Genomic DNA, 72,089 nt, shown 5'->3' on the forward strand with positions numbered 1-72,089 from the left:
TTTTCTTCTTTTGTACAGGGCGACTGATACTGGGACGGGCTGGTTCTCTGGTTCAGCTGCAAGAGTCTGAGTAGCTACAGTGCCCATTGCAGGGGTTGGAGTAGTGGCAGTGACCGTCACGGGGGTTGGAGTAGTTGCAGTTCCTGTCACATTGTCATCAGATCCAGAGAGCCTCTCTCCCCTTTGAATAGTGTTAAATAGAGCTCGGTAGGCATGGGCCAGGCCCCAGCACACTGCAATGATTTGTGTCTCCTTGGAGCTGCCAGGGCGACAGCATAGTTCTTCCAGATATTCTGCTAGTTTATCTGGATTCTGCACTTGTTTCTGAGTAAAGTTCCAAAACACTGGAGGTGCCCACCGCCCCAGGCATTTGCCCATGCTGTTCCACAGACCCTGCCATTCATAACTATCCAGCCTTGGGGCAGATCTCTGGATGATATTCTGAAATTGCTTGCTAATCTTAGACAAAACCGAAACAGTGTTCCCCAGAAGTAGCAATAGAGGTATTTTAACTACCCAAGGGTGTTCAAAATACTGAAAAGTTATTGAGATGAAGGAGGAAACATTATGATAGAGGGTAGCAAAGGTACCATTCTGCATTTCCTCCATAAAAAACCTTTCAGAGGCAGAAATATAATTGCTAATTGTCTCCACAAGATAGTACTCAAAATACAGTTACGGCTTTAGTACAGAGCTCAGATACCACATTAAGCTCCAGGTCAGTGTCCTAAAAACAAATCTCCCAGGCAAGACATTACTAATCATTGCAGAGTACAGCAGCCTGCAGAAACCAACACCAATCTTTAACATGTACGGCAAAGACGAGAGCATGATGCAAATCAAATAAACTGATATTGTGACCTGCAACCATTATTATCTCAATCCCACATTGGGCGCCAAAAAGGACTGTTGTTGTTTAGCCCCTCCCGGCAACTAAGCACCACGCAGCCTCTCGCTCACTCCCCCTTCCCCCAGTGGGACGGGGGAGAGAATTGGGAAAAAAACTCATGGGTTGAGATAAAAACAGTTTAATAGGGCAGCAAGAGAGAAGGAAACAACAATGATAATACCAACAAAGGAATGTACAAGAACAAGTGATGCCCAATACAGCAATTGCTCACCACCCGTCAATCGATAGTCCGTCCCCGAGCAGTGATTTCTGCCCCCCGGCTAACTCCAGTTTATGTACTGGGCATGACGTCGTATGCTAGGGAATATCTCTTTGGCCAGCCTGGGTCAGCTGTCCTGGCTGTGTCCCCTCCCAGCTTCCTGTGCACCCCCAGCATTCTTGCTAGGAGAAGCTGGACTGTCCTTGACTACTTAGCAACAACTCAAAACATCAGCACGTTATCAACATTTTCTCATCCCAAATCCAAAACATAGCCTCACACTAGCTTCTGTGAAGAAAACCAACTGTCTGAAACCAGGACAGGAGGAAGAATGAATATGCCAACCTATAGACCAAAGAGATACTCTAGTCGAGCTTTAAAGTCCTAAAAATCAAAATGCCTATTGCTGTGGTCTTGACACTGTGAGTCAGAGTCCCCTCCCTCCCAGGGGACCGAGTGAGCAGGGGAAATCACAGTGAGGTTGTTTACATTGACACACAGCTTGTTTCAGAGTGTTGTCCCAAATATGGGTTCTTCCACCTGGTGTGCAGGGAGCCGAAAAACACAGTCGAGATATTTGCTTTTATTCCAAATCTGCACAGAATTGGGTGCCAGGTGGTAGGTCCACAAAGTTAGCACACCTTGGTTAACACACAGAAAATATTTATACATTTCAAGCAACAGTTATCAGTATTTTTAAAAGTTGGCTCAGTCACCCTTGTTCCCATTGGTTCTCGCAAGCGTCGTCTCCACTTAAAGTCACAGCATCCTTCTTTATTCCTCGGCGTGCTCAGTGAGGAAGGGGCATCTGTGGGGAGGGGCCTTTCCCTACCGGAGGATGGGTTTCTATTATGCAAAAACATGTTAATTAGATGTTAATGAGGACAGTTCACTCAAGGTTCAGTAGTTGTGTTCTCTTTGTGATTTTCTTATTCCTTCCCTCAAGGTTGCACCTTGTTAACTGCTCACAGAGACTAAACAATACCCCCAGCTTCATTCCTGGCGTGAAAAAAAAGAAAAGAAAGAAAAACAGGGCAGAATGAGGTTGCAAGCATCTTTGCTGGCAGCAGCAATAAATGGAAACGATGTCGGGGAAAATGTAGAGGAAAAAGGGGACACTGTGGGATAATGCAGGGAAGATGCCCACAAAACCAAGCCCCTTTAGTGACGTGCAGAAACAAAATTCACAACTCAAAAGAGTTATAAAGCATTTGTTGTTTCCCTAGCTTCAGTATAACCAGTGGATATGCTAGGGTAGATTTTGCAGATGACACCAAGCTGAGTGGGAGTGTTGATCTGCTGGAGGGTAGGAGGGCTCTGCAGAGGGATCTGGACAGGCTGGATCGATGGGCAGAGGCCAACTGTATGAGGTTTAATAAGGCCAAGTGCAGGGTCCTGCACTTTGGCCACAACAACCCCATGCAATCCTACAGGCTTGGGGAGGAGTGGCTGGAGAGCAGCCCGGCGGAAAGGGACCTGGGGGTGCTGGTTGACAGCCGGCTGAATATGAGCCGGCAGTGTGCCCAGGTGGCCAAGAAGGCCAACAGCGTCCTGGCCTGTATCAGGAATAGTGTGGCCAGCAGGAGGAGGGAAGTGATTGTGCCCCTGTACTCGGCACTGGTGAGGCCGCACCTTGAATACTGTGTTCAGTTTTGGGCCCCTCACTACAAGAAGGATGTTGAGGTGCTGGAGCGTGTCCAGAGAAGGGCAACGAAGCTGGTGAGGGGTCTGGAGCACATGTCTTATGAGGAGCGGCTGAGGGAACTGGGGTTGTTTAGTCTGGAGAAGAGGAGGCTGAGGGGAGACCTTATCGCTCTCTACAACTACCTGAAAGGGGGTTGTGGCGACGAGGGTGTTGGTCTCTTCTCCCAAGTAACTAGTGATAGGACAAGAGGAAATGGCCTCAAGTTGCGCCAGGGGAGGTTTAGATTGGATATTAGGAAAAATTTCTTCACTGAGAGGGTGGTCAGGCATTGGAACAGGCTGCCCAGGGAGGTGGTGGAGTCGCCATCCCTGGAAGTGTTCAAAAAACGTGTGGATGTGGCGCTTCAGGACATGGTTTAGGGGACATGGTGGTTCTGGATTAATGGTTGGACTTGATGATCTTAAAGGTCCTTTCCAACCTAGTGATTCTGTAATTCTGTAATTCTGTAATTCTGTAATTCCCCAGGTCCCCGTCAATCTTCTTTGACATGGGCCTGTATTCCCCTTTTCACTTTCTGTCTCTCTGGACATTCATTTCTCCAATGTCCCCTTTGTTTACACCATGCACACTGGTCCTTTTCCAAAAGTCTCGGTCTCCCAGGTCCCATACCTCTAAATCCCTTACTCTCTTGCAGCGCTGCTACCAGTGCCCGTTTGTCCTTCCTCTGATCCTCCTCTTCTCTATTGCTAAACATTCTCCAAGCTTCATCTAATAGCGTCTCCAAATTTCTGCTTTCTGTCTGTCTCAATTTCTGCAGCTTTCTCTGGATATCACTTGCTGACTGCCCTATGAATAGAGACACTAACTGCTGTAGCCCTGTTTCCGATCCTGGGTCCAGAGGAGTGTGCCGCCTCATAGTGTCTCGTAGCTTATCCAATAATTCTGAGGGGGTCTCCTTCGGGCCCTGCTGAACAGCATATAAAGCTGACCAGTTAATTGTTTTTGGGATTGCTCGTTCCATACCTCTTGTGACCCAATCCCTGTATTTATTCAATAATTCCACACGGGCACTTCTGTTAGGGTCCCAATGTGGATCTTGTAGGGGAAAGTGATTCTTTATATCTTCTCCCGTATTCTTAAGTTGTTCACTAGCAAAATCATGGGCCGTTTTTAGTATCAGTTGTTTTTCAGTTTCTGTCATGTGGTCCAATAACAATTGAATATCATTCAAATCAGGGTTATGTTGCTTTATTAGAAATTGGAAATGTTTAGTGACCCCTACAGAATCACTTTGGTAGCTTTTTGCTACCGCTTTCCATGTTTCAAGATCAAATGAGGAGAAGGGGACTTTAATTATGACAGGGCCTCCCTCTGGTCCCACCGCCTCCCTGAGGGGTGCTTGCACCACTGTCTGCTCTTTCCTACTTTGGGTGTGAGAGGATACTGGACTATCTAAAGAGGCTTCCGAATCTGAACTTTCACTTTTTTCTTGTTGTACTCCTACTGGCGATTCATAATGCTCGGGCAGATCTCCCATCCCGGAGTCCCTTATTTTCCCTAACTTTGTACATCTCTGCCCTATGCAGCAAGCCGAACAACACCTCCTCATCTTTACTTCTCCCTTTCTCTTATTTTCCTTCTCCAAAACCATTATCATTGGGTCCTGTGGGGATATCGATCCACAGTCCTTTTGATATTCGGGGTGATTTCGGAGAGTAAAAAAACACATGTCTGCGTATAAGACCTCATTCCATTTCCCTTCTCTCCTCAAAAACAACATCAATTGCAGCAAGGTATTATAATTCAAGGTTCCGTTGAAGGGCCATTTCTCCCCATCATCCAATTTATACAAGGGCCACCACTGATTACAATATTTTATTAAAGTCTTTCTGTTCACGCTTCCTCCTGGTGGCTCTCCTATCTCCTTCCAGTGACCTAAAATACAGCCCAGAGGGCTCCCTTTCAATATTCCGCCACTTTGTTTACCTCCCATAATGAACAACCTGCCTGCAGGGTTTTATTCCTCAGCCTAAGAATACAGCCTGATTGAATTGACAACAATAATGCCTTATCCAAGGCAAAAGATGTAAGGGCGTACTCGCCCCTCAGCGAATGCACCTAAATTCAAGACAATTGTCGAGACGAAACTCCTGTCTCCCATTGTCGTGGTTTAGCCCCAGCCAGCAACTAAGCACCACGCAGCCGCTCGCTCACTCCCCCATGGTGGCACGGGGGAGAGAATCGGAAGAGTAAAAGTGAGGAAACTCATGGTTTGAGATAAAGACAGTTTAATAAGTAAAGCAAAAGCCGCGCACGCAAGCAAAGCAAAACAAGGAATTTGTTCACTACTCCCCATGGGCAGGCAGGTGTTCAGCCATCTCCAGGGAAGCAGGGCTCCGTCACGCGTAATGGTTTCTTGGGAAGACAGACGCCATAACTCCGAACGTCCCTCCACCCCTTCCTTCTTCTTTGTCCCAGCTTTATATACTGAGCATGACGTTATATGGTATGGAATATCTCTTTGGCCAGCCTGGGTCAGCTGTCCCAGCTGTGTCCCCTCCCAGCTTCCCGTGCACCCCCAGCCTGCTCGCTGCAGGCCAGCATGAGAAGCTGGACTGTCCTTGACTACTTAGCAACAACTCAAAACATCAGCACATTATCAACAGTTTCTCATCCCAAATCCAAAACACAGTGTCACACTGGCTTCTGTGAAGAAAACCAGCTCTATCCTGGCTGAAACCAGGACAGTATCCACCCCTTATTCCATACCATTTACATCATGCCCAGGTCCTGTACTTTTCAATACCTTCCAATTATTCAGTATTACTCTTCCTATCTTTTAATATATACACACAGATATCGCTTTCTTAGTCCATGGGCCATCACTTTAAAATGTCCGTGAAATGTCTGCTGAGTTCATTTAGTCCATGACTTTGGGCTCCATCCCTTATGGTGGTCACTCAGGACAGGCGAGGTGGGGTGTTGCATGGAGTTACTGGGCACCAAAGCCAGCTCAGGTCAGGTCACTGCTGCATTTGCACTGCTTCTTGTAAGGCTTGTCCTCCATTCGTTCACATGGTTCCTGCTATAGTAGTTCCTATAACATGCAACTCAAATCATGGGTTACAACAGTTTAAAGGTACTTCCATTACAATCTCCACCCCTGGGCCCTTTGTACTGGACCATAGGGTGTAACATTGCAATGAACTCCTCCCCTTGCCCCTGCTCCAGCTTGGACTTATCCACAGACTGCAGTCCCTTCCATGAGCCACAGTCTCTCCAGGGGTATATCTGCTGCGGCATAGACTTATCCACAGTTGCAGTCACTTCGAGGTGCACCTGCTCCAAAATGGCCATCTCCACAGGCCACACTACCTCCAGAGATAAATCTGTTCCAACGTGGCCTTACCCATAGTTCCAGTCCCTCCAGGAATATACCTGCACTGTTGAGGGCTTCTCCATGGCCACACACTTTGAGGTGCTCCAAGCATGACCTCATGCACAACCAATAATGCTTCAAGGTGCACCTGCTGCAACATAGACTTATCCACAGCCACAGACGCTTCGAGATGTACCTTCTCCAGCGTGGACTTATCCTTGTGCCACAATCCCATCAGAGGTATACCTGCTGCGGCACAGACATAACCATGGCCACAGATGCTTCGAGATATACCTGCTTCTGGCATGGGCTTATGCACAGCCACAGACGCTTCGGGGTGTCCTGCTCCCACATGGACTCACCCACAGGTCACAGTCCCTTCGACTCAAGTTCACAGTGGAGTTCCAGCCTATTCAGTACAGCAGCACAGGAAAAAAAACAGCAATACCCCGGCCATCTGCCAGCCCAGGTGCAAGGCCATTGCTGTTATCAGAATCTTCCCAGGCACAGCAGAGTCAGACGATCAGCAGTACAGCAGCAGCGAAAGCAAAAAGCAGCCACTAACAAGCACTGGACGCTAATATATGCAGGGAAGACAAACCCATGGCAAGCACAGGGGCCTGGCAATTAATGGGTAAACAGCAATAACAGCTATAAATTTTATCAACCATCCTCTGCTACCATCATCTAGCACATTGCAATCAAACTTGTCATTATCTCAAACCCTTTGAGCCCCACGTTGGGCGCCAAAAAGGACTGTCGTGGTTTAGCCCCAGCCAGCAACTAAGCACCATGCAGCCACTCGCTCACTCCCCCATGGTGGCACGGGGGAGAGAATCGGAAGAGTAAAAGTGAGGAAACTCATGGTTTGAGATAAAGACAGTTTAATAAGTAAAGCAAAAGCCGTGCACGCAAGCAAAGCAAAACAAGGAATTTGTTCACCATTCCCCATGGGCAGGCAGGGGTTCAGCCACCTCCAGGGAAGCAGGGCTCCGTCACGCGTAATGGTTTCTTGGGAAGACAGACGCCGTAACTCCGAACGTCCCTCCACCCCTTCCTTCTTCTTTGTCCCAGCTTTATATACTGAGCATGACGTTATATGGTATGGAATATCTCTTTGGCCAGCCTGGGTCAGCTGTCCCAGCTGTGTCCCCTCCCAGCTTCCCGTGCACCCCCAGCCTGCTCGCTGCAGGCCAGCATGAGAAGCTGGACTGTCCTTGACTACTTAGCAACAACTCAAAACATCAGCACCTTATCAACAGTTTCTCATCCCAAATCCAAAACATAGCCTCATGCTAGCTTCTGTGAAGAAAATTAACTCTATCCTGGCTGAAACCAGGACACCCATTAAAAGAAATAATGTACTTATGACACTCCAAACACTTAGCATGAACAGACAAGCAGCACTGATGGCAAAGAGGACAGGCACTCATCCGTGCTCCATGCCAAATAAACCTTTCGTCACTACTCTGTTCTATATTTCCCCCAATATACCAGCGGCATTCTTTACTGATTCCTTACACCTTCTAAGTCTCCACAAAATACTTGCTTAAGCTGGCCTGAACCTATCCCAGTCAGACCAGTTTCATTCACCACACCAAAAATCATACTTGCTTAAGCTGGACTGAACCTATCCCGGTCAGACCAGTTTTATTCACCACACTAAAAATTCACCACACCCAAACGTTCTGTTTACACCCAGAGCATTAAGGGTTAACAATCGGTTTGGCTAACACAGTTCCAAAGTCTGTCATATGCTTCATCCGTCTCCGGCTGCTCTCCTCGCGGAACCGCTGATCAGGACTCCGCACTCTGATGCGGACACTCGCAGTCCAACTGCGTCTCACTTACTCAAACACTCACAACATTACTTGTACAATGAAGCGCTTTCATAGAATACGTGGTACCAGGCACAAAACTTCTTAAGTATTCAGATTGTAATGACTATCATCAAAATCCCAATTATAGCCACAATAATATAAATTTCAATTCCCATGGGTTACAATAGTTGGTCCAAACAATAGCTATCCCATACTCCTGCAATTTCAGCGAAGAGCACCCATCGCATACTTCCCTTTATCAGGGATTCCCGTGTTTGCGTACTTCCCTAGTCAGGGATTCCCGTGCCACTACTGGATTCAAATCCTAACCACCCAGGGGGAGCGTCAATGCTCTTTACCTCACATAGGACGTCTCCTCACGACTCACAGGTTCCCCTCCCAAATTAACATACCTGGTCCGCTGATGGTCCTCGTCTGTCCCTGCAGTGATCAGGCAAGCGAGGGAGGTCCTCCGAGAAATCTTGGGGTGCGCCAAGGACGTCCCACTCTCAGCCGGTCCCGCAGCCAGGCAGAGAGGGTCCCATCTGGGTCGCCAAAAGTGACGTGCGGAAACAAACTTCACAGCTCAAGAGTTATAAAGCAGGTATGTTTATTATGGCGGCGGGTGCAAGGGGGATCGCTCCTCCTAACTTGCACACCGTTTCGGCAAGCAGGCAAATATTTATTACACAAAAGCATGCATATTCATATGATTACACAACACAAAACATACATATGCATAAGTGAGGCAGAGTAGTTCAAAAGGCTTGCGTTAGCAGTTTATGTTATCAATGCGCAGGCTCAGATCTGTCTCTGGTGGTCGTTTACTTCTTCAGGGGTCTTATCTTCCTCTTCCTCTTCTGTCCTTTAGATGATCTTTAGTCCTTTATACATGCTCTCTTCTTACTTGTTGATTTCAACAGTTTTTAACAAGCTCTAGCCAGTTTTGTGATAAGGTTAACCTTGCAGTTCCAGTTATCACTTTCTTTGTTTTAGTAAGTCTGTTCTTGACAAATACCAGTCCCTGATAAGCTTAACCCTTAACAGACATCACAAGCGCCAGCCTTGGTAAGTGAGTTTTAAAGAATAAACAAAAGACAGTATCTAAGTGGTTTAAAAGATAGTTATGTCTCTGTATCATTAGGACCAAATCAGTGCGCGGCCTGTAGACAGGAAGGGCACTGGAAGAACGAATGCCCAAACCAAAAGGGGCCAGAGGAACAAGATCAAGCAGGAAACACTAATCTTATTATGTTAAAAGATTCAGACAGTGAATGAAGAGGACCGGGGGAAAAGTTTAAAGTCTCCCCAGCCTATCCCCTGGTTCCAGTTAAGCTGGGGAATGAGGCCATAGATTATTAATTGGCAGTGGGGCCACTTATTCAGTTGTCACTAGTTGTAAAGGGCCCCTAAGCAAAACTACTATACAGATTGTTGGGACAACAGGAAAGAGAACCTTAAGATCATTTTTACCACCTATGGAATGTACAATTGGAAATACTAAACTAACTCACGAGTTTCTATATATGCCAGAATGCCCCCTTTCACTGCTAGGGCGGGACTTGTTATGTAAATTGAATGCACAAGTAAACTTTCCTGAAAACTCTGTACAGCTTCACATCCCACCTGAAATGGCATGGAAGGTGCAAATCTGCCTACTGACAGATAAAACCCTGGAAAAACCTGGAAACAACATCCTGGCCATGATATTGAACGCGGTAATTCCTTTGGCATGGGCCTCAAAGAAACCAGGTAAAGCGAAAAATGTAACTCTAAAATAAAACTAAAGCTGAGGGCAAAGCTGGTAAGGGTAAATCAGTACCCTATTAGAGTGGAAGCACGCAAGGGTCTGAAGCCCTTGATAAATACTTTTATGCAATACAGACTGCTTAGAGAATGTCAATCTGAATTTAATACTCCTATTTTACCAGTAAAGAAGCCTCGTACTGAAGAATAGACTAGTACAAGACTGGACATACACCCCACTGTACAGAACCCTTACACCTTACCAACTTCGGTACATGAAACAAATGCCTATTTTACTGTTTTGGACTTAAGAGATGCTTTCTTTTGTGTCCCAGTGGATGAACAAAGCCAAACAATCTTTGCCTTCGAATGAGAAAACCCCACAATGGGAAGAAAGGTGCAGCTGTGTTGAACTGTGATCCCCCAAGGATTTAAAAACAGCCCTACTCTGGTAACGTATTGGCAAAAGACTTGGAACAACGGCGAGGTGAGAATGATAATGTAACTCTGTTACAATGTGTAGCAGAAAAGGGAGAATCGACTGGTGGAAATACCAAAATGTTCAAGGGATACGGAAGGATGGTGGCTAACCCCGAATCAGCAAGTTCTCACTATAGCCCAAATGATGGAAGCTCCCCTCAAGAAACTACATGAATGTTGTGGTTTAACCCAGCAGGTAGCCAAAACAACCACACAGCAGTTCACTCACCCTCCCCCCCCCAGGTGGGATGGGGGAGAGACTCTGGAAAGGAAAAGGATAGAACACGTGGGTTGAGATAAAGACAGTTTTATAGGACAGGGGAAAAAAAAAGAATAATAATAATAATGATAAAAGAATACACAAAACAAGTGATGCACAGCACAATTGCTCACCACCCGCTGACCAATGCCCAGCCATTTCCTGAGCCGCGCCCCTCCCCGGCCAACTCTCCCAGTTTATATACTGAGCATGACGTCGTATGGTATGGAATATCCCGTTGGCCAGTTTGGATCAGCTGCCCTGGCTGTGTCCCCTCCCAGCTTCCTGTGCACCCCCCACCTTCTCGCTGTTAGGCCAGAGCACGGAAAACTGAAAAGTCCTTGACTGCTTAGCAGCACCTAAAAACATCAGTACGTTATCAACATTTTTTTCATCCCAAATCCAAAACATAGTCTCACACTAGCTTCTATGAAGAAAATTGACTCTATCCCAGCTGAAACCAGGACAATGAAGAAACTCATATGGGAGCTGATGCTATGATCAGCAGTGTTAAGAGATATGCTATAGGGCCAAAAATGCAATCAAGTGCGGACCTAATAGTAAGAAGGTGTCATGTTATAAATTTACCTGTCCAATTGAGTGACAGAGGCTGGTCAATTAGAAATTTTTTGATTTATTAAAGCAAGCGACAAGTAAGCAAAACAGCGCTGGGCGACCTGGGAGTCTCCTGCTCCACCAAGGGCCGGCAGCTTAACAGTCTTTCAGTCCTCTCTTTATACTTTTCGTCGGTTGTCAGTTTCTCAAATTTTCACTCGCGCCTTCTTTCGAATCTTCCAATTGCAATCTACTCCGCTCCCCCCTCCCCTTCTACCTCAGGGCATGTTCTGTCTTGTTGCCGGGCTTGTTTTGTCTTGTTGCCGGGCTTGTTCTGTCTTGTAGCCAGGGGTATTCAAGGTGTTAAGCAACGATTTCTTATCATGCCGTTCCATCTTACTATACAGTTCTTTCATTCTTAGCATTAGCATCTAAACTTTAATGCTTTAAGGAAACTTTAGCGAACTTTAGCAAACATGGTTCTAACACATATCACAGGACTTAATTGTATAACACCTATCACAGGCATCTGACACAAAGTTTGATGAACAAAACAGTTTACAGTTTATCACAATCCCCCCTTTTTCTTTTCACCATTTTGTTCATCAAATCGCTTAAGCTCCTGCTGGCTTAAAATGAAGGTCTCCTCCACCTCCGATATTCCTCTCAAAGGTTCATGCTTGGCTTTTATCAATACAAATACCCAATGTTAAAGAGGACTGGTGGGTTCTTATTTCTAATTGAAACTTCCCTTTTTAGCCTGCAGAATTTGGTTGTGTCCCTTGTGCCTTTTCCTTTTTCCTCAAGCAATAAAGCCTGGGGCCTCGGGGGTGAGTGATGTTGATCGTTGTTATACATCCCCCTTGAGCATACAATCCTTTCTAGGGCAGAATATCAATCCAGTTCATCTAACTGCTTTTTATAGGCCTCCCAATTTTTGCTTTAACTTGAGGTTGTATACAAGGAATGTTAGGCACTGTAGTTCTACAAATTACTTGTCATACACCCCTTTTCTGGGTTAATACCGAGTGCCAAAATTTCCCACCAGGCTTGGGTCCCCTTAATTATTCGTCCAGTGGCCACCAACAGCCTTAAAGCTTGTTGAGTTACTTTTCTTTCCTTTTTATAACACTGTTCGCAGTGATCCCATAAGAGAAAATCCCCGCTACAATGATCCCACCAATTCTCTTTACATAAATTGAGGTCGATGGGTTAACTCTCTTCCTCCTAATGGCCTTTCTCTTAGTTGGTGCTTGTTCACCCTTTGACAAGTTAAGCAGTTTCCAATTATTCTTTTTGCTATATTATATACCCCAATACAGGCATATTTTATAGCAAATTGGTCTACTAATGCTTGAACCCCCCAATGGGTGTTTTCATGGTACTTGCGCATGATTCTTATAGCCATAGTCTTTGAGATGACTTCTCGCCCATCAGGAAGTTCCCACTTTCCTGATTCGATCTCCTTTGCTCCCATCCGAGTTAACTTGTCTTTTTCCTGTACAGTAAAGCTGTACAGGTAAAACTTTTTCCCATGCACACTACAAAATTTATACTTGGGATTATCACAACTACAATGGAGCGCATCGCTCCCAAAATCCTTCCAACAATCATAACAGGGAGGCTCAAGCAAATCATCCCCGCAATTGAACTTTCTTCTCCTTAAAAATCATCAGAGCAGCTCTTTTTGCTTCTTGATCTGCTAAGTTGTTTCCCCTTGTCAGCGGAGTCAATCCCCGTTGATGTCTTTTTAAATGAACCACTGCTATTCCTACTGGTCCCCGTAAAGCCTGCAAAATTTCAACTATTAATTCCTGATGAATCAACCCCTTTCCCTGGGAATTTATTAAGCCTCTTTCTTCCCAAATTTTCCAAATGTATGCACTATTCCAAAGGAATCTGTATAAATTGTACCGATTTTTCCTTTTAATAATTGTAACTCACATGCTTGGGCCGACCAGCTGGGACTTAGGGGCCCTGATTCCATTACCTTGAATGTTTTTCCATTAATTATCGCATATCCTGATTTTCTTTTCCCTTCCACCACCCGGGAAGATTCATCTACAAAAAGTTTTTTTCCCCATCTCCCAGTTCTTCTTCCTCTAAATCTGGTCTAATTTTAGTTTGTTCTTACTGTAGCCTTCAATCCATTGTCTGCAATATCCCAAAAGGCCCAACAATTGTCTGATCTGTCTCTTAGTTTTTGGAGCCGGCAATGATAATATGCCCTGTACCCTTTCTGGGTCTAATTTCTTAGTTCCTTTACTCAGCCTAAATATTTCACTTCCTCTTCGACAAATTGCAGTTTTGATTTCAACACCTTTAATCCCTGTAAGCTTAAAAAATTTAGCAACCTGATACTTTCCTTCCTAACTGCCTCCTCGTCACCACCGGCCAACAGTAAATCATCCACATACTGGACAAGGGTCACCCCCCCTTCTAGTTTGTACCCCCACAATATTTGTTCTAATGCCTGTCCAAACAAATTTGGAGACTCGGTGAACCCCTGAGGTAAGACTGTCCACCGTAATTGTTGTTTTCTGTGAGTGTCCGGGTCTTCCCATTCAAAGGCAAAATAATCCCTGCAATCTTCCTTTAAGGGGCATGCCCAGAAGGCATCCTTTAAATCTATTACACTATACCATTGATCATCTGGGCCTAACTGGCTTAAAAGTGTATGAGGGTTTGCCACTACAGGGAATCTGGTCAGGTTTCTTTACAGGTAAGATGGGGGTATTAAAAGGGGACATGCAAGGTTCTAATATTCCTTTTTCAATTAACCTTTGAATTTCAGGTTTCAATCCCTGTCTCCCCTCCATCGGTAAGGAGTATTGTTTTATTCTCACTGGTATTTCTGGATTTCTTATTGTCACCGAAAAAGGTTTGATATCTAATTTTCCAATGGTCTCCGGAGTATACCATACCTCAGGGTTTATTCTTCCCTCATCAACTGCCCGTAAAGGACACAATTTAATTCTTAGTTCATTTCTTAAACCAATCTCTAATTCTATCATTAAATCCCTGTCGAATAAGTTATAGTCCGCCTCAGGCATTAACAGCAAGGACCCCACCCCTAATTTAGAATCACTTTCAAGAACCATGTTTTTTATTACGGTAACTTTAAAAGGTTCCCCTTTTCCCGTCTTCCCACAATAAAAACAGGTTCTTGTTTCCTTTTTCCTTCCCTGGTCCCTACTTTCCTTTCCAGAGGGTCCCGATGGGTTATTCCGTCTGGGCGGAGTACCTCTCTGTCCTTCCCTTACTGCTGCAACCAAAAGCCTAGCTTGTTTCTTCTGAGTTTCTTCCTCTCTCCGGACATAAACCTTCTGCGCCTCCCGGAGTAACTCATCTAATCCCCTTTGCTGCCAGTCCTCCATCTTTTCTAATTTCTTCCGGATATCGATCCATGATTTAGCCACAAACTGAGTATTTAGTAACGCTTGCCCTAAATCAGTGGTTGGATCTATCCCGGAGTACAATTGTAAACTCTTCCTTAATCTTTCTAACCATTCTGTAGGGGTTTCATCTTTCTTTTGCTGTTCGTTAAATGCTTTGTTAATGTTCTGTCCTCGAGGAACGGCTTCTTTAATTCCCTGTATAATTATTATCCGTAAATCGGACATGTGGCCTCTATCAACTTCGTTCTGATAATTCCAATTAGGTTTTTGGGTTGGCCACTTTATATCTGCTGCCGGACCTCCTTGATGTTGATGGTCCCATATCCTCATTCCAGCTCGTCTGATCATATCTGTCTCTTCAGACGTAAATAAAATATTCAAAATCGCTTCTAGCTCATCCCAGGTATATATATTAGGACCTAGGAACTGGTCTAATTGTTCCGAGACCCCTAAGGGGTCTTCCAACAAACTCCCCATTTCTTTTTTAAATTCTCTCACATCCCCTGAGTTAAGTGGGACGGATACATATCCCACGCCAGGTTGAGGTCCCCCCATCGCAATTTCTCTAAGGGGGTATAACTCTGCCTGCTCCTTTCTCCGTCTACTTCGGCTACGGGTTACTACCCTATTTTCCTCAGGGGAACTTGGAGCTGAGTCATTCTCATACCCTGGCGCCACCGAGGGGGGGGTGCCGAAGGCTGCGGAGGAGAGGGTGGTGGAATATAAGGGGGAGGCGAGGTAGGAACCCCTTCCTTGTCCCTCGGTTCCTTTCTCCTAGCCTCTTCTTTCTTTTCATTTAAAGGATATAGATTCACTTTCTTCCAAACTAAAAGGTTCCTTTGAGTGTCCAATCTTCAAAGGACCCAAATACAGGCCAATATAGGTGGTCTCCTCTAATTTGTTTACCACCCCAAACTTCCATGCAATAGTGAATCATTATTACTTTATTCTTACCCCGCCTAGAGGGGTAATCATCCCAATTTTTAATCATTAAGCCTAACGGACTATCCGGTGGTATAACCTCAGAACCACCCATGGGACCAGAGGGCTTGCTTTTCCTCTGTCCCATCTTCTGAAGCGCCTTCTTTCACTCACACACTCGCTTCCCCTGGTTCGTGGCCCAGCCCCTCGCGGGGTTTGGGAACCGCACTACTGAGGGTCTGCACTCACTTCGCCCGGTGGACTACTGAGTCCCGTGGACGTCTCACACAAGCACGCTTCAGGATACCCAACCCCAACCGAACGGCTAACCGGCCTATACTCACGCGTCCTGCGTCTTCGTTCGGTCTTCGTGCACAAATATTATGGGGTTACCGGTTTTATTTGCTTACTGTCAAATTTGGGTTCGTCGGTAAAGGATTTGGCGTAGAAGCACCCTGACAAGGTCCGCTTATTCAGCGGGGCACCTCCCCTGCCAAGGACCTCAGGCCAGATTGCCTTTATCCGAGTCACGGCACCAAATTATTATAAATTTACCTGTCCAATTGAGTGACAGAGGCTGGTCAATTAGAAATTTTTTGATTTATTAAAGCAAGCGACAAGTAAGCAAAACAGCGCTGGGCGACCGGGGAGTCTCCTGCTCCACCAAGGGCCGGCAGCTTAACAGTCTTTCAGTCCTCTCTTTATACTTTTCGTCGGTTGTCAGTTTCTCAAATTTTCACTCGCGCCTTCTTTCGAATCTTCCAATTGCAATCTACTCCGCTCCCCCCTCCCCTTCTACCTCAGGGCATGTTCTGTCTTGTTGCCGGGCTTGTTTTGTCTTGTTGCCGGGCTTGTTCTGTCTTGTAGCCAGGGGTATTCAAGGTGTTAAGCAACGATTTCTTATCATGCCGTTCCATCTTACTATACAGTTCTTTCATTCTTAGCATTAGCATCTAAACTTTAATGCTTTAAGGAAACTTTAGCGAACTTTAGCAAACATGGTTCTAACACATATCACAGGACTTAATTGTATAACACCTATCACAGGCATCTGACACAAAGTTTGATGAACAAAACAGTTTACAGTTTATCACAGTCAGATCTGCTGCGCAAAAACCCCTAAGATTCAAAGAAAGCCACCGATGGGTGAAGCAAAAAGGGGAATACCCCCTGGGGAGAACTGGCAAATATATTTCTCTGAGTTACCAAAGTGTGGGCAATATAAATATCTACTTGTTTCAGTACACACATTCTCTGGGTGGCCAGAAGCAACAATTGAGCTAAGCAAGCCATTAAAATTGTATTAAAAGAAATAATTCCTTGATTTGGAATCTGTGAGGGCTTATCCTCTGACAGTGGACCTCATTTTATATCAGAAATAATCCACGGAGTGTCAAGATTCCTCCAACTGAAATGGGATCTACATAGCCCCTGGAGACCACAGGAATATTGAAGGAATCAGTCAGACCCTTAAAAGACAAATTTGCAAAGTATGTCAAGAATCCCAGCTTGGGTAGATATCCTACCAATTGCCCTGATGAGGAGTAGGACTACTCCATGAGTGAGAAAAGGAATAAGCCCCTTTGAAGTATTATATGGAAAACTGTATGCCGTCAATGAGGTGGGTAGCTGGAGTGATCAGATGCCCATTAAAGGTGAAGGAATTCTGAAATCACAGAACCACCGAATCACTAGGTTGGAAAGGACCTTCAAGATCATCAAGTCCAACCGTCAACCCAACACTACCAGGCCCCCTAAACCATGTCCAGAAGCGCAACATCCACATGTTTTTTGAACACTTCCAGAGATGGTGATTCCACCACCCCCCTGGGCAGCCTGTTCCAATGCCTGACCACCCTCTCTGTAAAGAAATTTTTCCTAATATCTAATCTAAACCTCCCCTGATGCAACTTGAGGCCATTTCCTCTCGTCCGATCACTAGTTACTTGGGAGAAGAGACCAACACCCACCTCATCGCCACAACCCCCTTTCAGGTAGTTGTAGAGAGTGATAAGGTCTCCCCTCAGCCTCCTCTTCTCCAGACTAAACAACCCCAGTTCCCTCAGCCGCTCCTCATAAGACTTGTGCTCCAGACCCCTCACCAGCTTCGTTGCCCTTCTTTGGACACGCTCAAGCACCTCAGCATCCTTCTTGCAGCGAGGGGCCCAAAACTGAACACAGTATTCAAGCTGCGGCCTCACCAGTGCTGAGTACAGGGGCACGATCACTTCCCTACTCCTGCTGGCCACACTATTTCTGATACAGGCCAGGACGCTGTTGGCCACCTTGGCCACCTGGGCACACTGCTGGATCATGTTCAGCCAGCTGTCAACCAGCACTCCCAGGTCCCTTTCTGCCGGGCAGCTCTCCAGCCATTCCTCCCCTAGCCTGTAGCGTTGCATGGGGTTGTTGTGGCCGAAGTGCAGGACCTGGCACTTGGCCTTATTAAACCTCATACAATTGGCCTCTGCCCATCGATCCAGCCTGTCCAGATCCCTCTGCAGAGCCCTCCTACCCTCCAGCAGATCAACACTCCCACCCAACTTGGTGCCATCAGCAAACTTACTGAGGGAGCACTCGATCCCCTCATCCAGATCATCAATAAAGATATTGAACAAGACCGGCCCCAGAACCGAGCCCTGGGGAACACCGCTTGTGACCGGCCGCCAGCCAGATTTAATGCCGTTCACCACAACTCTCTGGGCTCGGCCATCCAGCCAGTTCCTCACCCAGCGAAGAGTACACCTGTCTAAGCCACGAGCCGCCAGTTTCTCCAGGAGAATGCTGTGGGAGACGCTGTCAAAGGCTTTACTAAAGTCCAGGTAGACAACATCCACAGCCTTTCCCTCATCCACTAGGCAGGTCACCTGGTCATAGAAGGAGATCAGGCTGGTCAAGCAGGACCTGCCTTTCATGAACTCATGCTGGCTGGGCCTGATCCCTTGGTTGTCCTGAACATGCCCCGTGAGCACCCTCAAGACGAACCTCTCCATAATCTTCACCGGTACCAAGTTCAGGCTGGCAGGTCTGTAGTTCCCAGGATCCTCCTTCCGGCCTTTCTTGTAGATGGGTGTCACATTGGCAAGCCTCCAGTCATCTGGGACCTCCCCTGTTAACCAGGACTGCTGATAAATGATGGAGAGTGGCTTGGCAAGCTCCTCTGCCAGCTCTCTCAGTACTCTCGGGTGGATCCCAGGTGTCCAGGTGGCTTAACAAGTCCTTAACTGTTTCCTGCTGGATTATGAGGAGTTTATTGTGCTCTCCATCCCCATCTTCCAGCTCAGGGGGCTGAATACCCTGCGGATACCTGGACTGGCTATTAAAGACTGAGGCAAAGAAGGCATTAAGTACCTCAGCCTTGTCCTCGTCCTTGGAGACAACGTTCCCCCCCAGAACCAGTAGGGGATGGAGATTCTCCTTGCCTCTCTTTTTGTTATTAATATATTTGTAGAAGCATTTTTTGTTATCCTTTACGACTGTGGCCAGACTGAGCTCTAGCTGGGCTTTTGCCTTTCTAATTTTGTCCCTGCTTGACCTAACGAGGTCCTTGTACTCTTCGTGAGTTGCCTGCCCCTTCTTCCAGAGGTGATAAACTCTCCTCTTTTCCCTGAGTCCCAGCAAAATCTCCCTGTTCAGCCAGGCCGGTCTGTTGGGATCACTCTGCACGGCTCGACCTTAAGGAGAAGGAGCTGCAGCATTGAGAAGCTGGTAAACAGCTAGATATCTGCACGGCTCGGCCTTGAGAAGAGGGAGCTGTGGCACTGGGAAGCTGGTAAACAGCTGGACATCTGCAGGGCTCGGCCTTGAGGAGAAGGAGCTGTGGTAAACAGCTAAGAAGAAGCACTGTATAAGAAAAACAGGATGGAACCCGGACCACGTAGCAGTAAGCGCAAGTAGGAGGAGTATGATAATGCACTCTTTAGAGCTAAGCCAATGATTGTAAGACAAGTATGCATAAGGTAGAACTTAGTGTATAAATATGTGTAAGGTTTTGCAATAAAGTTGAAGCTTGCTTTATCACTCATATTGAGTCGACTGCATGCCTTCCCTCGCTCGTCGCAAGTGGCGCCCGAACAGGGACCCCCATCCTTGTTTTTCACCGGACAGCGAGATCGGAGAAGCACTGGTAGCAGCGACCAGGGAGCAGAAGATCGGCGGACGCTGCCGCGGCGCGCCTGATCCGTGCTTGAACCCAGGATAATTAAGAAGGGGTTCGCCGTCCGAAAGAAGGCTACCCAAGGGAAAAGGCTGCAAAAATAATTGACCGGATAATTAAGAAGGTCAACGTAGCGCGCAATGGAAATAGAGGTAGCATTCGAAATCTTAAAATGCTTTTTAGAAAAGCGGGGAGTAAGCCAATTAAAAGATCTGGCTGGGTTAATTGCGTTAGGGAAAGCGAAAGGGTTTTTTAAAGACCCTGAAAGTATGTTTGAAGTAGACAAGTGGCGTTCTTATGGAGATTGTTTGTGGGATCTAGTAATCGATGATGAAAAATCAGCAAAAAATTAATGAAATCTTGGAGAGATGTTATTCATTGCATGAAAAGATATAAAACTGAAAAGCGAATAGCACAGGCAACAAAGACAGTATAAAATCTACGACGCTCTAGAGGTTGATCCTAGAGACATTAAAAGAACTAAAGGCAGAACGCATCGCATGAAGAAGGGGCGATGGTCAGACTCCTGCTGCATATGCTCTCTAAGAGAGGACTGAAATATGATGAATATACACTTAGAAGGCTTCTAATTTGGTGCCAAAAAGGGTACCCCCCCGATGCGTCTGTGGCGTTTAAGGCAGAGACGTGGGAGGAGATAGGAAAAATGTTATAGGAACATATTGGGAATGGAGATAAAACCACCGCAGAGTTAGTGACGACATGGAAGTTGATGTTAAACACATTAAAAGCCTTAAAGGCAGAGAGAAAAGCTGCAGCTGATATGGAGGAGGCTGTTAAACCGTCTTCAACCAATCCCTTTTTAACTGAGTCAGAGGGTCCAGGACCTTCAGCGACTCCGACTGCACCTCCTGAGGTGCCAGATGCACCGAGTAAACCGGCTGCATAGATAAGCCAGAGAAACAGATCTACGATGATGTATGTGAGGGCAAGACGGGACAACGTTGCCCAGAACAATGTACTCAGTGTTCCCCTGTGTGCCCATGTGAAAGATCAATGGGGTGAGTCTCGAAAGGAGATGGGCAAGCAGCGGAGCTAGCAACAACATGGCAATTGCTATTGGAGACTGTTTTGAAGAGCCAGGGGCTAGCAGCAGACTCTGCAACAGCTTTTGAGTTACCTACCTGGGAGAAAGCAGGGAAATTGGTGTTTGAGGCAGCCTCTAAAGAGGATCATACGGCTGCGAAAGTGTTAACAACCTGGCGATTAGTCAGAGACTCTATAAAGGCGATAAAATCAGAGCGGACGGCGGCAGCAGCTGCCGCTGCCACAGCCTTGGGAGAGAAGGGAGGCCGAGCTGGGGATGGTGAGAACGAGCAACCCCCGCCAGCCTCCCCCCCCCCTCCCACCCCCCCCGCTAACGCAACCAACGGAGGTGGCGAGTCCTCCTTGGCCCCCGCCTCCTGACCTGTGCCGCAACAGGAGGGGGCTGCCTGGGATGATCCTTCCCCCAAGTCAAGATATGACCCTGCCCAACATTGGCGAGGCATGAGACAAGAGACTTTGGCAGAGAGGGAGGGGACGCAGTGAAGCAGGTACCGGCCAGGTCGGTACGGCCAGCAGTAAGACCTGAAGATCTTGTCACACGTCCCACGGACGCAGTCAACTCCGTCGTACCACCAGCTGATGCTTTCACTCTTTTGTATGCAGAATGATGGCTCGTTGACTGTCTCAGCGGCTCTCCCCGGACGGTCAAGAGCAGGAACTTCAATATGCCATATTTGTAAAACGGTGTTGTGGGTTTGTTCTATGTCGTTGTAATTATTGTCACAAATGTATCATTTCTTTTGCAGGGAATCGAAGAGTATATTTCAATTGCTTTTTTACCATTCCCTTAGCAGCTGAGGATGCGGAGAAGTTTGCCTTTACGGTACCATCGGTAAATGAAGGAGAGCTAGCAAAAAGTATCATTGGGTAGTGTTACCACAAGGAATGCAAAATTCACCTACGATGTGTCAGACATTTGTGGCATGGGCTCTAGAACCGGTGTGGAAAAAGTATCCAGATTTAATAATGTATCATTATATAGTTGATATATTAATAGCAGGGACACAATTGAATGCAGACCACATTTTACAGCACTTAGAGCACTATTTAGGAAAACGGGGTTTAAAAATAGCACCAAAAAAAAAAAAAAAAAAAAAAAAAAAAAGCAAAAGAAGGGACCATGGCAATATTTGAGCTGGATTATTACCAGGGCAGCGGTCCACCCACAAAAAATAAAGATTAAGGCGAAAATAGAAAATCTTTCTGATGTCCAAAAATTAATGGGGGACATACAGTGGGTTCGCAATATTTGCGGAATTACTAATGATGATCTAAGGCCATTGATGCCGCTCCTGGAGTCTTCGGTGGAGGCTCCAGAGCGACGTCAACTGAATGAGGATCAACACCAAGCTTTGCAGAAAATTACTGAGAAGATAGCCAGGTCACAGGATGTAAACCCCACGTTAGCCATTTTTCAGAATGCTACCAATTGGTGTAATTATACAACGAGCAACATCTCACGCTCTACTATTGTCCCAATGAGACTCCCTAAAGGAATATTCTTGATTTGTGGTGATCGTGCATGGCAAGGTGTTCCCTCCCGTTTGAGAGGTGGTCCTTACACATTGGGGCACCTAACATTGTTAACTCCCAACACTTCTATGATATTGAACCTTACCCGACGGCATAGAATAAGATGACAGATTTGAAAATATCAGGAAGAGTGCAATGACCAACTGGATTTTTGGACTGCGGACAAAACCATACTAACCTCTTTCCTTGCCCCTGGGGTCGCTGCTGCCCAAGGCTTAACCACTTTAAATAAATTGGGATGTTGGCTAGCGAAACAAACCAATGCTACTTCTGCAACACTCAGTGCTTTGTTAATGGAAACTGACTCAATAAGGCATGCGACATTGCAAAATAGGGCAGCTATCGACTTCCTACTTTTGGCCCAAGGGCACGGGTGTGAGGAGTTTGATGGCATGTGTTGTATGAATTTAACAGATACATCACAGTCGGTAACTCAACAATTACAAAAACTGAAGGACTTAACGGACAGGTTACAGACAAGTTCACTAAACCTCGAATCATAGCTGTCAAGTTTGGGCCTAAGTGGATGGTTACAAGACTTAATAAAAGGGGCAGTTATAGTACTTGTTATCTTAATACTAATGCTCATTGTACCATGTTTATTGCATTGTCTACAAGGAATGGTTCAAAAGGTAGTAAAGAATGCTTGGCTAGCTAATAACTCCAACGAGTATCTTACACACCCAATGAATGAGCTTTGTTAGATAATCACGCTCAAAACAAAAAGGGGGAGAGGCTACCACATTACCCTAAGAACGTTTGAATAAAGCCTTATATGTGTTAAATTATTTGCGGAAGGAGAAAGGACCTTTTCAACTGCTAACCAGGGGACGAGGTTGACGGTGGTGGCTGTTTAAAACCATGGGTAAAACCATGGGTAACCCACTTTGCAGGTGCCTCGAAGTGGGTGAGGCCATGGGTGGGGCAGTCGCCATCGTCATCGTTGGACACATCATGACACTATCAGGTGTCATCGCAATCTGGATGCCACCTCAGTCAAAAGAAAATGTAGGGGTAAATCACACTGAAATTTGTGGTATCATGAGATGAACGTGGAAAGCTTTTGAGGCAAAGCGTTCTATAACTACAAATGCTTTGGTAAGATATAATATTGGTCTTCATAGCCTTATACAAGTACCTTTTTTCTATCACTAGGAGTAGTTTATATCACTAGAAGTAGTACAGCTAGAATTGTTTTGCTTTGTAATATTCTGCTATTGACTTAAGCATAAGTTGATATGTGACTGCTGAGTTATGAAAAAATGCCGTGTGAACAAAGCCTACGAACCAATAGACGGGATGGCTGTGGCGCGTGCAGCACGTCTGGCCAGCGGGCGCATACGCCATAGGCTCCCTGTATTAAAAGGTGACAACTGAGGTGAGTTCCGACACTCGCTGGCCACGTGTGTCGAAACTCGTTCCTCTACAAATGTGTAATACCGGGATTTCCTGAAGGGCAGTGGGCTGGTGTACAGCAAGGCCACCGTTGCCTCCGTGGGGACGCCCACGTAAAGCTGGCACCTACCAACTGCTGGGCTGAGTTCGCGGCACAGGACAATACAAGAATGTACAGAGGGTCCATCTTCCTCACAGTCCTTGGGTTGCAAATGATCCATCAGGTTTTGTTTATACAAAAACAAAAAGGGGGAGATGTTGGGATCACTCTGCACGGCTCGACCTTAAGGAGAAGGAGCTGCAGCATTGAGAAGCTGGTAAACAGCTAGATATCTGCACGGCTCGGCCTTGAGAAGAGGGAGCTGTGGCACTGGGAAGCTGGTAAACAGCTGGACATCTGCAGGGCTCGGCCTTGAGGAGAAGGAGCTGTGGTAAACAGCTAAGAAGAAGCACTGTATAAGAAAAACAGGATGGAACCCGGACCACGTAGCAGTAAGCACAAGTAGGAGGAGTATGATAATGCAATCTTTAGAGCTAAGCCAATGATTGTAAGACAAGTATGCATAAGGTAGAACTTAGTGTATAAATATGTGTAAGGTTTTGCAATAAAGTTGAAGCTTGCTTTATCACTCATATTGAGTCGACTGCATGCCTTCCCTCGCTCGTCGCACCGGTCGCCTTCCCCGCCAGCTCTTCTTACGGCACATGGGGACCGCCTGCTCCTGCACCTTTAAGATTTCCGTCTTGAAGACTGTCCAGCCTTCCTGGACCCTTTTGCCCTTCAGGACTGTCTCCCAAGGGACTCTCTCAATCAGTGACCTGAACAGGCCAAAGTCTGCCCTCCGGAAGTCCATGGTAGCAGTTTTGCTGACCCCTCTCCTTACTTTGCTCACAATTGAGAATTCTATCACGTCGTGGTCGCTAAGCCCAAGACGGCCTCCAACCACCACATCTCTCACCAGTCCTTCTCTGTTTGTAAACAGCAGGACCAGTAAGGCACCTCCCCTGGTGGGCTCACTTACCAGCTGCGTCAGGAAGTTATCCTCCACACACTCCAGGAACTTCCTAGACTGTTTCCTCTCTGCCATGTTATACTTCCAGCAGATGTCCGGTAGGTTGAAGTCCCCCTACTAGAACAACAGCTAGCAATTGTGAGACTTCTGCCAGTTGCTTATAGAATGCTTCATCTGCCTCTTCATCCTGGTTAGGTGGTCTATAACAGACTCCCAGCAGGATATCTGCCTCATTGGCCTTCCCCCTCATCCTTACCCACAGGCACTCAAGTGGGTCTTCACAATCGTTGATTGCTATGCAAACAAAACTCTCCCTAACATACAGAGCCACCCCACCACCTCTCCTTCCTTGCCTGTCCCTTCTCAAGAGCTTATAGCCATCCACTGCAGCACTCCCGTCATGTGAGTCATCCCACCATGTTTCTGTGATGGCAACTACATCATAGCTGTCACGCTGCACAATGGCTTCCAGCTCCTCCTGTTTGGTGCCCATGCTGCGTGCATTGGTGCAGATGCACTTGAGCTGGACTATCGATTTCACCCCCAACTCCGGCATGCTACCCCTAGGCTCATCTCTAGTGAGTCCGGTTTTATCCCCTTCCCCCTTCAAATCTAGTTTAAAGCCCTCTCAATGAGGCCTGCCAGCTCGTAAGCAAGAATCCTTTTGCCCCTTGGAGTCAGTTGCACTCCATCTTCTGCCAGGAGGCCCGGTGCTGTGTAAACCGCCCCATGGTCAAAAATCCCAAAATTCTGCAAACGGCACCAGCCCCTGAGCCATGTGTTGACCAGGTGTGCTTTCCTATTCCTTTCAGCATTCCTCCCTGTCACTGAAGGGATTGATGAAAACACTACCTGTGCTCCCGCTCCATTGATCAGTCGCCCCAGCGCTCTCAAGTCCCTTTTCATTGCCTTTGGGCTTCTTAGCGCAACCTCATCGTTGCCAACCTTTAGAAAGATTATTTGTTATCTCTCGCAGGCATTATCCTCTTTACATGGGTAGCTCAACCAGTGGGTTCTGCTTCCTTTGGACTCTCCAGTACATAACTTCAAGCCCAGAGATCTGGTTTACTTCTGGACCTGGAAGGATGAACCACTAAAAGAAAAGTAGAAGGGACCAGCTCCTGGATCCACTACATGAGAGTGAAGGGAGCTCCACCAGAGGAACAGTGGACATCTGTACCAACGGGAACGCTAAAGCTAAGACTTTTTAAAAACTCTGTGGGCTAATGAAATGTTTATAGTTATAATATAGTTTATGGTAACATTGATCTTTTCAAACTAAATCACAATGACAATAAGAATATTAATGAAGGTACTCCTGCTTTCACTGCTAATCAGACACTCTACACCACATGTGATCAGAGTTGATGGAAACACAGGAACAATGGGAAAGCCAATACAGAACCTTACATTGACAATCACTAGTAATCATATAATGACAAAGCAAATAGGCACCTTATTTCTGTTACACCAGCCAGGTGATACAATCTCTATTGAATGTAATGTGACAAACTATCTAAAGGGACATACCTCTGTAGTCTTCAAAATGACGAATCAAACTCAATCAAAGGAAAGGGAAAGGTGCTTTTCACGCCCCTACTGTAACATTAGCTTCTTCAGTGACACACCTCTGGCAGTAGTATGCTTATGGGCAGATACAGGGAAAGATAATGGAAACATTATTAACATTATTATTAACATTATAGGATGTGATTTCAACTATTCAGCTCCTATTATGTCTTATTAGCTTTTACAATTCAATTATACTTTAGTTAAAAATCTATTGCCTAGTCCCATTGGGATTAATCTCACATTGGTAAAAAAACTTTTACAACATAAGGATCTATGCCAATTGCTGGAATGTGCCCAAGATGATGGACAAAGGACTTCAATCACCATTCACCATGACGCAGAAGAGAAACATCGTGTTTTGGACCAAATGAAGAAAGATGGAGAACATAGGTGGTGGGAAGCCCTCCTCAGATGGTCACCCACAGCAACAGGCATTCTTAATCTCATGCTATATCCTGTTGTGATCTTACTGTCACTAACATGTTTATGTGTAATGCTTATAATCATATTGTACTTTAAGGTTTGGCTCATAATGAAGCAAATTGCTCTAACGCAATCACCCAGGGTATGCATGCTCACAACAGAGGAAAATAAACTACTCAGATCTGAAAGTCTCCCTATAAAGGATAGAGAAAAATTTCAGCAAGACATATGGCAATGGGAAGGAACCAAAGAGCAATTTTGGAAAATTCTGAAGCCTCCCAAGGATGGGGACATTATTTGAAATATTAATTATTTCTCTAAGTCTCAAAGGGGATCTGTTGGAGGTATGCCAGGAATGAAGCTGGGGGTATTATTTGTGAGCAGTTAACAAGGTGCAACCTTGAGGGAAGGAACAAGATAATCACAAAAGGAACACAACTACAGAACCTTGAGTGAACTGTCCTAATTAACATATAATTAACATATATTTAACATAATAGAAACCTGCCCTCGGGTAGGGAAAGGCCCCTACCCACAGAAGGCCCTTCCTCATTGAGCATGTGCAGTAAAAAAGAAGGATGCTGTGACTTTAAGTGGAGACGAGGCTTGCGAGAACCAATGGGAACAAGGGTGACTGAGCCAACTTTTAAAAATACTGATAACTGTTGCTCAAAGTGCATAAATATTTTCTGTGTGTTAACCAAAGTGTGCTAGCTTTGTGGACCTACCACCTAGCACCCAGCTCTGCGCAGATGTGGAATAAAAGCAAATATCTCGACTGTGTGTTTTTTGGCTCTCTGCATACCGGGTGGAAGAACTCATATTTGGGACACCACCACAGTGAGATAACCAGAAGACAGGAGCATACTCTGTACCTGCCTAGCAGGACTCCCCCCAAACCATCTCCCTGCAACTCTTTCAGCTTTCCATGGTCTCACGGCCTCATGAAATTAAGTGATGAATTAGTGAATTCACATGTTAGACTAGTCTGTACAAAGGGGATTGAGCCCTTGTTTGTTGTGTTTGTTTACTTTCCTTATGAGCTCATAAAATAAAGTTTAATTTACAGACTGCATTGTCCTGTAAATTTGAGAGATACAGATGGACTGTGATACTTACCCCTCTACCTTTTCCTGTAGAATTTATCATCCTAAGAAAGCATCTTAGGAGCTTATAGCTACACCAGAGCAAGGTAAAAAGGAAAGCCCAGGTTGCAGATCAGGGAAGCTCCCAAGCTGAAGGATGTATCAGAAGCAGCTGCAGTTTGGATCATGTCTTTAAACTTAGTGGATGGCAACACTCATCACAACTGTGCATAGCTGTCTACATCCTTAACCTGCCCCCTCCTCCACACCCCTCATTCTCACCAAGAGGTATATGATTGTTATGGGAAGGGAGCAAAGGGAGCTAAGTGCAAAGCCAAAATGAGAAGAAGGTGCCAGAGAGGCCACAGCAGTAAGAGGCAAAAACGAAAGGATGGGATTTGATTGGTTGATGAGACTGTGGCAGAAGGGAAAGGAGAGATGGAAATGACTACCATCCAAGGTAGCTAGGGTCTTTCATCTTATCTTACAATTACTAAGGCCAGTAAGGCCCTTATAGAAAGCATGCAAACCATATAATTTATGTTACATTAGGCATCTAACCTAATTACACTGAATTGACCCCTGCCCTGGAAGTGTCTGCATCTCTCTCTGTTGACTCTGTAAGGAACTTAATTTTGATCCTCTGAATCATACTGAAGTGAGATGTCCAAATTTGATGGTGTGAATAACCCTCTAAGAGTAATAACTAAAATCTTGTATAGCTCAGAGTTGCGGGAGAAGGATGACTTCACAACTCTATGAGAGTTATATTCTGAAGCCGTTTATTGTCTTGTCTGACTCCAATATATATCATAATTTTTGCTTAGCCACTGCGCACACACACTCATGATTGGTTACAGCTTGTTACACACATTATTGCAATTGGCTATGTACAAAATATCACGCGCTGTCCACGCGCCTCTCACATAGTCAGGATTCCCTGCCTGCAGGTGTTCCTGCACTCCTTTGCTTCTTCTTAGTTGTTTACCACAGCTCCTTCTCCTCAAGGCCGAGCCGTGCAGATATCCAGCTGTTTACCAGCTTCTCAATGCCACAGCTCCTTCTCCTTAAGGTCGAGCCGTGCGGATCAACGCCACAGCTCCTTCTCCTTAAGGTCGAGCCCTTGCAGGGTGATCCCAACAGCTCAGTACTGGCAAGAGGTGTGTTTTATTAGTAATCATGTTTACTTTTCCCAAGTGAATAAGCACTACTCTTAGATACAGCTTTGTTGTGGGAACACTCAGTCTACGATTTCAGTATCTCTTTCTACAAATGCTGTTAACCTTAGTATTTTAACTGGTTCACTCACTGTCCTGGCCAGTATCATTTGTATGGCCAGAGTTTGGAAAAAGGCTGCTACCCTGCACAGCAAGGGTTAGATTTTCAAAAATGGTTACTGATGGCTAATGTCTCCACTTTTGATTTACAGTTTGAGACGTTGAAAGGCCATCTCACTTTCAGGGAGAAGATTCAGTGTTTTCTGGCCAGGCTCTGTTACGATGTCTGAGGTTCAATACCCCAAATCACTAGTTGCTTTTGAGATATTTCTTCATTTGGAGGTCTGTTCATAAAAGATGAAGTATACTCTTAGCCTAATGGTCTACTATAGGATTTAGCAATTCTAGTGGTCTTTCCTGGTCATTCTTCTGCTCTACAACTGTGTTACTTTCTATACTAAACCAATCAACGAATTTATCTGTGAAACTTATCTGAGATGACACACAGTGCCAGACAAAACAGTGTGAAAGCTGCAGAAAGAATAACAGCTGCAGAACATATAGTAAATGAAAAAGTAAAACAGAAAAAAATGTGGAGGAGAGAGAAAATGTTCTCTCAGAGTGGAAACAAGAAGTCACTATGGAGTGATTTGAAGAACTGAAAGGTTTTTCACTTGCAGAAAAATCATTGCTCTTGGCTCTTCCCTGGTGTCCTGGTTTCAGCCAGGATAGAGCTGGTTGTCTTCACAGAAGCTAGTGTGAGACTGTGTTTTGGATTTGGGATGAGAAACTGTTGATAACGTGCTGATGTTCTGGGTTGTTGCTAAGCAGTCAAGGACAGTCCAGCTTCTCGTGCTGGCCTGCTAGCAAGGAGGCTGGGGGTGCACGGGAAGCTGGGAGGGGACACGGCCAGGACAGCTGACCCAGGCTGGCCAAAGAGATATTCCCTACCATACGACGTCATGCCCAGTACATAAACTGGAGTTAGCCGGGGGGGCGGGAATCACTGCTCGGGGACGGGCTATCGATCGCCGGGTGGTGAGCAATTGCTGCATTGGGCATCACTTGTTCTTGTACATTCCTTTGTCAGTATTATTATTGTTGTTATCATTGCTGTTTCCTTCTCTCTTTCTGTCCTATTAAACCGTGTTTATCTCAACCCACGAGGTTTTTTTCTAATTCTCTCCCCTGTCCCACTGGGGCAGGGGGAATGAGTGAGTGGCTGCGTGGTACTTAGTTGCCGGCTGGGGCGAAACCACAACACTCCTTTTTGGCGCCCAACGTGGGGCTTGAGGCTTGAGATAATAACGGTTGCAGGTCACAATATCAGTTTATTTGATTTGCATGATGCTCTCATCTTTGCCGTACATGTTAAGGACTGGTGTTGGTTTCTGCAGGCTGCTGTACTCTGCGATGATTAGTAATGTCTCGCCTGCGAGATTTGTTTTTAGAACACTGACCTTGAGCTTAATGTGGTATCATCTGAGCTCTGTACTAAAGCCGTTACTGTATTTTGGCTACTGTCTTGTGGAGACGATTAGCAATTATACTTCTGCCTCCGAAAGGCTTTTTATGGTGGAAATGCAGAATGGTACCTTTGTTACCCTCTATCATAATGTTTCCTCCTTCATCACAATAATTTTTCAGTATTTTGAACACCCTTGGGTAGTTAAAATACCTCTATTGCTACTTCTGGGGAACGCTGTTTCAGATTTGTCTAAGGTCAGCAAGCAATTTAAGAATATCACCCGGAGATCTGCCCCAAGGCTGGATAGTTATGAATGGCAGGGTGTGTGGAACAGCATGGGCAAACGCCTAGGGCAGTGGGCACCTCCAGTGTTTTGGAACTTTACTCCCGAACAAGTGCATAATCCTGATAAACTAGCAGAATATTTGGAAGAAGTATGCTGTCGCCCTGGCAGTTACAGAATCACAGAATCACAGAATCACTAGGTTGGAAAGGACCTTCAAGATCATCAAGTCCAACTATTAATCCAGCGCCACCATGTCCCCTAAACCATGTCCTGAAGCGCCACATCCACACGTTTTTTGAACACTTCCAGAGATGGCGACTCCACCACCTCCCTGGGCAGCCTGTTCCAATGCCTGACCACTCTCTCAGTGAAGAAATTTTTCCTAAAATCCAATCTAAACCTCCCCTGGCGCAACTTGAGGCCATTTCCTCTTGTCCTATCACTAGTTACTTGGGAGAAGAGACCAACACCCTCGTCGCCACAACCCCCTTTCAGGTAGTTGTAGAGAGCGATAAGGTCTCCTCTCAGCCTCCTCTTCTCCAGACTAAACAACCCCAGTTCCCTCAGTCGCTCCTCATAAGACTTGTTCTCCAGACCCCTCACCAGCTTCGTTGCCCTTCTCTGGACACGCTCCAGCACCTCAACATCTTTCTTGTAATGAGGGGCCCAAAACTGAACACAGTATTCAAGGTGCAGCCTCACCAGCCGAGTACAGGGGCACAATCACTTCCCTACTCCTGCTGGCCACACTATTTCTGATACAGGCCAGGACGCTGTTGGCCTTCTTGGCCACCTGGGCACACTGCCGGCTCATGTTCAGCCGGCTGTCAACCAGCACCCCCAGGTCCCTTTCCGCCGGGCTACTCTCTAGCCACTCCTCCCCAAGTCTGTACCGTTGCATGGGGTTGTTGTGACCCAAGTGCAGCACCCTGCACTTGGCCTTATTAAACCTCATACAGTTGGCCTCTGCCCATCGATCCAGCCTGTCCAGATCCCTCTGCAGAGCCCTCCTACCCTCCAGCAGATCAACACTCCCTCCCAACTTGGTGCCATCAGCAAACTTACTGAGGGAGCACTCAATTCCCTCATCCAGATCATCAATAAAGATGTTGAACAAGACTGGCCCCAGAACCGAGCCCTGGGGAACACCGCTTGTGACCGGCCGCCAGCCGGATTTAACGCCATTCACCACAACTCTCTGGGCTCGGCCATCCAGCCAGTTCCTCACCCAGCGAAGAGTACACCTGTCTAAGACACGAGCCGCCAGTTTCTCCAGGAGAATGCTGTGGGAGACGCTGTCAAAAGCTTTACTGAAGTCCAGGTAGACAACGTCCACAGTCTTTCCCTCATCCACTGGGCGGGTCACCTGGTCATAGAAGGAGATCAGGTTGGTCAAGCAGGACCTGCCTTTCATGAACCCATGCTGGCTGGGCCTGATCCCTTGGTTGTCCTGCAGGTGCCCTGTGAGCACTCTCAAGACCAACCGCTCCATAATCTTCCCCGGTACAGAGGCCAGGCTGACAGGCCTGTAGTTCCCAGGATCCTCCTTCCGGCCTTTCTTGTAGACGGGCGTCACATTGGCAAGCCTCCAGTCTTCTGGGACCTCCCCTGTTAACCAGGACTGCTGATAAATGATGGAGAGTAGCTTGGCAAGCTCCGCCGCCAGCTCTCTCAGTACTCTCGGGTGGATCCCATCAGGCCCCATAGACTTGTGGGTGTCCAGGTGGCTTAGCATGTCCTTGACTGCTTCCTCCTGGATTATGAGGAGTACATTGTGCTCTCCATCCCTGTCTTCCAGCTCAGGGGGCTGAATACCCTGCGGATACCTGGACTGGCTATTAAAGACTGAGGCAAAGAAGGCATTAAGTACCTCAGCCTTGTCCTCGTCCTTGGAGACAATGTTCCCCGCCATATCCAGGAAGGGATGGTGATTCTCCTTGCCTCTCTTTTTGTTGTTAATATATTTGTAAAAACATTTTTTATTATCCTTTACGACTGTAGCCAGACTGAGCTCTAGCTGGGCTTTTGCCTTTCTAATTTTGTCCCTGCTTGACCTAACGAGATCCTTGTACTCTTCGTGAGTTGCCTGCCCCTTCTTCCAGAGGTGATAAACTCTCCTCTTTTCCCTGAGTCCCAGCAAAATCTCCCTGTTCAGCCAGGCCGGTCGCCTTCCCCGCCAGCTCTTCTTACGGCACATGGGGACTGCCTGCTCCTGTGCCTTTAAGATTTCCTTCTTGAAGACTGTCCAACCTTCCTGGACCCTTTTTTCCTTCAGGACTGTCTCCCAAGGGACTCTCTCAACCAGTGACCTGAACAGGCCAAAGTCTGCCCTCCGGAAGTCCATGGTAGCAGTTTCGCTGACCCCTCTCCTTACTTCGCTCACAACTGAGAATTCTATCACGTCATGGTCACTAAGCCAAAGACGGCCTCCAACCACCACATCTCTCACCAGTCCTTCTCTGTTTGTAAACAGCAGGTCCAGTAAGGCACCTCCCCTGGTGGGCTCACTCACGAGCTGCGTCAGGAAGTTATCCTCCACACACTCCAGGAACCTCCCAGATTGTTTCCTGTCTGCCGTGTTATACTTCCAGCAGATGTCCGGTAGGTTGAAGTCCCCCACAAGAACAAGGGCCAGCGAATGCGAGACCTCCGCCAGTCGCTTATAGAATGTCTCACCTGTCTCTTCATCCTGGTTGGGTGGTCTGTAACAGACTCCCAGCAGAATATCTGCCTCATTGGCCTTCCCCCTCATCCTTACCCATAAGCACTCAACTTGGTCTTCACAATCTTTGATTTCTATGCAATCAAAACACTCCCTAACATACAGAGCCACCCCACCGCCTCTCCTTCCCTGACTATCCCTTCGGAAGAGCTTATAGCCATCCATTGCAGCACTCCAGTCATGAGAAGCATCCCACCATGTTTCTGTGATGGCAACTACGTCATAGCTGTCACGCTGCACAATGGCTTCCAGCTCCTCCTGTTTGGTGCCCATGCTGCGTGCATTGGTGTAGATGCACCTGAGCTGGGCTATCGATTTCAACTCTGGCACGTTGAACCTACCCCTAGGTTCAACTCTAGTGAGCCCGGTTTTATCCCCTCCCCCCTCCAAATCTAGTTTAAAGCCCTCTCAATGAGGCCTGCCAGCTCATAAGCAAGAATCCTTTTGCCCCTTGGAGTCAGTTGCACTCCATCAGCTGCGAGCAGGCCCGGTGCCGTATAAACCGCCCCGTGGTCAAAAAACCCAAAATTCTGACGATGGCACCAGCCCCTGAGCCATGTGTTGACCAGGTGTGCTTTCCTGTTCCTTTCAGTGTTCTTCCCTGTCACTGAAGGGATTGATGAAAACACTACCTGTGCTCCGGCTCCATTGACCAGTCGTCCCAGTGCTCTCAAGTCCTTTTTGACTGCCTTTGGGCTTCTTAGCGCAACCTCGTTGTTGCCAACCTGCATGACCAACAGCGGGTAGTAATCAGTGGGCCGAACCAGACCAGGGAGTTTCCTGGTGACGTCTCTCACCCAGGCCCCGGGGAGGCAGCAGACTTCCCTGTGAGTTGGGTCTGGTCGACATATTGGGCCCTCTGTACCCCTCAGAAGGGAGTCGCCTACGACAATCACCCTCCTTTTTTTCTTAATAGAGGACGTCTTGATGCGTGGGGCTGGTTGACTCACCCTAGGCACCCCCTTGGATGGACCTTCGTCAGGGTCCTCATGTTCCTGTCCCTCATGTTCCAGAGCCCCATACCTGTTGTGTAAAAGTTCCAAGGAGACACAAATCATTGCAATGTGCTGGGGCCTGGCCCATGCCTACCGAGCTCTATTTAACACTACGCAAAGGGGAGGGAGGCTCTCTGTATCTGATGACAATGTGACAGGCACTGTGACTACTCCAACCCCTGCAATAGGCACTGTAGCTACTCAGACTGTTGCAGCTGAACTAGAGAACCAGCCCATCCCGGTATCAGTTGCCCCTGTACAAAAGAAGAAATCTTGGAAGCGGAAGTCAGCTCGTTTAGTAAGGGAAGAGGAAGATATTTCTAAGAAGGAGCCAGAGGAAGAGAGTGAGGAGGCAGAGTGTTCTGAAGCAGGGCCATCACAAGCACGGAAGAGGGAAGAGAGCGGGTCATCGCTTGAAGAGGAGGAAGAGGAAGAACTCATAAAAGAGACGGTAACTACCCGATCTCTATCCCTGAGTGAATTGCGAGATATGCGAAAGGATTTCAGCCGTCGTCCAGGTGAGCACATTGTCACCTGGCTTCTCCGATGCTGGGATAATGGGGCCAGTAGCCTGGAATTAGAGGGTAGGGAAGCCAAGCAGCTGGGATCCCTTTCTAGGGAAGGGGGCATTGACAAAGCAATTGGAAAAGGTGCACGAGTCCTCAGCCTCTGGAGATGACTCCTGTCGGGTGTGAAGGAAAGGTATCCCTTCCCTTCAAGGAAGATGTTCTATGTCACCCAGGCAAGTGGACCACCATGGAGAAAGGTATCCAGTACCTGAGGGAGCTAGCTGTGCTGGAGGTGATTTATGGTGACTTGGACAATGGACAATCATCCAAAGATCCAGATGAAGTCAATTGCACGCGACCTATGTGGCATACGGAGTGCACCATCACCATATGCCTACTCATTAGCAGTAATGGCCTGGAAAGACGGAGAGAGACCAACGGTGGATGAATTGGCTGGCCAACTCCGGCAATATGAAGAAAGTCTCTCTTCCTCCCTACGGGCCTGTGTCTCTGCTGTAGAGAAACTGTCCCGGGAGTTCCGGCAATTCAAAGAGGATATGCCCTACCCTCCACCCGTACGGACCAGTGTCTCAGCCATTAGGAGTAAGCGCTCTTCTGTTCAAGAGAGAGGATATAGAGGACACACACCACGAGCCACCCTGTGGTTTCAATTGCGTGACTACGGAGAGGACATGAGGAGGTGGGATGGAAAACCTACCTCGACCCTAGAGGCACGAGTACGCGAGCTGCAAGGAAAAACAATTACAAAGGGGGGTTCAGGTTCCTCCAGAAAAATCGTCGCTCCACTTTCCAGTGGGCAGTTTCCCAGAAAGAATAGAAGAGCTGATCTCACCTCTGATCCTCTTGAAGGGACTTCTGATTCCTATTTACAAGAAGTGGGTAATGAGTACTATGTACAGGACTAGAGGGGCCCTGCCTCCAGCCAGGGAGAGAAGAGGGACAACCGAGTTTATTGGACTGTGTGGATTAGATGGCCTGGCACATCAGACCCACAGGAATATAAGGCTTTAGTGGACACCGGTGCACAATGTACCTTAATGCCATCAAGCCATATAGGGGCAGAACCCATCTGTATTTCTGGAGTGACAGGGGGATCCCAACAGCTGACTGTACTGGAGGCCGAAGTGAGCCTAACTGGGAAGGAGTGGCAAAAGCACCCCATTGTGACTGGCCCAGAGGCTCCGTGCATCCTGGGCATAGACTACCTCAGCAGAGGGTATTTCAAGGACCCAAAAGGGTACCGGTGGGCTTTTGGTATAGCTGCCTTGGAGACGGAAGAAATTAAACAGCTGTCCACCTTGCCTGGTCTCTCAGAGGACCCTTCTGTGGTGAGGTTGCTCAGAGTTGAAGAACAACAGGTGCCGATCGCTACCACAACAGTGCACTGGCGGCAATATCGCACCAACAGAGACTCCCTGATCCCCATCCATGAGCTGATTCGTCGGCTGGAGAGCCAAGGAGTGATCAGCAAGACTCGCTCACCCTTCAACAGCCCCATATGGCCAGTGCGAAAGTCTAATGGAGAGTGGAGACTGACAGTAGACTATCGTGGCCTGAATGAAGTCACACCGCCACTGAGTGCTGCCGTGCCAGACATGCTAGAACTTCAATATGAACCGGAGTCAAAGGCAGCCAAGTGGTACGCCACCATTGATATTGCTAACGCGTTTTTTCTCAATCCCTTTGGCGGCAGAGTGCAGGCCACAGTTTGCTTTCACTTGGAGGGGTGTCCAATACACCTGGAATCGACTGCCCCAGGGGTGGAAACACAGCCCTACCATTTGCCATGGGCTGATCCAGACTGCACTGGAAGAGGGTGAAGCTCCAGAGCATCTGCAATACATTGATGACATCATCGTATGGGGCAACCCATCAGAAGAAGTTTTCGAGAAAGGGAAGAAAATAATTCAAATCCTTCTGAAAGCTGGTTTTGCTATAAAACAAAGTAAGGTCAAAGGATCTGCACAGGAGATCCAGTTTTTAGGAGTAAAATGGCAAGATGGACGTCGTCAGATCCCAATGGATGTGATCAACAAAATAACAGCTATGTCTCCACCAACTAGCAAAAAAGAAACACAAGCCTTTTTGGGCGTTGTGGGTTTCTGGAGAATGCATATTCCAAATTACAGTCTGATTGTAAGCCCTCTTTATCAAGTGACCCGGAAGAAGAACGATTTTAAATGGGGCCCTGAGCAACGACAAGCCTTCGAACAAATTAAACAGGAGATACTTCATGCCGTAGCCATCAGGCCAGTGCAGGCAGGACAAGATGTTAAAAATGTGCTCTACACGGCAGCCGGGGAGAATGGCCCTACCTGGAGTCTCTGGCAGAAGGCACCAGGAGAGACCTGAGGATGACCTCTAGGGTTTTGGAGTCGAGGATATAGGGGATCTGAGTCCTGCTATACTCCAACTGAAAAGGAGATACTGGCAGCATATGAAGGAGTTGGAGTTGCCTCAGAAGTGATTGGTACTGAAGCACAGCTCCTCCTGGCACCCCGACTGCCGGTGCTGGGCTGGATGTTCAAAGGGAGGGTCCCCTCTACACATCATGCGACTGATGCTACGGGGTGTAAGTGGGTCGAGCTTATCACACAGCGGGATCGAACAGGAAAACCCAATTGCCTGGTAATCTTGGAAGTGATCATGGACTGGCCAGAAGGCAAAGATTTTGGAATATCACCAGAAGAGGAGGTGGCGCGTGCTGAAGAGGCTCCACCATATAATGAACTGCCAGAGAACGAAAGGCAATATGCCCTGTTTACTGATGGGTCCTGTCGTATTGTAGGCAAACATCAAAGGTGGAAAGCTGCTGTATGGAGCCCTATGCGACGAGTCGCACAAGCTGCTGAAGGACAAGGTGAATCGAGTCAGTTTGCAGAGGTGAAAGCCATCCAGCTGGCTTTAGATATTGCTGAACGAGAAAAATGGCCAGTACTCTATCTTTATACTGACTCATGGATGGTGGCAAATGCTCTATGGGGGTGGCTGCAGCAATGGAAGCAGAGCAACTGGCAACGCAGAGGCAAGCCCATCTGGGCTGCTGAATTGTGGCAAGATATTGCTGCCCGACTAGAGAATCTAGTCATAAAAGTACGCCATGTAGATGCTCACGTACCCAAGAGTCGGGCCACCGAAGAACATCAAAACAACCACCAGGTGGATCAGGCTGCTAAGATTGAAGTGGCTCAGGTGGATCTGGACTGGCAACATAAGGGTGAATTATTTCTAGCTCGGTGGGCCCATGACACCTCAGGCCATCAGGGAAGAGATGCAACATATAGATGGGCTCGGGATCGAGGGGTGGACTTGACCATGGACGCTATTGCACAGGTTATCCATGAATGTGAGACGTGCGCTGCGATCAAACAAGCCAAGCGGTTAAAGCCCCTCTGGTATGAAGGATGATGGTTGAAATATAAATATGGGGAGGCCTGGCAGATTGACTATATCACACTTCCACAAACTCGCCAAGGCAAGCGCTATGTGCTTACCATGGTGGAAGCAACCACCGGATGGCCGGAAACATACCCTGTGCCCCATGCCACCGCCTGGAACACTATCCTGGGCCTTGAAAAGCAAGTCTTATGGCGACATGGCACCCCCGAAAGAATTGAGTCAGACAATGGGACTCATTTCCGAAACAACCTCATAGACACCTGGGCCAATGAGCACGGCATTGGGTGGGTGTATCATATCCCCTATCATGCACCAGCTTCCGGAAAAATTGAACGATAGAACGGACTGTTAAAGACTACCCTGAGAGCAATGGGTGACGGGACATTCAAACATTGGGATAAACATTTAGCAAAAGCCACCTGGTTAGTCAACACTAGGGGATCTACTAATAGAGCTGGCCCTGCCCAATCAAAACTTTTACGTACTGTAGAAGGGGATGAAGTCCCTGTGGTGCATGTGAGAAATATGCTGGGGAAGACAGTCTGGGTTACTCCTGCCTCAGGCAAAGGCAAACCCGTTCGTGGGATTGCCTTTGCCCAGGGACCTGGGTGCACTTGGTGGGTAATGCGGAAGGATGGGGAAGTCCAATGTGTACCTCAAGGAGACTTGATTTTGGGTGAAAATAGTAAATGATTTGAATTGTATGATGTTAATTGTTGCACAATACAGTATGACATTACTACTATGGTTGCTATCTGCCGTGTCAACGGTATTACAGTAAGAATCACCCAGACTGATGAAAAATGAGCTTCACTGAAACCAAGCAACGTGCAGCGGTGATGGAACCAGAACTGGCTTCAGCAGCTTGCGCCCAACAATTCCCTCGAGATTGACATCTTCGACCTGCAGATCATGGACATGGACCGTGCCAGATGACAATCCAACACCACATACCATCTCCCCTGCCCTGAGAGACTGGTATGATGGATGAAGCCCAGAGTCATGGACCGAATGAACTCCACAGACATTTTAAAGTGATGGCTCATGGACTAAGAAAGTGATATCTGTGTGTATATATTAAAAGACAGGAAGAGTAATAATGAATATTTGGAATGTATTGAAAAGTGTAGGACCCGGGCATGACGTAAATGGTATGGAATAAGGGATGGATACTGTCCTGGTTTCAGCCAGGATAGAGCTGGTTGTCTTCACAGAAGCTAGTGTGAGACTGTGTTTTGGATTTGGGATGAGAAATTGTTGATAATGTGCTGATGTTTTGGGTTGTTGCTAAGTAGTCAAGGACAGTCCAGCTTCTTGTGCTGGCCTGCTAGCAAGGAGGCTGGGGGTGCACGGGAAGCTGGGAGGAGACACGGCCAGGACAGCTGACCCAGGCTGGCCAAAGAGATATTCCCTACCATACGACGTCATGCCCAGTAGATAAACTGGAGCTAGCCAGGGGGCGGGAATCGCTGCTCGGGGACGGGCTATCGATCGCCGGGTGGTGAGCAATTGCTGTATTGGGCATCACTTGTTCTTGTACATTCCTTTGTCGGTATTATTATTGTTGTTATCATTTCTGTTTCCTTCTCTCTTTCTGTCCTATTAAACCGTGTTTATCTCAACCCACGAGTTTTTTTTCTAATTCTCTCCCTCGGCCCACTGGGGGAGGGGGAGTGAGTGAGCGGCTGCGTGGTGCTTAGTTGCCGGCTGAGGCTAAACCACGACCCCTGGTCTGGATTGCCTAATTGCCTTGGCATATATTTCCTTAGCTAGCAACAAGGCTGCAGTTTTTGTGTTCTGCCCTTTGCTCCCTTGTTGATTAAATCATAAAAATGCAAGGCCACAAGCATTCTTGTTTACCCCATGTAGGTTGCAGCTGGTTTTCTGCTGTGCTCTCCTTTCTGAATCTCCATGTGCTATATATTTGTCTCCAGTGCAAAAAAAGGTGGCAGTATTAAACTACTGCAGTGCCCACTTAATGCAGAGCCTGGCCAACTTCCGGTCTCTTCTGGGCATAAAGCAGAGCATCCTCCAAGATTCCAGTTGGGCACCACCAAAATAAGGAGCAATGGACATATTGCCTTTCTTCTGGTCATGCTATATGTTTGGAGTTGAGAGAGAACAGCCCATTGGAATCCACTCTTGTCCCCTCAAACTATTCAATCACAGGGTTTCAAACACAGGTTTGACTGCTTTCAAACTGAACTTGAAAGCTGAGAGATCTATTAAAATAAATCCTTCCAGATTTTACGTTCATTGCTTCATGTCACTATATGGCTTCTGAGTCAAGTTTGCATAGGTTTCTTGGGCACATCACCTATCTCTGTGGAAATCTTAAATGGCAAATCTGGCTGCATATTCTTTTTAAAAAAAGCAGTGGTGAATTAAAATGGAGCAAAGCTTGTTATATGAGCTCTAAGACCCTACAAGAATAGGCACTTTAGAAAAGTAGACAGACTGATGGTCAGAGAGGTAGAGAGAGAGATAGGCATGCAGGCAGACATTAGAAAATATGTCCTTGACCTTCATATGCCAAAGGAATCCTCAGGGGCCCATATTGGGACCAGTACTCTTTTAATATCTTCATCAGTGACATAGACAGTGGGATCGAGTGCACCCTCAGCAAGTCGACACGCCTGAGGGACGGGATGCCATCCAGAGGGACCTGGACAAGCTCGAGTAATAGGCCTGTGTGAATGTCATGAGGTTCAACAAGGCCAAGTGCAGGGTCCTGCACCTGGGTCAGGGCAAACCGTGGTATCAATACAGGCTGGGGGATGAAGGGATGGAGAGCAGCCCTGCTGAGAAGGACTTGGGGGTACTGGTGGATGAAAAGCTGGACATGATCTGGCAGTGTGCGCTCGCAGTCCAGAAGGCCAACTGTATCCTGGGCTGCATGAAAAGAAGCATGGTCAGCAGGTCGAGGGAGGTGATTCTGCCCCTCTACTCCACTCTGGTGAGACCCCACCTGGAGTACTGCATCCAGCTCTGGAGCCCTGCCCTGGTTTCAGCCAGGATAGAGTTAATTTTCTTCATAGAAGCTAGTATGAGACTGTTTTGGATTTGGGAAGAGAAAATGTTGATAATGTACTGATGTTTTGGGTCTGCCAGTGAGAAGGCTGGGGGTGCACGGGAAGCTGGGAGGGCACACAGCCAGGACAGCTGACCCAGGCTGACCAAAGTGATATTCCATACCATATGACATCATGCTCAGTATATAAAGCTGGGAGGAATAAGAAGGAAGGGGTGGAGGGATATTCTGAGTGATGGCGTCTGTCTTCCCAAGAAACCATTATGCGTGATGGAGTCCTGCTTCCCTGGAGATGGCTGAACACCTGCCTGCCCATGGGGAGTAGTGAATGAATTCCTTGTTTTGCTCTGCTTGCGTGTGGGGCTTTTGCTTTACCTAAAGATACTGTCTTTATCTCAAACCATGAGTTTCCTCGCTTTTACTCTTCCGATTGTCTTCCTCGTCCCACTGTTGGGGAGTGAGCAAGAGGGTGCGTGGTGCTTAGTTGCTGGCTGGGATTAAACCACAACAAGCCCTCAGCACAGGAAAGACACGGACCTGTTGGAGTGGGTCCAGAGCTGAGCTACAGAAATGCTCAGAGGGATGGAACACCTCTCCTATGAGGACAGGCTGAGAGAGTTGGGGTGGTTCAGCCTGGAGTAGAGAAGGCTCTGGGGAGACCTTATTGCAGCCTTCCAGTACTTAAAGGGGGCCTATAAGAAAGATGGGGACAGACTTTTTAGCAGGGCCTGTTGCGACAGGACAAGGGGTCATGGTTTTAAACTAAAAGAGGGTAGATTTAGACTAGATATAAGGAAGATATTTTTCACCATGAGGGTGGTGAAACACTGGGACAGGTTGCCCAGGGAGGTGGTAGATGCCCCATCCCTGGAAACATTCCAGGTCAGGTTGGATGGGGCTCTGAGCAACCTGGTCTAGCTGAAGATGTCCCTGCTCATTGCAGGGGCTTGGACTAGATGACCTTTAAAGGTCCCTTCCAACCCAAAGATTCTATAATTCTATGATTCTATGAAACGTTAGAGGAAAAGAAAAAAAAGGTGAGAAACAAGATCCTTTTCCCCTTCTTCACTGCTTCCCCACAACATCATGGGGAGCAAGCTGAAAGTCTGAATCTGTGTTTTTCTTTGATTTTAGCAATTATTATTTTTTCAAATAGAGACTTTGAGAAGTGGTTCTACTATAGCTATTTAAAAAGAGGTAAAACACATGATTTCTTCACAGGGCTGTTTTTAGGCATGTTTGTTTAACTTGCATAACTGTATAATTATAATGATGATAACTGATATTCTATTTTAGATGTTATTATCCAAGGAACCCTGAAGTACTCTAGACTCATTGATATATCCCTGGCGTCCTCCCCTCCACAGAGCCTGGTAAGCCTGAAACAGCGACAGAGTCATTCCCATTTAAACAACTGTGCAACAAGGTGTTTATTGTCAACCAAGTTGTCCACAGGATAATCACTAAAGTCCCATTCCTTTGTGATGTGGCAGGGTATACTGGCTTTGGCTGGGATAGAGTTAACTTTATTCATAGCAGTCCATATTGTGCTGTATTTTAGATATTGATAACAGACCAATGATTAGCTATTGCTGAACAGTGCCTGAACAGCATCAAGGCTTTGTCTGTTACTCACTCTGCCCCTAAGCGATTAGGCTAGGGGTGGGCAAGAGGTTGGGAGGGGGCAGAGCTAGGACAGCTGACCCAAACCGACCAAAGGGATAGTCCATACCATATAACGTCATGCTCAGCAATAAAAGCTGGAGGGGTAGTCTTTGCAAAGTAGCCATTGCTTGGAGACTGGTCTGCTGGTGGGAGGTGGTGAGTGACTGCCTTTGAATCGCTTGTTTTTTCTTTTTCCTTCACTTATTAAATTGGCTTTATCTTGACAAAGTTTTTCTCACTTTTGTTCTTCTGCTTCTCTCCCCCATCCTGCTGTGGGGGTAGAGTGAGTGAGCAGCTGCTGCGTGCTTATTTGCTGGCCAGGGTCAACCCACCTTTCTGTTGTCCAACCTGGAGCCCAAGGGGATAGAGATAACAATAGATTTGATCAGAGTGGGATAGACTGAATTTATAGTTGTTATACCTGTTTAGCTATTGCTTGGAAGATTGTTACTATCCGTTGCTTGTCATGATATTGACTTAGTAATCATTTATTTCTTCCCTCACGTGCTCTCTGGCATATTCCCTCTCTTGCTGTACATCAAACTCCGGGGCTTGTTAATGGCTTCCTTTGTCTTTTGCTGTTTGCTGTGTTGTTGATCATTTTGTTTTGCTTGTCCTGGGAGAGCTATAACAACAGCACTGGCCTTGAGCCTAATCTAGTATTTGGACCCTGCATTGCTGCCATCCCAGCACTCTGAGAACCACCTCATGGAGACAATTAACAAATACACCCTTCTCTTCTCCTATGAGAGCCTCTTTGTGAGGGAAATGAAGAATGGCACCTCCTCCTTCTTCTTCTCCAGGGTAGATGTTTCCTGCCTTGTTGCAATGAACCTTCAATTTCTTGAACATCTCTGGTATCCAGAATGCTCATATTGGTATGTGCTGTGAATCTGATTTTTGGCATTTCCTAAGGCAAAGCGATTGGTTGGGAAAGCCACAAAGGGATGTAGTCTGGTGTCATGGTTTAACCCCAGCTAGCAACTAAGCACCCCGCAGTCACTCGTTCACTCCCCAATGGTGGGACGGGGGAGAGAATCAGAAGAGTAAAGGTGAGAAAACTCATGGTTTGAGATAAAGACAGTTTAATAGGTAAAGAAAAAGCTGTACATGCAAGCAAAGCAAAACAAGGAAGTCATTCACTACTCCCCATGGGCAGGCAGGTGTTCAGCCATCTCCAGGAAAGCAGGGCTCTGTCACACGTAACAGTTACTTGGGAAGACAAATGCCATAATTCCAAACGTTCCCCCCTCCCTTCTTTTTCCCCCAGCTTTATATAGAGCATGACATCATATGGTATGGAATATCCCGTTGGCCAGTTTGGGTCAGCTGTCCTGGCTGTGTCCCCTCACAGCTTCCTGTGCACCCCCCACCTTCTCACTGGCAGGCCAGCATGAGAAGCTGAACAGTCCTTGACTGCTTAGCAACAACCCAAAACATCAGTATGTTATCAACATTATTTTCATCCCAAATCCATAACATAGCCTTATACTAGCTTCTATGAAGAAAATTAACTCTACCCTGGCTGAAACCAGGACATCTGGTCATGGGAGGCAAGGTGTATGGGAGAATTTGGGCAGGTACCTAGAACAGCTTTCACCTCTGATGGTCTGGGACTTCACACGCAAACAGGCGTGGAACCCTGTTCAATTGGCAGACCACTTGAAGAAAGGATGCCTTGCCTATACCAAAGAAACGCAACTCCTAGCACTGTTAGGGACTGGCCTACACCTACTGAGCCTCTGTTCAGCACCCTCAAACGGGTGAGAGGGTCTCTGGATCTGTGGCTAAGCCAGAGACCCAACCCTTGACTATAACAGTCGTTCCTGTAGTCAAGAAGAAACAATGGAAGCGGATGTAAACTTTGTTAGTAAGGGAGGAAGAAGCTCCTCCTAAGAGGGAGCAGGAGGAAGAATCAGAAGAGGCAGCCTGTTCTACAGCAGAGCTGCCACAAAAACAGGAGAGGGAAGAGATAGAAATCATAAACAAGTCAGAAACCTCCCAGTCTCCATCCCTGAGCGAGCTGCAAGATATGCAGAAAAATTACAGCTGTCATCCAGGAAAGCAAATTATCAGCTGGTTGCTCTGATGTTGGGATAGTGAGGCCCACAGTCAGGAACTAGAGGGCAAGGAAGCCTGGCAGATGGGATCCCTTGCTAGGGACCATGGAATTGACAAAGTGATTAGAAGAGGTGCAACAATCTGCAGCATCTGGAGGTGGCTCCTGTCAAGTGTGAAGGCAAGGTATCCCCTCAAGGAAGATCTTGTAAACTACCAAGGCAAGTGGACCTCCACTGAGGGAGATATCAAGTATCTGAAGGAATTAGCAGTGATGGAGGCAATATACAGCAACCTGGACAACAACTAGGCCTCCAAGGATCCAGATGAAGTCCAGTGCATGAGGTCCATGTGGTGGAATTTTTTTACGGAACTCACTGATGTCATATGCCAACACCCTGGTAATTACTGGACTGGGCAGACATCAAGGCACCAACTGTGAATAGATTGGACTGCCAACTCCAGCAATTCAGATAATCTTTCTTCCTACCTGACCCTACAGGCCTGCGTCTTGGCTGTGGAGAAACTGTCCCAACAGTTCCAGTGACTCAGAGAATATCTCTTCCTCCTTGCCCCTACAGGCCAGCATCTCAGCTATCAAGAATGCCAGATGGACTCAGGTTTTCTCCGCTCAAGGGAGAGGGAACCATGGGCACATGCTGCATACTATCCTGTGGTTCTATCTGCATAACCATGGAGAGGACATGAGAAGGTGGGACACCGCACCTACCTCAGACCTAGAAGATCAGGTACATGAATTGTGAAGGAAAAACAGTGGCCAGAAGTGGTCCATCCAGGAAGATTACTGCTCCCATTGCTGTGGAGCAATTCCCCAGACACAATAGAAGGTCTGAGACTACTTCTGATCCTAATGAAGGGACTTCTGGTTTGCAATTCCAGGAGTCAGGTAATGAATGCTCTGACCAGGAACAGGGGGACCCTACCTCCAGCCATGTGGAGGAAAGGGACAACTGAGTTTACTGGACTGTGTGGATTCAGTGGCTTGGCATGTCAGCCTCATGAGAGTATATAGCCTCATGAAGCTCTGGCGGACACTGGTGCACAGTGTACCCTAATGCCATCAAGCTATAAAGGGGCAGAAGCCATCTGTATTGCCATCAAGCTATAAAGGGGCAGAACCCATCTGACATGCTAGAACTTCAATCCAATATGAAGTCAAAGGCAGCCAAGTGGTACGCCACCATTGATATTGCTAACGCATTTTTCTCAATCCCTTTGGCGGCAGAGTGCAGGCCACAGTTTGCTTTCACTTGGAGGGCCGTCCAGTACACCTGTAACTGACTGCCCCAGGGGTGGAAACAGCCCTACCATTCGCCATGGACTGATACAGACTGCACTGGAACTGAGGCTCCAGAACACCTGCAGTACATCTATGCTGCCATCAGGTGGGGCAACACAGCACAATAAGTTTTTGAGAAAGGGAAGAAAAGAATTCAAAACCTTCTGAAAGCCAGTTTTGCCATAAAACAAAGTAAGGTCAAGGGGCCTGCACAAGAGATCCAGTTTTTAGGAATAAAAAGGCAAGATGGACGTCGACAGATCCCAATGGACGTGATCAACAAAAAAACAGCTATGTCTCCACCAACTAGCAAAAAGGAAACACAAGCATTTTTGGGCGTTGTGGGTTTCTGGAGAATGCATATTCCAAATTACAGTCTGATTGTAAGCCCTCTTTATCAAGTGACCCGGAAGAACAATTTTAAATGGGGCCCTGAGCAACGACAAGCCGGGCAGGACAAGATGTTAAAAATATGCTCTACACGGCAGCCGGGGAGAATGGCCCTACCTGGAGTCTCTGGCAGAAGGCACCAGGAGAGACTCAAGGTCAACCCTCTAGGGTTTTGGAGTCGGGCATACAGAGGATCCGAGGCCTGCTATACTCCAACTGAAAAAGAGATATTGGCAGCATATGAAGGGGGTTGAGCTGCCTCAGAAGTGATTGGTACTGAAGCACAGCTCCTCCTGGCACCCCGACTGCCAGTGCTGGGCTGGATGATTAAAGGAAGGGTCCCCTCTACACATCATGCGACTGATGTAAGTGGGTCTCACTAATCACACAGCAGGCTCAAACAGGAAAGCCCAGTTGCCCAGGAATCTTGGAAGTGATCATGGACTGGTCAGAAGGCAAAGATTTTGGAATATCGCCAGAGGAGGAGGTGATGTATGCTGAAGAGGCCCCACTGTATAATACACTGCCAGAAAACAAAAAGCAATATGCCCTGTTAACTGATGGGTCCTGTCATATTGTAGGCAAACATCGAAGGTGGAAAGCTGCTGTATGGAGTCCTATACAACAAGTTGTAGAAACTGCTGAATGAGAAAGTGAATCGAGTCAGTTTGCAGAGGTGAAAGCCATCCAACTGACTCTAGATATCACTGACCAAGAAAAGTGGCTAGTACTTCATCGCTGTACTGACTCATGGATGGTGGCAAAAGCCCCATGGGGGTGGCTACAGCAATGGAAGCAGAGCAAATGGCAACGCAGAGGCAAGCCGATCTGGGTTGCTGAACTGTGGCAAGATATTACTGCTCGGATAGAGAACCTGGTTGTAAAAGTACGCCATATAGATGCTCACGTACCAAAGATTTGGGCCACTGAAGAACATGAAAACAACCATCAGGTGGATCAGGCTGCTAAGATTGAAGTGGCTCAGGTGGATCTGGACTGACAACATAAGGGTGAATTATTTATAGCCCGATGGGCCCATGACACCTCAGGCCATCAGGGAAGAGATGCAACATATAGATGGGCTCGGGATCGAGGGGTGGACTTGACCATGGACGCTATTGCACAGGTTATCCATGAATGTGAAACGTGCGCTGCAATCAAGCACACCAAGTGGTTAAAGACCCTCTGGTATGGAAGATGATGGCTGAAATATAAATATGGGGAGGCCTGGCCGATTGACTATATCACACTTGGACAAACCCACCAAGGGAAGCACAATGTGCTTACAGTAGTAGAAGCAACCACCAGATGGCTGGAAACATATCCCATGCTCCATGCCACTGCCTGGAAAACTATCCAGGACCTTGAAAAGCAAGTCTTACGGAGACATGGCACCCCAGAAAGAATTGAGTCGGACAATGGGAGTCAATTTTGTCCCTGCTTGACCTAACGAGATCCTTGTACTCTTCGTGAGTTGCCTTTCCCTTCTTCCAAAGATGATAAACTCTCCTCTTTTCCCTGAGTCCCAGCAAAATCTCCCTGTTCAGCCAGGCCGGTCGCCTTCCCCGCCAGCTCTTCTTACGGCACATGGGGACTGCCTGCTCCTGCGCCTGTAAGATTTCCTTCTTGAATGCTGTCCAGCCTTCCTGGACCCCTTTGTCCTTCAGGACTGTCTCCCAAGGGACTCTCTCAACCAGTGACCTGAACAGGCCAAAGTCTGCCCTCCGGAAGTCCATGGTAGCAGTTTTGCTGACCCCTCTCCTTACTTCGCTCACAACTGAGAATTCTATCATGTCGTGATCCCTAAGACCAAGACGGCCTCCAACCACCACATCTCTCACCAGTCCTTCTCTGTTTATAAACAGCAGGTCGAGCAAAGCACCTCCTCTGGTGGGCTCACTTACCAGCTGTGTAAGGAAGTTATCCTCCACACACTCCAGGAACCTCCTAGACTTTTTCCTCTCTGCCGTGTTATACTTCCAACAGATGTCCGGTAGATTGAAGTCCCCTACAAGAACAACAGCTAGCGATTGTGAGACTTCTACCAGTCACTTATAGAATGTCTCACCTGTCTCTTTGTCCTGGTTGGGTGGTCTGTAACAGACTCCCAGCAGGATATCTGCCTCATTGGCCTTCCCCCTCATCCTTACCCACAAGCACTCTACTTGGTCTTCACAATCTTCGATTTCTATGCAATCAAAACACTCCCTAACATACAGAGCCACCCCACCGCCTCTCCTTCCCTGCCTATCCCTTCGGAAGAGCTTATAGCCATCCATTGCAGCACTCCAGTCATGAGAAGCATCCCACCATGTTTCTGTGATGGCAACTACATCGTAGCTGTCCCGCTGCACAATGGCTTCCAGCTCCTCCTGTTTGGTGCCCATGCTGCATGCATTGGTGTAGATGCACTTGAGCTGGGCTATCGATTTCAACTCTGGTATGCCACCCCTCGGCTCATCTCTAGTGAGCCTAGTTTTATCCCCTTCCCCCTTCAAATCTAGTTTAAAGCCCTCTCAATGAGGCCTGCCAGCTCGTAAGCAAGAATCCTTTTGCCCCTTGGAGTCAGTTGCACTCCATCTTCTGCCAGGAGGCCCGGTGCCGTGTAAACCGCCCCGTGGTCAAAAAATCCAAAATTCTGCCGACGGCACCAGCCCCTGAGCCATGTGTTGACCAGGTGTGCTTTCCTGTTCCTTTCAGTGTTCTTCCCTGTCACTGAAGGGATTGAGGAAAACACTACCTGTGCTCCCGCTCCATCGACCAGTGTCCTGGTTTCAGCCAGGGTAGAGTTAATTTTCTTCATAGAAGCTAGCATGAGGCTATGTTTTGGATTTGGGATGAGAAAATGTTGATAAGGTGCTGATGTTTTGAGTTGTTGCTAAGTAGTCAAGGACAGTCCAGCTTCTCATGCTGGCCTGCAGCGAGCAGGCTGGGGGTGCACGGGGAGCTGGGAGGGGACACAGCTGGGACAGCTGACCCAGACTGGCCAAAGAGATATTCCATACCATATAACATCATGCTCAGTATATAAAGCTGGGACAAAGAAGAAGGAAGGGGTGGAGGGACGTTCAGAGTTATGGCGTCTGTCTTCCCAAGAAACCATTACGAGTGATGGAGCCCTGCTTCCCTGGAGATGGCTGAACACCTGCCTGCCCGTGGGGAGTGGTGAACACATTCCTTGTTTTGCTTTGCTTGCGTGCGCGGCTTTTGCTTTACTTATTAAACTGTCTTTATCTCAAACCATGAGTTTCCTCACTTTTACTCTTCTGATTCTCTCCCCCGTCCCACCGTGGGGGAGTGAGCGAGTGGCTGCGTGGGGCTTAGTTGCTGGCTGGGGCTAAACCACGACAGAGATATATGAAGGTAGAAACATTTGAAATATTATGTCTTTTAATGATACCAGGCAAAACTAGAGTTTCTTACCCTGTTTATCAAGTAAAGTTCTCATTGATCTGTAATTATTTCTAACAATGCCATTACTGTTAAATAGAAGTTCCAATATCTGAATTGTATACATTGGCCTTTGTTCTGTGATTCGTAGCTTCTTCTGCAAAGGATCCTGGGACAATACCACTTTGAAAAATTATAAGATATACTGAAGAAGTCTTTTCCTTTTGGCAAGCTTGTTGGATAGGAGAAATGACCTGAAACTCCATTTAATTTGATGTTCTTCTCTCTTTCTAGGATAAATGCTCAGGTAGTCTAGAGTTTCTACTGTTAAAGCCAAATTAAAAACCAAATTATAAACTCTGTAGCAATTGCGGAAGTGGTAGATAGGCTGTGACAGCTTCTAAACTTTCTGTTGTCATCTTTCGCTCTTTCTCATAGCCACCTGTTGCCTTTCGTCTTCTCTCCTGACCCAGTGATCACATCGTTGTATCATACCCTGAATTTTAGGAAAGCAAACTTCCAGCTCTTCAGAGAGTCAGTCAATAGGATCCCCTGGGAAACTGTCCTCAGGGACAAGGGAGCAGAACAGAGCTGGCAGACCTTTAAGGACACTTTCCACAGAGTGCAAGAGCTCTCGATCCCCAGGTGTAAGAAATCAGGAAAGGAAGGCAAGAGACCAGCATGGCTGAGTCGAGACCTGCTGGTCAAACTAAAGGGCAAGAAGGAAATGCACAGGCAGTGGAAGCAGGGACAGGTATCCTGGGAAGAGTACAGGGATGCTGCCCGGTTGTGTAGGGATGAGGTCAAGAAGGCCAAGGCATGGCTGGACCTGAACTTGGCAAGGAATGCAAAGAACAATAAGAAGGGCTTCTACAGGTATGTCAGACAGAAAAGGAAAGTCAAAGAAAGCATAGCTCCCGTGATGAGCAAGACTGTCAGACTGGTAACAAGGGATGAGGAGAAAGCTGAGGTATTCAATGACTTCTTTGCCTCAGTCTTCACTGGCAATCTCTCTTCCCACACCTCCCAAGTGGATGGACTGCAAGATGGGGACTGGAGGAGCAAAGTCCCTCCCACTGTAAGAGAAGATCAGGGTTGAGACCACCTGAGGAACCTGAACATACACGAGTCTATGGGACCTGAAGAGATGCATCCCACAGTCCGGAGGGAATTGGCTGACGTAGCTGCCAAGCCACTCTCCATGACATTTGAAAAGTCATGGCAGTCAGGTAAAGTCCCTGAAGACTTGAAGAAGTGAAACATTGCACCCATTTTTAAAAAGGGTAGCAAGGAGGAAGGACCCTGGGAACTAATGACCTGTCAGCCTCACCTCTGTGCCTGGGAAGATCATGGAACAGATCCTCCTAGAAGCTATGCTAAGGCACATGGAGGACAGGGAGGTGATTCAAGACGGCCAGTATGGCTTCACCAAGGGCAAGTCCTGCCTGTCCAACCTAGTGGCCTTCTATGATGGAGTGACCACATCAGTGGACAAGGGAAGAGCTACCGATGTCATCTATCTGGACTTCTGTAAGGCTTTTGACACGGTCCCCCACAACATCCTTCTCTCTAAATTGGAGAGATATGGATTTGATGGATGGACTGTTGGTGGGATGAGGAATTGGTTGGATGGTCGCATCCAGAGGTCAACGGCTCAATGTCCAGATGGAGATTGGTGACGAGCAGTGTCCCTCAGGGGTCCATACTGGGACCAGTACTGTTTAATATCTGCATCAATGACACAGTCAGTGGGATCGAGTGCACCCTCAGCCACCGTAAGACGCGCCAAGGAAGGCCCGCAGCAGGAGCTTTAAGAAGCTTATTCCAACAGGGGGTCAGAATCTGGTATATGAAGCTGTGGGTTAAGAGTTTTTTTTCTGGGAATTAATAATACATTTAATATGGGTGCGGCTGCCTCTACCAAGGTATCCCTGTGTACTCTCTTAGGTGTTCCTGGCAGCATGGCCAGCAGGTCAAGGGAGGAGATTCTGTCCCTCTACTCTGCTCTGGTGGGACCCCATCCAGAGTACTGTGTCCAGCTCTGGAGCCCTCAGCACAGGAAAGACATGGACCTGTTGGAGCGGGTCCAGAGGAGTGCCACAAAAATGATCAGAGGGATGGAATGCCTCTCCTATGAAGAAAGGCTGTGAGAGTTGGGGTTGTTCATCCTGGAGAAGAGAAGGCTCCGGGGAGACCTTATGGCAGCCCCCTAAGGGGGCCTGTAAGAAAGATGGGGACAGACTTTTTAGCAGGGCCTGTTGCGATAGGACAAGGGGTAATGGTTTTAAACTAAAAGAGGGTAGATTTAGACTGGATATAAGGAAGATATTTTTCACAATGAGAGTGGTGAAACACTGGAACAGGTTGCCCAGAGAGGTGGTAGATGCCCCATCCCTGGAAACATTCCAGGTCAGGTTGGACAGGGCTCTGAGCAACCTGGTCTAGCTGAATATGTCCCTGCTCATTGCAGGGGGTTTGGACTAGATGACCTTTAGAGGCCCCTTCCAACTCCAACTATTCTATTATTCTATGATTCTATGATTTTTATAGTATATCTAGTGCAATGGAACAGGAGCTGATCTGTTTACTGCCAGAGTTTCTGAAGTAGTTCCCATTATCTTATGTCAACCAGGAACAAATACATCTTCTTAAGGGTAGAGACAGACATAGAGTGTGGAATTTGGCCAGGAATATAGTATTCCTTTTGCCTCATAGGACAGAGTCTGCTGCAGTGTATTTTATTCTTATCCTACCAATCCATTTCAACCTGAAAAGTCAGAGGATTGGATATAACAAGACGACTCCTAAGGAGAGGGTTCAGGTGTTAAGCATTTATTTTGTCCCTTTTTGTGTATCACATGATAGAAAATGTATTGGTTCTGGCTGAGATGGAGTTAATTTTCCCCATAGCAGCCCTCATAGTGCTGCGCTTTATATTGGTAGCTAGAACAGTGTTGATAACACACCAGTGTTTTGGCTACTGCTAAGCAGTGCTCCCACAGCATCAAGGCTGTCTCTCCAACATTTCCCCCCCCACACCAGTAGGATGGGGGTGGGCAAGATCTTGTGAGGGGACACAGCCAGGACAGCTGACCCAAACTGGCCAAAGGGATATTCCATACCATATGATATCTGCTCAGCAATAAAAGCTAAGAGAAAGGAGGAGGAGAGGGGGGCATTCGTTTTCTGATGTTTGTCTTCCAGAGCAAACACTATGCATACTGAAGCCCTGCTTCCCGGGAAGTGGCTGGACATTGCCTGCTGATGGGAAGTAGAGAATAAATATTTTGTTTTCCTTAGCTTCTGCACACAGCCTTTGCTTTTGCTTTATTAAACTGTCTTTATCTTGACCCACGAGGTTTTTTTCCACCTTGTTTTCTCCCCCTTCTGTCCTGCTGAGGAGAAGAGTGATAGAGTAGCTTGGTGGGCACCTGGCATCCAGCCAAGGTCAACCCACCACAGAAACACAATTTAAATTGTAACCTTGGTAGAATGAAGAATGTATTTCATCTGTGGGTGCTTTTGCTTCAAATAGTTGCATCATATAGCTTAACTAAAGTATCATTAGCCCTTTTTTCTAATTTTAATTTCAGCAGGAGAACATCATTACCTCAGGGGGGCAATAGACCCCAAAAGTTTTCTTCTGGCTTTGTGCCCTGAGGTTGAGCATACATGAAGAAGCTCTGAAACATTCCTCACCTTAGGGCATTAATAAAGTCTACCTCCTCTGCCCAGTCACATGTTTTCCTAAGGCATATTTATACATACTCACTCACTAAATGTGACTGAACATCACCCTCACAGAAAACCAGTCTAAAAGAATAGCTTCAATTTTTCCACTACTCCCAAGAAGGTATTTTAAAGTGTCAAATAATTTTTTCAGTGTTTCACAGTTAGGCTAATGGAAGATGTTACTTAAAAGTTGAAAGTTGTTTTAAACTTTTTTTTCTCAACAAGAAGTTGAGCTTAAGTTCCACTGATCTTTTCTTCCTTTTTTTGAGGCATCCAACTGTATCCCATTTCCTCTGGGTTTTGTTTTATCTTTTCCCAATAGTACAATCTGAAATACTAACCAAACACAAGCTTGTTAGGAAGGTTTTCTGTTAATGGGACATCGACAAACCGAAGACTTTCAAATTAGACTCCACAGGAAAGAGACTGCTCTGTTGAGATGTTCTTTCTTGAAAACTTCATCACATTTGTCGTGGTTTAGCCCCAGCCAACAACTAAGCACCACGCAGCCGCTCGCTCACTCCCCCTCCCGCAGTGGGACGGGGAAGAGAATTGGGAAAAAAAAAACTCGTGGGTTGAGATAAACACGGTTTAATAGGACAGAAAGAAAGAAGGGAACAACAATGATAATACCAACAAAGGAATGTACAAGAAGAAGTGATGCCCAGTACAGCAATTGCTCACCACCCAGTGATCGACAGCCCGTCCCTGAGCAGCGATTTCCGCCCCCCGGCCAACTCCAGTTTATGTACTGGGCATGACGTCGTATGGTAGGGAATATCTCTTTGGCCAGTCTGGGTCAGCTGTCCCGGCTGTGTCCCCTCCCAGCTGCCCGTGCACCCCCAGCCTGCTCGCTGGCAGGCCAGCACGAGAAGCTGGACTGTCCTTGACTGCTCAGCAACAACCCAAAACATCAGCACATTATCAACAGTTTCTCATCCCAAATCCAAAACACAGTCTCACACTAGCTTCTGTGAAGAAAACCAGCTCTATCCTGGCTGAAACCAGGACAACATTAAAGGAGGCAAGTTGTCAGCAGCCAGTTGAGCAATGGGCTTATACCATTAAGCTGAATAATTAGAGACTTTGTCTCTATTATTTCAAGCTGATGGATATTTTGATGTTTGGAAATACTGTACATATTCACATGAGTAAGAGAAGAACAGGGAGATGGAAAGGAAGAGAAATAGCATTTATAGTGTAGGTTAGAGGAGAGGCTGATGTGTTTCTGATCCACCTCAGAGTCTTTTCTTCAGTCACATTTACACGATATGGATGGCCGAAGTGATGCACACAATTAGGTGATTCCTCATTTCCAGGTTTATGTGCTATCCATGGCACCAAAGTTAGAAGAGTTGATTTTCTAAAGATACATAGCCCAAACTCTTCATATTTGTGAAAAAGGCACAACCCCAAGGCTTTCAGCATAGCTTGGATGATTTACATTGACTCCAGAAAGTCTTCCATGGTGAACTCACATTTTCATTGTGGCAGAAAAACACAAACCATATGAAGAAGTATATGCTGTCTCTCCCCACAACCATAATTTTAAGCTCCTCCTCGTGAGAAGGTGCTGTTCCAGAAACAGACTAAGATTTCAGAACAATTTTTGAACATTCAGTTTCTGAACGGGAAATTGGTTCAAGACCCAAATTATCACTGGCAGACCTCATTTATATGCAGAGAAAATATCACCTATAGCTTTCCCAAGATTAGCCCGTGCTCAACATGCCTTCACTGACTACATATGTTGCCTGCAGCTGCATTTTGATTACACACACTGTATCCCCAAGCTGTCTTGCATGAGAGCATTACACAGAACATGATGTTCCATAGGAGACTCCTTTTAAACAAGAAGTCTATCTATCTTCTTTGCAGTATCTGTCATACCAGACATAAACCAGTGTTGATACACTATATATACGGACTATAAATATACGTGTATATATATATACGGACTATATATACGGACTATAAATAGTCCGTGCCTTTCCCACCCTTCAGGCAACCTTAGACAGTCAGTGCACATCACCTCTGTTACAAGACCTTGAGAGAAGCAGGTGCTTCAGCACTGCCAAATTTAAGATCTTTTGTCAACTGAAAAAGAAAGATGAGTTGCCTGATGAGGCAAGACCATCCTATATTTAACTTTCTGACTTTTTTTTTCTTTTTGGTTTTGTACATCTTACCAGTGGCTCTTTATGCCCTCCCAGTGTAACTGATTAATTTTTTTCTCTTGTGATGCTTTTGTAATTTGATTGTAATAAATTATACCTTGCTGTTTAAGAATGTGTCAGATATTGTTTTAACTTGTCCAATGCAAAGAATTGAGAAACAGCCTGAATCATAAAATGACATAAAACTTTGTTGGTATTAAATAGTTAATAATTCTGTTTTCACTTACATCTGCATAAATCCAGTATGATTCCACTAGCCTCAAATACTTTCTCAGTATTTATACCAATATGAGTGGCGGCAGATTTTAACTCTTCATTCCTGTGGTGATATAGGAGGATTACAGGCCAAGATATACAGACTATATTGGGAAAGAAATGAGAAATGCTACATAATAATTTGAAAAGACTAAATTAAAAGCACTGAATGTCATGGTTGACTGAGGATGCTGTAGACATGAAAAGTGGTGGCTAAGAAGCACCCCTTTATCCTAACAGTGACATGAATTTCTTCCATGAATAAAAACAGAAGTTCTTAACAGATAGTCCCCTAAACGCAGTAAACTATTCTTTCCTCTGCTGACAGGACTTAGTATAAACATGTTGCCAGGCTGTCATGGCTTAACCCCAGCCAGCAACTAAACACCACAGTTGCTCACTCACTCCCCTCAGCGGGATGGGGGAAGACAATCTGAAGGGTAAAAGTGAGAGAGCTCGTGGGTTGAGATAAAAACAGCTTAATATTTAAAATAAAATAATTATAATAATGATAATGAAAATTATAATAATAATAAATTGAAAAGGAAAATAACAGAGATAAATAAACCCCAAGAAAGATAAGTGATCCAAATGAAAACAATTGCTCACCACCAACTGACTGATACCCAGCCAGTCCCCAAGCAGCAGCCCCCCTGCCAACCTTCCCCCTAGTTTTATTGCTGAGCACAACATCATATGGTGAATGAAGTGGGAGACCTGGTGACAGAGGAGGCAGAGAAGGCAGAGTTACTGAATGCCTTTTTCACTTCAGTCTTTACTGCTAAGACTACTCCTCAGGAATCCCAGATCCTGGAGGTAAGTGAAAAAGCCTGGAGGGAGGAAGACTCTCCACTGGTCGACGAGGTTTGGGTTAGAGATCATTTGGCTGAACTGAACACTCACAAATCTGTGGGCCCTGACGGGATGCACCCACGAGTGCTGAGGGAGCTGGCTGATGTTGTTGCAACACCTCTCTCCATCAATTTTGAAAAATCACAGAGAACGGGAGAGGTGCCTGAGGACTGGAGGAAAGCCAATGTCACCCCAGTCTTCAAAAAGGGCAAGAAGGAAGAGCCGGGAAATTATAGACCGGTCAGCCTCACCTCCATCCCTGGGAAGGTGATGGAACGGCTCCTTCTGGAGGCCATCTCTAGGCACATGGATGAAAAGAAAGTTATCAGGAGTAGTCAGCATGGATTCACCAAGGGGAGATCGTGCTTGACCAGTCTGATAGCCTTCTATGATGGAGTGACTAGCTGGGTAGATGAAGGGGGAGCAGTGGATGTGGTTTACCTTGACTTCAGTAAGGCTTTTGACACTGTCTCCTGTAACATCCTCATAGCGAAGCTCAGGAAGTATGGGTTGGACGAGTGGACTGTGAGAATTGTCTAAGCAACAGAGCTCAGAGGGTTGTGGTCAGCGGCGCAGAGTCCAGTTGGAGGCTTGTAGCTAGTGGTGTTCCCCAGGGATCAGTACTGGGTCCAGTTTTGTTCAACATCTTCATCAATGACCTAGATGAAGGGTTGGAATGTACCCTCAGCAAGTTTGCTGATGATACAAAACTGGGAGGAGTGGCTGATACACCAGGAGGCTGTGCTGCCATTCAACGGGATCTGGACCGACTGGAGAGTTGGGCGGAGGGGAACCTCATGAAACTTAACAAGGACAAGTGTAGAGTTCTGCACCTGGGGAGGAACAACCCCATGCACCAGTACAGGTTAGGGGTTGACCTTCTGGAAAGCAGCTCCATGGAGAAGGACCTTGGAGTCCTGGTGGACAATAAGTTATCCATGGGACAGCAATGTTCCCTGGTGGCCAAGAGGGCCAATGGTATCCTGGGGTGCATTAAGAAGAGTGTGACCAGCAGGTCGAGAGAGGCTATCCTCCCCCTCTACTCTGCGCTGGTGAGGCCTCATGTGGACTATTGTGTCCAGTTCTGGGCTCCCCAGTTCAAGAGAGACAGGGAACTTTTGGAGAGAGTCCAACGGAGGGCTACGAGGATGATTAAGGGCCTGGAACATCTCTCGTATGAGGAAAGGCTGAGAGACCTGGGGCAGTTTAGTCTGGAGAAGAGAAGGCTGAGAGGGGACCTTATCAATGTCTATAAATATCTGAAGGGTTGTTGGGATCACCCTGCATGGCTCGACCTTAAGGAGAAGGAGCTGTGGCATTGAGAAGCTGGTAAACAGCTGGATATCTGCATGGCTCGGCCTTGAGGAGAAGGAGCTGTGGTAAACAACTAAGAAGAAGCAAAGGAGTGCAGGAACACCTGCAAGCAGCGAATCCTGACTGTGTGAGAGGCGCATGGACAGCGCGTGATATTTTGTATATAGCCAATTGCAATAATGTGTGTAACAAGCTGTAACCAATCATGAGTGTGTGTGTGCAGTGGCTAAGCAAAAATTATGATATATATTGGAGTCAGACAAGACAATAAACAGCTTCGGAATATAACTCTCATAGAGTTGTGAAGTCCATCCTTCTCCTGCAAAGGGTGGCTGTCAGGAGGATGGAGCCAGTCTCTTTTCAGTAGTGCCCAGTGATAGGACAAGGGGCAATGGGCATAAACTGCAGCACAGGAAGTTCCACCTCAACATGAGGAAAAACTTCTTTACTGTGAGGGTGACGGAGCACTGGAAGACGCTGCCCAGAGAGGTTGTGGAGTCTCCTTCTCTGGAGACCTTCAAAACCCGACTGGACGTGTTCCTGTGCAACCTGCCCTAGGTGATCCTGCTTTGGCAGGGGGGTTGGACCAGATGATCTTCAGAGGTCCCTTCCAACCCCTATCATACTGTGATTCTGTGATTCTGTGATATGGTATGGAAATATCCTCTTGGTCAGTTGTGGTCAGCTGTCCCAGCTGTGTCCCCTCCCAGCTTTCTGTGCACCCCCAGCCTACTCGCTGGCGGGGTGGTATGAGGAGCAGAAAAGGCCTTGACTCTGTGTAAGCACTGCTCAACAATAATGAAAACAACCCTGTGTTATCGACACTGTTTTCATCAAAAATCCAAAACATAGCCCCATACTAGCCACTATAAAGAAAATCAACTCTATCCTAGCCAAAACCAGCACATTCTCCACTCCTTATTCCGTACCATTTATGTCATGCTCAGGTACCACACTATCCAATACAACCTCATCAACCACCACCCCCCTTCCCATCCTTTGATACAATATACAGATAGAATTCCTTCAGTCTATGGACCACCCCCGTGGAATGTCTGCAAAATGTCCATAAATGTCTGTGAAATGTCCCCAGAATGTCCACTGAGTTCACTTAGTCCATGACTTCGGGCTCCATCTGTTATGGTGGTCACTCAGGACTCAGGAGGTGGTGTGTTGCGTGCAGTTACTGGGCACCAAAGCCAGCTCAGGTTGGGTCACTGCTGCAAGTTGCACTGCTTCTTGTAAGGCTTGTCCTCCATTGGTTCGGGTGGTTCCTGCTATAGTAATTCCTATAACATGCAACTCAAATAATGGGTTACAATAATTTAAAGGTCTTTCCATTACAATCTCCACCCCTGGTCCCTTTGGGCCAGGTTATAGGGATTAATATTGCAATGAACTCCTCCCCTTGCTCCTAGCCTGGGTAGCAACAAGGGGTTCCTGCTATAGTAATTCCCATAACATGCAACATAAATAATGGATTATTTTTGCCCAGGATTAAATAACCTTGATGTACACATTGGACATGGACATTCATGGATAACCTGTGCAATGGCATTAACAGTCAAGTCCACCCCTCGATCCCGAGCCCATCTATATGTTGCATCTCTTCCCTGATGGCCTGAGGTGTCATGGGCCCACTGAGCTATAAGTAATTCACCCTTATGTTGCCAGTCCAGATTCACAAGCCACTTCAATCTTAGCAGCTTGATCCACCTGCTCGTTGTTTCGATGTACTTCAGTGGCCCGAATCTTGGGTACATGAGCATCTACATGGCATACTTTTACAACCAGGTTCTCTAGCCGGGAAGCAGTATCTTGCCATAATGCGGTAGCCCAGATAGGTTTACCTCTGCACTGCCAGTTGCTCTGCTTCCATTGCTGTAGCCACCCCCATAGGGCGTTTGCCACCATCCATGAGCCAGTATAGAGGTAAAGTACTGGCCATTTTTCTCATTCAGCAGTATCTAAAGCCGGCTGGATTCCTCTCACCTCTGCAAACTGACTTGATTCACCTTCTCCTTCAGCAATTTCTGTGACTTGTCGTGTAAGACTCCACACAGCAGACTTCCACCTTCGATGTTTTCCCAGAACACGACAGGACCCATCAGTGAACAGGGCATATTGCTTCTCATTTTCTGGCAGTTTATTATACAGTGGGGCTGTGGAGTAATCGCTGAGGGGTACTTTGGAAATTTACCCTCTAAGAACAGCCTTGAAACCAGGTGGAACGTAGCACTAGTGTACAATGGGTCTGTGACATGGAGACTCCCTGAACAGCCTTGGATGTTGGCAACATCAGGGGCGCCTGGTGTGCTGACTCTGGGAGAGATTACATGGAGGGTGGAGCGGAGTGGAGACCTCGCGGCCACGCTCTGTGAACAGGGGAGTTTAGGGATGCACAGGATGTACATTGATAAGCTGCGCTTGCAATGTCCTGGGCCAACCCTGTCAACTTTGATGAAGTGCTGTACTTGGAGTGAACTTTGCTAATTATAATATCATTATAATACTAAAACGCACACCCCTCTCAAAAGTTACCACCCTCCCAAGGTGCGACCCCTCCTCAATGAGCGTGCGCACTGAATTTTTCCTAGTCTGTACCTTTAAACGCGAAGCGAGAGAATTCTGCACCAATCCTGATAAAGGTATGTATGACTAGAGTCACTCAAGCTCCACCTGCAAAGTAAAATACTATAAAATAGTGTTTTAAGAGCTGGATGTTAGGGAAGATACCATCGTCGTGTACTATTCTAACTTCTGGGATCAGTCGACGGGCTGAGCCTCTCTTCCCCCCCATCAGGACGCCGTTGGGTAAGATTCGAACCCTTGGTCATACCAAGTGCCTCCCCGGGAAACTTAGAAATCTCTATAGAGTCACTTTACATTTTTTAACGCGTTTATAGCCAAGTAGTGTCACTCATATTTTTGGTATTTGCACATGCTTTGCAGACAGTGAATTTATCACCGGCAATCCAAAGAACCTGTATATCTGTTGCTTCAATAAATCGCACTATTGATTGACTCAGCCGTGTGTGTGTTGTCCCTGAACGCGACCGTACCTCTGAGTGCGGCCGTGTGAGTCCAGGAGGTGTCTGGCTGAGCAGGTAGTGTGATGTTAGTAGTGCATCCGGACCCGTGATAGTCCAACAAAGGTGTTGGGTGCGACCGGACTACTAACGCTAACTTTGGGCATCATTCAGAACCTAAGCTCAGCCGCCCCCAGTCCCTCTGATATCTGAAGATTGACTGGAAAGTAAGGGGGTTTAGTTTCTGCCAAATTGCTCTGCCTCTTAATGCAACAGGGGCCTCTTCAGAACAAGTCACTTCCTCCGGTGACACTCCTAAGTTTGATCCCTCTGGCCAGTCCGTGATGACTTCCAGAATTCCTGGGCTTCCCATCTGAGCCCGTCGCGTTATCAGTGTGACCCACATCAGTTGTATGATGCGTAGAGGGGACCCTCTTTTTGATCATTCAGCCCAGCACAGGCAATCAAGGTGCAAAAAAGAGCCGTGCTTCAGTACCAACTGCCTCTGAAGCAGCTCAAATTCCTTCATATGCTGCCAATATCTCTTTTTCAGTTGGAGTATAGTGGGCCTCAGATCCTCTATATCCCCGGCTCCAAAACACTAGAGGTCGACCTCCGAGTCTCACCAGGTGCTTTCTGTCACAGGCTCCAGGTGGGGCCATAATCTCCGGCTGAGGTGTAAAGCATGTTTTTCACATCTTGTCCTGTCCAGACTGGCCCAAGGGTTTCTGCATAAACATCCTGTTTAATTTGTTCAAAGGCTTGCTGCTGCTCAGGGCCCCATTCAAAGTCATTCTTCTTCTGGGTCACCTCATAGAGAGGGTTTACAATCAGACTATAACCTGGATTATGCATTCTCCAAAAACCCACAACACCTAAGAAAGCTTGTGTTTCTTTTTTGCTAGTTGGTGGAGACATTTTATTGACCACATCCACAGGGATATGACAACACCCATCTTACCACTTTATTCCTAAAAATTGGATTTTCCTTTGACCTTACTTTGTTTTATGGCAAAACCAGTTTTCAAAAGAAATTGGATTGTTCTTCTCCCCTTCTCAGACACTTCCTACGCTGTGTTGCCCCATGCAGTTATGTCATCAATATCCTGCAGGTGTTCCAGAGCTTCACCCTGTTCCAGTGTAGTCTGTATCAATCCATGACAAATGGTAGGACTGTGTTTCCACCCCGGAGTAAGTCGATGCCAGGTGTACTGGATACCCCCTCCACATGAAAGCAAACTGTGGCCTGCACTCTGCTGCCAAAGGGATTGAGAAAAATGTGTTGGTGATATCAATTGTTGCATACCATTTGGCAGCCTCTGACTCCAGTTCATATTGAAGTTCTAGCATGTCTGGTACGGCAGCACTCAGTGGTGGCGTGACTTCATTCAGGCCACAATAGTCCACTGTTAGCCTCCACTCTCCATTAGATTTTTGCACTGGCCATATGGGGCTGTTAAAGGGTGAATGAGTCTTACTGATCACTCCTTGATGCTTCAGTCGCCAGATCAGCTTATGGATGGGAACCAGGGAGTCTCGATTGGTGCGATATTGCCACCGTGCACTGTCATGGTAGCAGTTGGCACCTGCTGTTCTTTAACCCGCAGCAACCCCACAACAGATGGATCCTCTGAGAGACCAGGCAAGCTAGACAGCTGTTTAATCTTCTCCGTACTCAAGGCAGCTATATCAAAAGCCCACCGGTGCCCTTTGGGTCCTTGAAGTACTCTCTCCTGAGGTAGTCTATGCCAAGGATACATGGAGCCCCCGGGCCAGTCACAATGGGGTGCTTCTGCCGCTCATTCCCAGTTAGGCTTACCTCACCCTCAAATACAGTCAGCTGTTGGGATCCCCCTGTCACTCCAGAGTGTGAATAGAGGTGAATTCTGTCCCTTTGTAATCTGATGGTATTAGAGTACACTGTGCATTTGTGTCCACTAGAGCTTTATACCCCCTTGGGGCTGATGTGCCAGGCCATCGAACCCACACAGTCCAGTAAACTCGGTTGTCCCTTTCCTCTGCCTGGCTGAAGGCAGGTCCCTTCTATTCCTGGTCGGAGTCTTCATTACTTGCTTTTTGTAACTGCAAAACAGAAGTCCCTTCATCAGGGACAAAAGTATTATCAGCCCTTCTACTCTGCCCAACAGACACTGGAGCAGTAATTTTCCTTCATGGATGCCTTTTGGCTCTTGTTTTTCCTTGTAGTTCCTGTACCCGAGCTTCTAGTCTCCAGGTAGGTTCACCATCCCACTTCCTCATATCCTCCCCCTAATCACGCAGGAAGAACCACAGGATTGCAAGTGGTGTGCGCCACCAATACCCTCTCCCTTGAACAGAAAAGGCTGACTTAATAGCTGAGGCCTTGGTTGGAGTGCGTGAGAAAGGCCTATCCTTCTCGGATTGCTCAGACAATTTTTGGGTTAGTTCCTTCACAGCCGAGACACAGGCCCACGTGGAGGAAGCGAGATTATCTTTGTATTCTCAGAGTTGTCTGGCCAGTCCATCTATAGTTGGTGCCTCCGTGTCTGTCCAGCTCATTATCAGGAATTTGCAAGTTCTTCCTTTAAGGGATACCTGTCCTTCACACTTCACGCTGCCAAAGACTGAGGACTCCTGCCCTTTTTCCAATCCCTTTGTCAATAGCCTTATCCTTAGCAAGGGATCCCAGCTGCTGGGTTTCCTTACCCTCGAATTCCTGACTACTGGCCCCAATATCCCAGCATCGGAGTAACCAGCTGAGAAGTAGCTCACCTGGTTGATGGCTGAAATCTTTTCACATATCTCGCAGCTCACTTAGGGATAGAGATCAGGTGGTTTCTATCTAATTTATGATTACAGTCTCTTCCTCCTGTTCTTGTGACGGCTCTGCTGCAAAACAGGCTGCCTCTTCTGATTCTCTCTCCTGCTCCCTCTTAGGAGAAGTTTCTTCATCCCTTACTAAATGAGCTGACTTCTGCTTCTATTGTTTCTTTTTATAGGAGTGACTGATATACTGTCTGATTTAGCCATAGTGTCTGTTGGTATGTTTTCCCTCTCTTCTCCTTGCGGGTGCTGCATGATATTGAGCAGTGTTTGGTAGCTGCTGGCCAGGGCCCAGCACAGTGTGGTATGTTGTGCCTCTTTGGAATAGTCACTTTTTTTTTTTCCCCCCCAAGCATTCTGTCACTTCATAAGGATCCTGCACTTGTTTGGGAGTGAAGTTCCAGACCATCAGAGGTGAGAAGTTCTCTAGATACCTGCCCATATTCTCTCACATGCCTTGCCACCTATGACCATACTCTCATGGAGCCTAGGTCAAATTCCTAAATTGCTTGTTAACTTTAGACAAAACTGAAGCAATATTCCTAAGAAACACCAATAGAAGTATTATAAACTACCCAAGGATGTTCAAGATACCAAAAAGTTATTGCAACAAGGGAGAAAACACCACAGAAGAAGGTAGCAAAGGTGCCGTTCTGTATTTCCTCCACAAAAAACCTCTCAGAGGAAGAAGTATAATTGTTAATTGTCTCCATGAGATGGCACCCAAAGTACAGTAATGGCTTCAGTACAGAGCCCAAATACCAGATTAAGCTCAAGGTCAGTGTTTTAATAACAAATCTCCAAGGCAAAACATCACTAATCACTACAGAGCACAGCAAACTGCAAAAGCCAACACCAATCGTTAACATGTACAGCAAAAAAAAGAGCATGGTGCAGATTAGATAAACTAATATCGAGAACAGATGAATCAATATCATGACCAGCAACTGTTAACAGATAAATCCCTTCTAATATGCTCTGGTCAATCTATCATTATCTCAAACCCTTCAAGTCCCTGTATGGGCGCCAAAAAGGACTGTCGTGGTTTAACCCCAGCCAGCAACTAAACACCACACAGATGCTCGCTCACTCCTCCCCAGCAGGATGGGGGAAGAGAATCAGAAGGGTAAAAGTGAGAAAACTTGTGAGTTGAGATAAAAACAGTTTAATAATTGAAATAAAATAGAATCATAATAATAATCTTAATAATGAATTTAAAAGTAAAATAACAAAGAGAGATAAATAAAATCCAAGAAAGGCAAGTGATCCAAATGAAAACAATTGCTTACCACCAGCCAACCGATGCCCAGCCAGTCCCCGAGCAGCGGCCTCCCCACCAACCTTCCCCCTAGTTTTATTGCTGAGCATGATGTCATATGGTATGGAATATCCCTTTGGTCAGTTGGGGTCAGCTGTCCCAGCTGTGTCCCCTCCCAACTTTTTGTGCACCTCCAACCTACTTGTTGGCGGGGCGATGTGGTGTGAGGAGCAGAAAAGGCCTTGACTCTGTGTAAGCACTGCTCAGCAATAACTAAAACATCCCTATGTTATCAACACTGTTTCCAGCATAAACCCAAAGCATAGCCCCATACTAGCTGCTGTGAAGAAAATTAGCTCTATCCTAGCCAAAACCAGCACACAGGCAAAGACCAGATTCTTTTTTCAAGAGAGTAATTGTCCTCCCTACCACTGTGAGTCAACCCAGTCTCCAAACTGTTCTAACCTCCAGAAAGAAAAAGATATGAAGCTCTGAAGAAGTTGAGTACAAAACTTCCATTCACAGGATGTGTGGACAGTGCTGTCAAGGGCCTGCATAAGATCATTGCATTGTTCTTAACCTGTACAACTGCCAATGGTGCATGGCCACATATCATGGTTAGCCCCAGCCAGCAACTAAGCACCACGCAGCCACTCACTCACTCTCCCCTGGTGGGATGGGAGAGAGAATCGGAAGAGTAAAAGTGAGGAAACTCATGGTTTGAGATAAAGACAGTTTAATAGGGAAAGCAAAAGCCGCACAAGCAAGCAGAGCAAACCAAGGAATTCATTCACTACTCCCCATGGGCAGGCAGGTGTTCAGCCATCTCCAGGGAAGCAGGGCTCCATCACACGTAATGGTTTCTTGGGAAGACAGACGCCATAGCTCCGAACGTCCCTCCACCCCTTCCTTCTTCTTCGTCCCAGCTTTATATACTGAGCATGACGTCATATGGTATGGAATATCTCTTTGGCCAGCCTGGTTCAGCTGTCCCAGCTGTGTCCCCTCCCAGCTTCCTGTGCACCCCCAGCCTTCTTGCTGGCACTGTCCTTGACTACTTAGCAACAACTCAAAATATCAACACGTTATCCCAAATCTAAAACATAGCCTCACACTAGTTTCTGTGAAGAAAATTAACTCTATCCTGGCTGAAACCAGGACACTGGACAACAGACAAAGTAAAGACATTCGAGCTTTTGAAGCAAGCTGCACCTGCTCTGGGATTGTCAGACTACTGTAAACCATTTGCCTTGTTTATACATGAAGGGAAAGGAATAGCCTCAGGGATGTTAACTAATAATCTAATCCCTTTACCGGGGAAGGAACTCCAAATCATGATTGTGTAGTAACAACCTGTGAAGTTTTGAAGACTCCAAAAGATTTAATAGATGTGCTGTTTCTAGATCCCAGTCTGGAACTATTTGTTGACAGGTCCTCATATTATCCAAACAGCAACTGGGTTACAGGTTATTCAGTAATTACTGTGAGTGAAGTAGTGGAGGCTTCACCACTCAGTTCAAAGCTGAGTGCACAAGCAGCAGAATTAAATACATTGACAAAGGCCTGTCAGCAGGTGAAAGAAAAGACTGTAAATATTTATACCGATTCTTGATATGCATTTGGAGTATGCCACGCTACTGGGCAGTTATGGAAACTGCATGGGTTTATGACTTCTAGTGGAAGTAAAATATCAAATGCTCTACAAATTGCTGAACTGTTAAAAGCTATACAATTCCAAAGTTGCTATCATTCATCAGCCAGCCCATACCAGTGGAAGGACAAAAGAAGATATAAGAAATAGTCTAACAGATATTGCCGCTAAAGCCGCAGCATGACAGCCATATAAACTACTGGGTTTACAAGCAGTCCAAAAGTCCAACCTGTTGTTGCCTGCTCCTGAAAAGATATGTTTGACTGTTGCTGCTGAAGAAATTGACTCTTGGAAAAGGTATGAAGCAACCAAAGACTCCCAGGGAACATGGAGAGCAGGTATGGAAAACCTTCCTATTTTACCTAAGCAATACCTGATTCCCATAGCAAAAATGAATCATCATCTAGGGCATTCTGGGACTTCTGCACTAGCCTAGACAGTGCTGAAGAATTGGTTTGTGCCAGGAATTTATGCTGCAGCCAAATAGGTAACCTTGTCTTGCACACACTACCTTTAGCTCCCTATTAAATACTATTCAAAGGACTGATGCAAGTCCTCGGAACTTATGTACCTGCTCATGTAAGTTTATTAGCGGGAAATGAAAATGTGACCCAATATATTTTACAGGTTCAGAAATTATTAAAATACAATCAGGTCCAGGCACGGCTAATACAACCAGTACCTCTAGAAGGGGCTTTATACCCCTTCAATCTAGGGAATTATGTTTGGGTAAAAGTGCATAAAAGAAAGGATAATTTATCTCCTGGGAGGGACCATTTTTGGTATTGCTAACCTTTCTCAGTAGTAAAGGTAGAAGAAAAATCGACTTGGATCCATCACTCCCACCTGAAAGCTGCAGCTAGTCTAGAATTGGAACCAGGAAACCCTCCTGCCACCAAGGCAAAATCCACTGCTGCAGAGACAAAATTACCCGCAGCCAGGAACTTACACAGAGCTAGTGAATCGGCTGTGGACTTGCTAACCTTGTGTAAAAACTGGGCAACAAGAAAATGGAAAGTAATTTGATACTTATGAATTGCACATGAACTGAACCATATCCTTACTTAAAATTAGAGTGTAATCAAGAGATAATTGTCTGTCTTTGTTACAATATGCTATTTGGTTTTTCTTACTAATGATAGTTGTGTAAGAAACCTATAACTTTAGGACTATAAATTAGATTATGGTTTAAGAGATATTAGATTGATATTAGATTTTAGTTATCTTGACCAAATACTATCAGAGCTGCTTCAACAGGCCCAGAGTATGCTCTCAGCCTGCTCCTTGTACAGCCCCAACCCAGGGCTGGTTTAAAACCCAGTCAAGCTAATCAAGTAGAGACAGTTTAAACAAAAGATGATTAATTAATAAAACGCAGGTGCTTAATTAGATAAAGAGATTGTAGAAATGGAAACTGTTTGTTTTAACTAAGTTTTTAATAGAACATCTTGAGGTCTTTCTCAGAATTATCCAAGGCGAAGATTAGTGGAAGAAGCAATAAAGAAGACAATGACCTGAGGATGACCCTGAAACTGAAATAAGAATTGGAATTAGAGGAGAAGAATTCAGCTGAGACAGGGGATTGTGGTGGACTGTAATAAATGATGAAGTTTGGAAAACTGAAAGGTTGAGTGCAAACTTACAATGACTTTGGACTTTAGGTAATGGGTTAGGAAAGGTATATAAGCTGTATAGATGCTTTGATTATTTGCCATTCACTGCGGTGGTAGCCCAACTCTGAGTTGTTAATAAAGCAAACCTAGAGATACCTACATCTGGTAAATTCGTTTCCTTGTACATAGTATAAAAACCTTTACACAAAACCTATTAAAATCAGACATCACATTGTAGACTGGTTCTGGGATTGGGTTTATCGGACTCGGAAAACTCTGAAACAGTATGGATATTCACAGATAGATTAACTTGGTATTCTGTAGGAAGCCATAATCAAACTAAAGATAATTGTAAAATTTTGGTTTCCACTACGGGGCTATGGGATCCTGATTGCTCTGAGTCATCTAATCTGGGTCCAAGCCTTACTGGTTTACCTAAACAACCGTATCTGGCACATGTTAATTCTTTTGCAGGAAATAATTTACATAATTCAGATTTATTTGAGGATTATACTACCCTATTTACACAACTACTTGGGCAATATGGGATATGTGGAGAAAAGGCATTCAAGTATTTACCCTCAAACTGGGATGAGAAGTGTATTTTAAGTGCATTAATACCATCCACACAGGTTAGAACAAGTATCTCTTCTGCCTCTGTAGCTCATAACTACTGATATATATTTGAGAAAAAGAGTTACAACCCTGATATAGAATGTGGCACTAAGTTCCACCTGTTTCTAAGAGCTTTTATCCCATGGTTAGGGGTTGCTGAACTAGAAAGAGCAATTGCAAATGTGCCAATAGAACTAGAAAAAGCCATTAATGTAACCACAGATAGCATTATAGCCCTACAGAAAGAAATCAAAGTATTATCACAAATGGTAATACAGAATGGATTAGCCTTAAACTACCTATTAGCAGCACAGGACAGAGTATATGCATTATTGAATAATAGCTGCTGAGTTTATGTAAATCAGGACCAGAAAATTGAAACTTATATAAACAAGATAAAACTCATTTAAAAGTATTACATGAAGCAAGACGGGAATCTTCCCTAAATCTATTCGGGCAGTTAACCTCTTGGCTCACAGACTTAGGTATACTTACTTTAATGTAATGAGGTAGTGGAATTTTACTGGAGACTTCGGTATTGTTCATGCTTAAGTAAAACAAACTAAAGGACAGCCTATCCCTGGAAATAAGGACTTTGCTTCTTGGAAGCTTAGAGCTGTCCATGAAAGATAAAGGATACCTCTGGACAACCAAGATAATGCCAGCATCCTAGCCCCTCTGACACATCTTTGAAACCCTCCCAGCATCATCTGGCATCATAGTTAAGTAACTATAGCAAGACTGACTCCAGGGACATCTGGATCATAGAATCGTAGAATATCTCAAGTTGGAAGGGACCCATAAGGATCATCGAGTTCAACTCCCTGCTCCTTGCAGGACTACCTAAAACTAAACCATATGACTAAGAGCATCATCCACATGCTCCTTGAACTCTGACAGGCTTGGTGCTGTGACCACTTGGAGCCTGTTCCAGTGACCAACCACCCTCTCAGTGAAGAACCTTTTCCTAATGTCCAGTCTGGACTTCCCCATGTGCAGCTTCCCAGACACCCAGACCTCTTTCTGCGGGGCTGCTCTCCAGCCTCTCGTCCCCCAATTTGTACGTATAACCAGGATTTCCCCGTCTCGGGGAGAATCCGGCATTTATTCTTGTTAAATTTCATACAGTTGGTGATTGCCCAGCTCTCTAGTCTATCCAGATCTCTCTGTAAGGCCTCTCTACCCTCAAGGGAGTCCACAGCTCCTCCTAGTTTAGTATCATCAGCAATATACAGTAAGGAAAGCAGGCCCCGTGGCAAGCACAGGAACCTGCAAATTAATAACTAAACAGCAATAACAGCTATAAATTCAATCTAGCACATTCCAATCAAACCCACTGTTATCTCGAACCCTTCAAGCCCCACGCTGGGCACGAAAAAGGACTGTCGTGGTTTAACCCCAGCCACACAGCTGCTCGCTCACTCTCTCCTGGTGGGATGGGGGAGAGAATCGGAAGAGTAAAAGTGAGAAAACTCATGGGTTGAGATAAAGACAGTTTAATAGGTAAAGCAAAAGCCATGCACGCAAGCAAAGCAAAACAAGGAATTCATTCACTACATCCCATTGGCAGGCAGGTGTTCAGCCATCTCCAGGAAAGCAGGGCTCCATCATGCGTAATGGTTACTTGGGAAGACAAATGCCATAACTCCAAATGTCCCCCCTTTCCTTCTTCTTCCCTCCACTTTATATACTGAGCACGACGTCATATGGTATGGAATATCCCGTTGGCCAGTTTGGGTCAGCTGTCCTGGCTGTGTCCCCTCCCAGCTTCCTGTGCATCCCCAGCCTCCTCGCTGGCAGGCCAGCATGAAAAGCCAGACAGTCCTTGACTGCTTAGCAACAACTGAAAACATCAGTACGTTACCAACATTTTCTGATCCCAGATCCAAAACATAGCCTCATACCAGCATCTATGAAGAAAATTAACTCTATCCCAGATGAAACCAGGACACACTTCAAGGACCTCAGGCCTAAGAAGCATGACAGGAGAAAACACTCATCATAAGCATGGAAGGTTCAAATTTCTGTAGGTATGGTTTGAATAAATTATTTCATACCTCAAGGCACATTTCAGTGTGAGATTCATTCAGTAGAATGACCTCCCTTGACCTGCTGGACACACTTCTTATGCAGCCCAGGATACAATTGGCTTTCTGGGCTGCAAGCACACATTGCTAGCTCGTGTCCAATTTTTCATCCACCATTATCCCCAAGTCCTTCTCTGCAGGGCTACTTCTCAATCCCTTCATCCTCCAGCCTGTATTGATATCGGGGATTGCCCTGACCCAGGTGCAGGACCTTGCACTTGGCCTTGTTGAACTTCATGAGGTTCATATGGCCTCACTCTTTCATGCCTGTCAAGGTCCCTCTGGATGGCATTTCTTCCCTCCAATGAATCAACTGCACCACTCAGCTTGGTGTCATCAGGAAACTTGCTGAGGGTGCACTCAGTCCCATTGTCTATGTTGTCGATGAAGATATTAAATAGCATTGGTCCCAGTACAGACCCTTGAGGGACACTACTCATTACTGGTTTCCACTTGGACATTCAGCCACTGACTGTAACTCTTTGGATGTGACCATCCAGCCAATTCCTTGTCCATCTAACACTCCATCCGTCAAACCCATATCTCTCCAATTTAGTGGCAAGGAACGTTGTGGGGGACTACATCAAAGGCCTTAGAGAAGTCCAGGTAGATGACATCTGTAGCTCTTCCCTTGTCCACTGATGCAGTCCCTCCATTGTAGAAGGCCACTAGGTTGGTCAGGCATGTTTTACCCTTGGT

Source organism: Phaethon aethereus (genome assembly GCF_964289735.1).
Source record: "Phaethon aethereus genome assembly, chromosome: W".
Lineage (NCBI taxonomy): Eukaryota > Metazoa > Chordata > Aves > Phaethontiformes > Phaethontidae > Phaethon > Phaethon aethereus.